Source organism: Lactuca serriola, chromosome 8 (assembly GCF_051521515.1).
Source record: "Lactuca serriola cultivar US96UC23 chromosome 8, Lser_US96UC23_V15, whole genome shotgun sequence".
Classification (NCBI taxonomy): Eukaryota; Viridiplantae; Streptophyta; class Magnoliopsida; order Asterales; family Asteraceae; genus Lactuca; species Lactuca serriola.
Genome location: NC_136415.1, coordinates 81,443,883 through 81,515,971, shown reverse-complemented (window position 1 = coordinate 81,515,971; position 72,089 = coordinate 81,443,883). Strand labels below are relative to the sequence as shown.

Below are 72,089 nucleotides of genomic sequence, written 5' to 3'. Positions count from 1 at the left end.
GATCATTTATGTGTTTTAATGGAGTCCATAATTTGTCCTCAAGTTATGGATATCCAAAGGTCACTTTCTTTAACACACACATTTAAACACATAAGTTACATGAAAATGAAGAGTCTTCATTTTTTATGAACCTTTAATTCATAAGTTATGAAATGAAAAGTTTTGGATAGTTACAAAACTTGCCCTCAAGTTTTGGAATTTGTAAAGTTTCACACACTTTGATAAACTTTAATTCCAACCCTTAGAGTTTTAATAGTTAAAATTCAACCCTTATACTATTTATAACATTAATGGTTAATTATTATATATATGTATAATATTAAGTCGTTCTACCGTTAGTAGGCCTCATTCACGAAGCCGGTCTATAAGGTGGGTATAAGGTTGTTACCTATAAAATGGCAACTTAATGGGTGTCCACTCTCACCCACCGCTTACTTGACTGGTGGAGGGTCGTTAGCCGAACGGGTAGGACAATGACTTTAAATCCTCATTAAAAGTATAATGATTATTATAAAGTAACTAAACCTCTTTAATTCCCAATCTTATTTATTTTAGGAAAAATGTGAACATGGTGCTAGACCATGGAATTCACACTTTGTACCTTACCAAGTCGTTGGTGGAGCGTGTGTGGTTAAACGACACACTAACTTGGACTAGTAAGGATCACGAAGGATGACTTAATGTTTGTCATAGATCAATGGAGCGTGTGTGGTTAACCGGCACATTGATTAGGTGATAATATTAAGGGTACCAAGTGAATTAGCATGGTTATTCACACCTTGTTTTGTGATCCTCGGCATCCCAGTCACAAAACCTGAAGGGCACAATTGAGATTGAAACATGCCATTGAAAAGTTCAATGAATCTCAAAAGAATCTAGGAATTTCAAATCCAATTAAAACCTAATAATTCATTTTGTTTTTCATGGTGGAAATTGGTGAATCGTCATTCACCTACCTTTCAAATATATTATTACTTAGATTACGGCATCCCTCTTCTAAGTGTAATATATTGTGATTGGGTCCTAGCCTTAATATTACATTTGGGTGTCTTATTAAGGATTCTATATATCTAATCTAAACTTGCTTTCTTCTTTCAGATGTCTTCCAACACTAATGCTTCAGGCTCTAACCCAGCTGGTTCTTTCTCTCTCATGAATCTTTGTGGGAGAGTCATCTTTGATGGTTCCAACTTCATGGATTGGATTAGGAACATCAGGATGGTTACTCGTTATGAGGACAAGGAATATGTCCTCGATAAGGAGTTAAAAGAGCTTGATGAGTCTACTGCTACTCCTAAGGAGATCGTTGAATTCAGGACACATGAGAGAGATGCTACTAAGGTGGCATGTATCATGATGGCCACGATGACAGCCGAGCTCCAAAAGTCATATGAAGATTTCTACCCTTTTGAGATGCACCAAGACCTGATGGAAAGGTACCATCAGAGTGCTCGTCAGGAGCGGTATGAAATAATCTCCTCCACAATAACTACCCGCATGAAGGACGGTGAATCCGTCACGACCCACATGCAAAAGATGCAAAGGTATGTGGACCATTTGTTGAAGCTGAATGTGAACTTCCTTGAGGAGTTGGCAATTGACATCATTTTGCACTCCTTACCTTCTTGTTATGACCATTTTCGTATGACATATCATATGAACAAGGAGGAAGTTACCCTCAGCAAGCTTCAAGGACTCTTGAAGACCGCTGAAACCGGTCTTAAGGGCAAGGCGATTGTTACCTCTACTACTCCTACTCCAACATCTACCCCTGTTTTGGCTATCGGGCAAGGAAAAGGGAAATAGAGGAAGCACACTTCGAAGGGTACCAAGGGAAAGTCTCTTGAAGGCTCCTCATCGAAGACCAAGAGCGGTTCTGTCACTCCTTCTGCCGTTCCCAAGGATGCTGATTGCTACTATTGCCTGGACAAGGGGCACTGGAAGCGAAACTGCCCTAAGTACTTGCAGGATCTAAAGGATGGGAAAGTGAAACCCACCCATGCAGGTATTTACACAATATTGTCTAATTACTCATCATATTCTAACTCTTGGGTGCTTGATACAGGATGTGGTATTCACATATGTTCTGATATGCAGGGCCTAAGAAGAAGTGAGGATGTGGAGCACGGGAAGATAAACTTGATCATGGGGAATAGGAAGGCTTCACATGTTTCCAAGATTGGAGTTTATACTTTGTTGCTTAGTAATGGGTTGAAATTAGATTTGAATAAATGTGTGTACTCGTCTGAAATGGCGAGGAATATTATTTCTTTTCATGCTTTGTACAAACAAGGTTTTACCTTTTCGTTTGATAATGAATGTGGTGGTATTAATGCTTTCTTTAAAAATGTGTTTTATTTTAAAGCATTACCTTGTGATGGTGTGTATGAAACTGTGTCGATTGTAGACAAATTAGGAAATAATGTGTTGTATATTGATTCTTCTACTAGCCTAGATAAAGAATCATTGTGGCATTGTCGTCTTGGACATGTAAACAAGAAACGCATAGGCCAACTCCAAAAGAGTGGAGTCTTGGAGTCATTCGACCTTAAATCGGATGATAGTTGTGAATCTTGTCTACTTGGAAAGATGACAAAATCACCCTTCACTGGAACTTGTGAAAGGGGTGAGGGTTTGTTGGACCTAATACATACTGATGTATGTGGGCCATTCAAAACCGCCACAAGGGATGCTAATCGGTATTATGTGACTTTTATTGATGATTTTAGTAGATATGGGTATGTCTACTTAATCAAACATAAGTCAGAAACCTTTGAAAGGTTTAAGGAATTCAAACAGGAAGTAGAAAATCAATTGGGCAGGAACATTAAGATGCTTCGATCCGATCGAGGTGGTGAGTATCTTAGTACCGAGTTCCTTGACTATCTTAAGGAGTGTGGGATTGTCTCACAATTGACTCCTCCCAGGACACCACAGCTAAATGGTGTAGCTGAGAGGCGTAATCGAACCTTGTTGGACATGGTTCGCTCTATGATGAGTCGAGCTTCGCTACCAATCTCTTTTTGGGGGTATGCCTTAGAGACTGTCGCCCATATCCTTAATCTAGTCCCTACAAAGAAGGTTACCAAAACACCTCATGAGATGTGGACTGGGAAGGTTCCCAATTTAGACCACATCAAGATTTGGGGTTGCGAGGCTTTCGTGAGGCGTGAGACTCATAATAAGCTCGAACCCCGAAGTGAAAGGTATATTTTCATCGGCTACCCACAGAAATCTTTTGGTTACCTCTTCTACAGACCCAATGAGAATGTGGTTTTTGTAGCGAGAAGAGGGGTCTTTCGTGAGAGAGAATTTATAAGCCAAGGAGACAGTGGGAGGCAAATTGATCTTGAAGAAATTCAAGAAGCAATTGGTGAAGGAACCTCAGACACTAGCAATCAACCTGAGGAGGAAACTCCTGTTGAGCAAGCTGACAAGTCTATACCTCCGAGGCGTTCCACACGGGTTAGGAACACACCTTCGTTTTATTATGGCTTTCATATTACTACGGAAGGTGATACATTTATCAGCGATAATACACTGGTAAATTTGGATGAACCTAGCAGTGTTAAGGAAGCCATGGCAGGCCCGGAGTCTGCTAAATGGAAGGAGGCTATGGACAGCGAGATACAGTCCATGTATGACAATCAAGTTTGGAACTTGGTTGAAAATGTACCAGGCCGTAAAACAGTCGGGTGCAAATGGATCTTCAAGAAGAAGACCGACATGGAAGGAAAAGTGCATACTTATAAGGCTCGACTGGTTGCGAAGGGTTTTACTCAGACTCTGGGTATTGATTATGATGAAACCTTCTCGCCGGTAGCAAAGATTAAGTCTATTAGGGTTATGCTAGCCATTGCTGCATTTCATGATTATGAAATATGGCAAATGGATGTCAAAACCGCTTTCCTTAATGGAAAGTTGGCTGAGGATGTGTACATGAATCAGCCAGAGGGTTTTGTCAGTGCAGAGTACCCTAATAGAGTATGCAAGCTTGAGAAATCCATTTATGGATTAAAACAAGCATCTCGTAGCTGGATGACATACTATTTATAGGAAATGACATCCTAACCTTGCAGGAGGTTAAGTCCTGGCTTGGGAAGTGCTTTGCTATGAAGGACCTAGGGGAGGCTGCCTATATCCTAGGGATAAGGATATTAAGAGAAAGGAGTAAAAGACTAATTGGACTTAGTCAGAGTACCTACTTGGATAAGGTGTTGAACAGGTTCAACATGCAGAATTCCAAGAAAGGAGATTTACCGATCCAAAGCAATGCTAAACTGAGTAAGACTCAGAGTCCGAGTATAGAGGCAGAGATAGCTGAGATGAGCCAATTACCGTATGCTTCCGCTGTTGGCTCGATCATGTATGCTATGACTTGTACCCGCCCTGATGTGGCCTTTGCTTTGAGCATGGTCAGCAGGTATCAGGGGAACCCGAGGGTGGGCTCATTGGACCGCGGTAAAGAACATTCTCAAGTACCTGCGGAGGACTAAGGATTGGATCCTTACCCTTGGTGGGAGTGATGACTTGAGAGTATTAGGGTATAGTGATGCTAGTTTTCAGACTGATAGGGATAACTTCCGCTCTCAGTCGGGCTGGGTCTTTACCTTAAATGGAGGGGCAATTTCTTGGAAGAGTTCCAAGCAGGAGACGGTGGCTGATTCGACTTGTGAATCAGAGTATATAGCAGCGAGTGAAGCAGCGAAGGAGGCGATATGGCTGAAGAACTTCATCAGAGACCTTGGAGTTGTACCAGCTATTAAAGAACCTATGGAGATTTTCTGTGACAGCAATAGTGCGGTTGCCTTAGCCAAGGAACCAAGAGATCATGGCAGATCCCGACACATTGATAGAAAATATCACTTCATAAGACACAAGATTGAAGAAGGACTCCTCGTGGCAAAGAGGGTATCGTCAGATGAGAATCCTGCAGATCCCCTTACGAAGGGACTGACGAGGGTGAAGCATTTTCAGCATGCGAGGCGCATCGGGCTGAGGGACGATATTAGTTTTACAGATTAGATAGTTTTCCTGAAACTTGTAAAATGTAATCGACATTTGATGATGAATAAAATTTGTGATTTATTTATGAGTAAAGTGTTACTGTCATTGTCAATTATTTACTATTGTTTCAGTTTTGCATGTTTTGACTTCCAGAATGATTAATTTATTCAAACTTCCACAATCGGTCATACGTCGGAAGTAGGTATGAATCAAGATTGTCATGAATTGGGTTTGTAGATGGCTAAAGGTGTTTAGACATGGAAATGGTTGCTGCAACGTTCATGAGTACTCATAAGTTATGAGTATTGGTATAAACCCACGCTCACTTGTATCACTTCATGGAATTTATCTCGAGTGATCATGAGACGATAATATCATATAAGTCTTCAAACCTAGAGATATGAGTTGTTACCTATGAGTTGGTTGTGAATTGATTGCACGTAAACGCATCAGTAACTTGATGTTATAAAACGTGCCTTTGTGTACAATTCAACAAGTAGTAGAACAAGCATATGAGTCGAAGTTTATCTGTTCCTTCTAGAAATAGAAACGATATCTGGGCCCCTCGATGATTTTGTGTTGACCTATGCACCGGGCCCGGTCAGAACTAAAATGATGTGTTCAGTAAAGTTCTTTGTCAAACAAATCGGAAATCGAGAAACAACTGCCAGACAATAAGCAAGACATAGTTCCATGTGTTTGTCCGGCTGATATCATGAGAACAGAGGATTATATGATCACTTGTCTTAAAATGGCGCTTCATAGTTCAACAGAGTTTTTGAGAGCTACGATTGCTGGTTGGTTCCTGAAGTTATATAGGCAAATACAGTTATTAGACTTATCCAAGTGGGAGTCTGTTGGATAAGGTGTCTAAGTCCATAACTTATTTGGTATATACTTGACCCGACCCGGCATGGTCCATTTGGGTTGCACTTCACCCGAACAATTTATGGATAATTTTATGAGAGTTATACACATATGTTTATTAATATATTATAAGTTATAATATATTAATATGAAGTTATGATACTTAATTAGTCTTAGTCTTAAATTAATTATGAATTAATTTAGAGATTAAAAGGAAGACTAATTAGATTATGGGCTATTGGTTTTATATGGTGTGGGCTAACACTCATTTGTTAATGGGCTAGGCTTGTATGGAAGTCCATGGATGATCCATGGAGCTTTTAACCCATGGGTCCTTGGAAAAGGAAAGGTCATGGGTTATTAGGGTTTCACCCTAACCATGTACACTATATAAGCATGCTTATGTTGCATGAAATAGCCACTAGTGTGTGTGCTTGTGTGTGGCCGAAAATATAAGTGTGTGTACACTCTCTCAAAGTTTTCCAAGTGTTTCTGGTGATTTGTGATTCCATTTGAGGCATTCACATTATTGGTGCTTGGCCCTCAAACTCCAAAGAATCAATCTCATCATAAGGTATGTAATCTCATCTAACTCTTTTATGTTTAAATGTTCCCCATGCCATGTTAGATAGGTTATGAACCTTGGAAAATTATTATTTTGCATGTATTTAGACAAACATAGATCCAAGGTTTATTAGGGTTGCATGCACACTTAGGAAGTGTTAGATTGCTCAAAACCCAACATAGAGTTCATTTTCTTACCGATTCATGCTCTTCATGGTCAAAGGCTACATATCATTCCTATCTAACCTTCTGCCAATGCCATAGAATAGAAGTCATTCTCTTACGAGACATGTTCTACATGGCCAGAGGCTACATACCAGTACCACCGTGAATCTAAGTCCTTTCACTGATCACATGGTCAAAGGTATAACTTTGCTATTAAAAACAGCGAATAAAAATAACACGGGAAAATAACTCAGAATAATAACATTGAAAAGCACATAGCACAAATAACACATAACATACAATTGTTCCTATATATTGAACTCATCTTAAAATAATCGGGGGTTAAAATAGTAATTTGAGCAGCATATCGGCTCCAAATATGGCTTTATTTGTTGAAAACCGGGAGAATTAGCTAAAAACCGGACTCTAAAAAGGTAGAGCTTCAAAACCTAAAAGATAAATTTTCCGGGCTTCACGGCACTTCGGGGCGTGTTTCGGGTGTTAAAATTGACACCGGGGCTTCGGGGGATGTCAAAATAGTCAAAATATGGGAAAAGGGGCCAAAAATGGCAATTTTCTAAAATTCCTCGGCAAGGCTCGCAGGCCTTGTATTTATAGGGAGGAGATGCGAGGGTTCGGCCGAGAAGGGGTGAGTCAGCGAGGGCACGAGGCAGCAGGAGGAACGAAGTACATGGCTCGCATGCGAGCCTCCAGGTGGCTCGCTTCACAGGTCAACACGGGAAGGGCAGGTGGCGGTCTCGGATTGGCCGAGCCTTCGGTGCGAGGGGGTTGCGACGCGCGTTGCCAGCTGCTCGGATGACTAAGCTGCTTCGGACACAAGGCGGACACGGGGTGAGATCCGGACGAGGGTGACGTGGCCGAACACCAACCATGCGAAATTCTCGGAAATTGAACCCAAAACTTCTAAAATCCATAACTTTCGCATACGAGCTCCGTTTTCGACGTTCTTTATATGCACTCGTAGATAAAATTACGCTCTACAACTTTCGTTTAGACTTCGTCGGCTAGTTTTGACTTTAATTTTTATATTATTATTTTTAATAGACCGGGACAGGATAATCCGTTAAAAATTCATAACTTCTTCATCCGACATCCGTTTTCGTCAGACTTTTTACCGTTGTACTACAAATGATGAGACCTTCAATTCTCATTTAGGTTGTGTCGGCTAAAAATCACTCGATCTAAAATTCGAGTTTTTAGCTGTCTATTGCTAAGCTGAAACTTCGAAAAATCATAACTTCCTCATACGAAGTCAGATTTTGGCGTTCTTTTTATCGAACTTCTCGGTTTAACGAATACTACAACTTTCATTTAGATTACTAAGGCTAAAAAGTAGTTTATCAAAAACTCACTTTTTACGTCATTCGGCGTTGTGCCGGTTTTGTCGCGGATCTTCGATTAGTCATAACTTCTTCATTATAACTCGGATTTCAACGAGGTTTTCGCCTAAATGTTTCTAACGATATTATCTACGAATTTCAACAATAAAATTTTACTTATTTCAAATTTTATATTTTCGCTAAATTTTCATTATTTGGCTATTAATTGGAATCTCATAAGACTTCCAATATTTTATGAGTGATTCTAAACATAGTTTTACTTCATTTCTAGTAAAAACTATCTGTTAGAACTCAACACTCAATTTTATTCACTTTTAATAATAACAATACACAATTTCAGAATGTGTATGTTACAAATACCTCCTCCTTTTGAGGATTTCGTCCCCGAAATCATAACGATTAAAACAATTAGGGGTACTTCACTCTTATTTCATTCTTACTTTTCCCAAGTATAATTTGAGCCTCGACGGTGTTTCTACATGAAAATCACCAACTCTACATCTTTATTATGTAGATTAGTCGTTCTTTCATTTAGGATCTCTTCTACTTAACTTATTATCCAGTTTCACCTCTGATAATATAACGATTTCATTATATATGCTTAAACCTTTACACAGATAGCTCACATGAAACACTTCATGAATATCTGTCAAATCTTCAGGCAATTCCAAGCAGTATGCTTGCTTACCAACCGTTCTTTCTTCCAAAGTAGTATAACGCCTTCTCATGAAATACCTTCAGTATTACTAAATCGTGCACCCGGAATTCTACGGGTCGTCTCCTCTTTTTTACATAGGGCATTTGTCGATCCTGGGCCACTTTCATTCTTTCTCGGAAAATTTGTATCTTGTTAGTGATGTCTTGAATCATTTCAGATCCTCCAAAGATCTTCTATCCTATGTCACGCCAACATATTTGAGTATGACATTTACGCTCATACAGTATATTTTCTACTATTTGGATTGCTCTCTTCTATTGATCATTTTTCTGAGGATGATAAGTTGTACTAAGAGCAACTCGAGATCCTAACTCATGCTTCATTCTCACCCAAAAGTGAGAAGTGAAACGAGTATCACAATCGGAAATAATCTTTAGTGGCGCACCATGTCTCGCCACAATTTCGTCTAAGTAAACTCGTGCTTATTTCTCCATTAGAACCGTTGTACGTATGGCGAGAAAATATGCACTCGTAGTCAGCTTGTCGACAATTATCCAAAGGTTATCATTCACAGTTTTCTTCTCCTCTTTCAAGGTAATAACTGTATAAGCCGGATAAGTAGAATATCCCTTCGACATAATTTACGAGTTTTTAAGAAAGAAATTTATTATTTTCACCGTAGAATCTTCCCTTTCGATAGGGATGCATATCATCTCTTTGTAAAACAAGAGCTCTGCGTGGTTCTTTAACAACCAATCCATGTCGAGAATAATATCAAATATAGGAATTAGGTTATCAGGAAGATTATAACTTTCAATTCCTATAACACTAACTCTATAGGATTTATCATCAAGTAATGATATATTTCCTATGTTATCTATATGAAATGATTGGACAATTGCGTAACAAGCAATTTGAAAAGAATATGCGAATTTATAAGGCACGAAAGAATCTAAGGTATTGAAATCAAATAAAATGTGAGTAGATCTAGAGTTTACAAGAAAATTACTAGTCACAACATTTGAGTTTTAACTTACTTTTTTTTTTGGTAATCTAAAATGTACGATATTTTAACCTTTATTTTGCCAAACGATTGTCAAACTCTTCAAACTTATTAATTACTAGCGGTGCTCAAACCTGCACCCGCTCATCATTCTCTATTGGGCTTTCGATCCTAATCTTTGAGTTAAAACTCAATTCTCATTGCAGACTCCTGCCCCTTCTTGGTTTATAAACTAAACTCATGATAAGGTCTTTACTTTTGCTATAACAGCAACTCGAATGGTTTTATTCTAATGACATTTGTATTTATAACACACAAGACACATAACGAACCAAACTCTTGTATTAGAATCAGATCAAATAAATCAAGCTGATGGAATAAAGAAAATGAAAAGAGTTTGATCAACACGTAGATGCTTTGGAACAGAAAGAATAGCACCACGTATCTCTAATTCGTGCTTTCGGACCTACACATCTTTTAGCTTTTGGCACCTCCTCCTTTTTAGTTGGAGTACTCTTTGATTGTTGAACGGAAACTTGACTCCCTGCCATTTAACTAGTAAGAGTAGAGCAGAAACATTTCTTGTGGCCAGTAACACCACATAGCAAGTCACATCTCTAGCTAATGATTGCTAAATTCTTTAATGAAGATCGTTATATTTCTATCGACTACCTCGACCATTTACTTCTTCAGTATTCCTACTGAAGTTTTATCACTATATAAGACATGGTTCTCTGAACCAATCAACTCCTTTCACGGATTTATACTAATCGGACTCGATTCTTTATGACATTAAGATTTGAACGATAATTATCTTCTTATTCATTACCGAAACGAAGGTAACGACACACATGAATAAAACGAAATCATTTACTAGCTTCTTGGTAACCTTGTGACTTTTTCCTGATCCACATGTGAGTCTTGTGCTTCCAGTAGTATAGGCCTCTACTACTATTCACACCTACTCATACTCGTCCCAAGTGTTGTCTCGTAGTTCCCAAGTCACCATTCAAAAGTTTTCACAAAGAAACTTATCACACATGAATGTGTTCAAACAAATACATACAACAGTTTCTCCTAGACTCAACTAGGGTTTTCACGTTTCTATCAAACATATATTGGATTTCCTATACTCGCCTTCTAGGATTCTTCTCATGCATATGCTCACTTTAATATATCCTAATACTTTTCCATAGGTCGATAGAAATTTTACTTCCATTTCTTCATATAAATTCTTTCTCGAGTATTGTCTACTCTACAAGACACACTATTCCAAAATTTACTCTAGCAGCATGGAGACAAACGGTCTTCTACTACCTACATCATCTTCTAAATCATGCAAACCATCATGCACATTTTTTCATTTCATTATTCTTCCTTGAAATCGTTATTCTTGTATCTGAGTAAGTCTAAGTCTACTTCTTAGGAGTCTATCCTAAAAAGTCTACATCATAGCTGCATCTCAGCAAGCTCTACTAGCTTCAACTTGGTTATCTGTCATTCCTGACTACAACATCTCTTCTCATATGATACTATGGGTGTATTTCTTCTTTAATTAAGCATTCTACCTTACTTAAACAAGTAAGTTGCTTAACCACTTACCACTAAATGATTCAATTCACCATCTGAATCTTGTATGTTAAAGTCGGCTTAACACACAATGGAACTTCTATAAGGATGGGATAGAAGTCAATCATCACTTAGTATTATTAAATACTAAGTCTGAACATCTTGTATAGGGTTACTACTCGAACTGCATACTACATTACAATGTTTTTGACAAAGTCTTGGCCTATTGAGTCTGAAAACTTCATTAGTCCTTCCTTTAATTCTTCTAAATCTTGTACAACATCGATTGAGATGCTATCGAAGTATTGACCGCCATCTTCGGTTCTTCTGACTCTCTAAACAATCATTGCTTCAATCTGAACAGCGGTGAAAACAACTTCGTGGATTTGCACCAACACATTTGTCTCACCCAAATGTGTTTCAAACGCATCTTTCTTCCAAAGATGTTATTATATCATTAAACATACTTTAAATGTGTATTACCACTCTATTGGTATTAATACACTTATTACGATAACAATTTATATTTATTATTTTACGATATCTCGCGATCATTTATTTATAAACTTATCGATGTCAACTATCATAAGTCTCTTTATCACTTCGAAAAATTCTATTATGAAAATTCTTAGAATTCTGAACATAAATTTTTCTAAACCAAGGTCGGCAACAAACCTTAAGCTTTCTCAAATAATAGCAATTATAGATAAGCATCTTAAGGCATGCTATATTCATTTATCATTTAGCACATATTAGAATATAAGGCATATCTTCTCTTAATATTCTAGTGCTTGATTCCATTAGGTATTCAACCTAAAATATACCAGATACATATCGTATCATCTTCACTTAACAATTCTTGTCTAAGTTTAGAAATTCTCAAAATTTCTAGTTCACTTAAACTAATTTTCTTAAAATTCTGAAGTAACTTAATATCTTAGAATACTAGGGTTTATCACTACCCAATCCCCCCACTTAAATATTTCCTATGGTTTGTATCCATATACTTATTATGAATCAGCTCATATATTGAGCTTCCAATAGTTTAAGTCTAAATACCAATCCGTGATATTTTGTATCACCCAAAGTTTTGAAGGCCAAAAAAGGAAAGAAAACCCTAACTTTAAGGGGGGACTCGGCGAGTCCGAGCGGGATGCGGATCGAGGAGTAAGTGACCGACTCGGCGAGTCGGCCAAGGGGACTCGGCGAGTCTGGTCTGTGCGAGGAAAACCCTAAATTCGGGACTTGGAGCCTATTTAAATGTCTCATTCTCTCCCCTAGGGTTCCTTTACTGCCTCTTTCACCCAGAACATCGAACCCTAGCCGCCATATCCATTGTTGAGCCAATTATTGCCTTGAAGAGTGCACTAAAGCTTGGGAAAGGAAGAAGGATCTTGAGGGTGCAAGAAAGGGGGCTATAGATCTGGGATTGGGAAGATATTTATGTACATTTGAAGGTATTAAGTCGTTTCTCTCCCTATAGATCTATTTTGGTTGTGAGTTTTGGGGCTTTTTAGCCATGATTAAGTTGTCCATTTGAGTTAGAAGCCGGATCTGAAGTTGCTACTTCAGATCTAAGCATATTTTGGTCTTGGAAAGCATAAAGTATCAGCCCTGGAGTTGATTATGAAGCCTCTTTGCCTTAAACCCTAGTGTATGGTGTATTTTGCCTAGATCTCCTTCTCTACACGTAAAGTTTGCAACTTTATGTGAGGAATAGGCTTGGGAAGGGTAGATCTACAGTTTGGAGTCCATGCATGACTCAAAAGTCCTCTGCATGTATGGAGATCTGAAAGGACTCGGCGAGTCCTTTGAGTGGACTCAACAAGTATCATGAATATTTGGAGGAACTCGACGAGTGGGATGAACAGCTCGTCGAGTCAGATGAACTTGGGCAGGAACTCGGCGAGTCTGTTGAAGGTTGTCTTGGACTCGGCGAGTCTGTTCTTGGACTCGGCGAGTCAGGTCGCGAAACCCCAAACCCTTCAAGTTGAGACTCGAATCAATGAGTCGAATGGAGACTCGGTGAGTTGGACAGGTCAGGACTCAGAAATCGGTAGACTCGGCGAGTCATGGACTGACTCGGCGAGTCGAGTCGCGAATAGAAGGACTCTGAACATATGAACTCGGCGAGTCAATAGGGTGAGTCGGCGAGTAGGGTTGACCTGGAAGGTTGACTTTAACCAGGACTCTGACTTTGACCAGAGTTGACTTGGTTGTCTTTCGGGGGTCAGTCAGACTCAGTGTTGCTTTGATATTGGTAGCTCGGGGTGCGAGTGGAGCAGGAGTTCAAAGAGTTGTCGGGCAGCAGCTAGTGGGTTCATCAGCCAGTGCAGGTGAGTTTCCCTTTGTATGAATGGGTCTACGGCCACAATGTCGGCCCATGTAGTATTGAGTAAAAGACCCGGGGGTTAGCCCTAGGCACAGTATGCTAGTATGATATTCGGGACGAGGTCCAATGATAGAGGGCAGGTGCCCAAGGAATAGTTTCTGTGACAGTTTATACTTGTTGTCTATGTGATACTTGTATGTGCCTGGTAGGGAGGTGAGTGTGGGCGAGGTCCCGTATCTCACCAATAGCAGAGTGTGGATGGTGTTCCACATCTCAGTAGCAGCAGATCAGGGGCGAGGCCCAAGTTAGGGAAGGAGTGAGGGTGGGTTGGGCCTGTACCTCACTATCAGCAGGAGTATGGACGGGGTTCCATGGCTCATCAGTAGCACGACAAGGACAGGGCCCAGAGATAGGCGAGGCCTTAGGACAAGATTCGTTAGTATGTGTTTAGCGTATGTGATGTGATGTGATATGTTATGTGCTATTATATGTTAGTGGGCGAGGCCCTGTGACAGGCGAGGCCTAAGTGAAACAGATATGTATCCGAGCGGGGCTCGAAGCCAGGCAGGGCCTGGAGCGGCGGGGCCGTTGTAGCGGGCGAGGCCCGAGGTAGGGGGAGAGGCCCAGGTTAGCAGGCGTGGCCCAATATGTACAGTATGTGGTTATGCATGGTATGTGGTAGGGTGGGGAACTCACTAAGCTTCATGCTTACGGTTTTTCATTTTTGGTTTCAGGTACTTCCGGTAGCGAAAGGAAGAGCTCGGGGTGATCGCATGGCACACACCGTAGATTAGTCAGCCTGGGAATGTGTTACTCTGATAACGAACATGTGTTCTGGAAACTACTACTCTAATTACGTTTTGAATCGATGATTTTGCTTTAAGTGATGTTTATTTAAAAGAAATTTTTAGTCTTGAATTTTGGATGTTACATATTTAGTTCACTTAAACTATTGCTCTGATACCATGATTGAAATACCCCAACTTTCGTATTATTCCAACATTATTCTTAAGTTACTTCCTCAAAACGTGCTACATGCATATTTATAAAAAAAATATCTTATATTGATAAAGTGATTACAAAAGATTGGATACAAACTGACTAAGTTTTATTACATTTCATATCTACCCAGGAATCTACTATTCATATACATACAAGAACATTAAAATACATAGAAATAGTATTAACTATTCTAAATCTTTCAGCAGTATAAAACTATATTGGATACTCATCACCTGCAATTGTTAAATATTGAGAGGGATAAGCGATAACGCTTAGTGAATTCAATAAATAGATACAATATAATCTTATGCCTTACATATACCAATATGACAGAAGCAAAAGGGAACAAGAACAACAATAGCATATGCGTATCATATGTCAGGCTTTCAATATCAACTCAAGATTTGATTCAAAGATTTACGATCAATGAGACATAATGATTTCAATACTTGATATGCATCAATAAAGCTTTGGCCCAAATGGCACAGAAGACATATAATTTATGATTAACATTTTGGTAGATTTCAGGCTTATAGCCCTGTCTAACCTTCTGCCAATACCATAGAATAGAGTTCATTTTCTTACGGAGTCATGCTCCACATCGTCAGAGGCTACATACCATTCCTATCTAACCTTCTACCAACGCCATAGAATAGAATTCATTCTCTTACGAGACATGTTCTACATGGCCAGAGGCTACATACCAGTATCACCGTGAATCTAAGTCCTTTCAATGATCACATGGTCAAAGGTATAACTTTGCTATTAAAAATAACGAATAAAAATAACATGGGAAAATAACTCAGAATAATAACATTGAAAAGCACATAGCACATATAACACATAACATACAATTGTTCCTATATATTGAACTCACCTTAAAATAATCGGGGGTTAAAATAGTAATTTGAGCAGCATATCGGCTCCAAATATGACTTTATTTGTTGAAAACCGGGAGAATTAGCTAAAAACCGGACTCTAAAAAGGTAGAGCTTCAAAACCGAAAAGATAAATTTTTCGGGCTTCGCGGCACTTCGGGGCGTGTTTCGGGTGTTAAAATTGACACCGAGGCTTCAGGGGATGTCAAAATAGTCAAAATATGGGAAAAGGGGCCAAAAATGGCAATTTTCTAAAATTCCTCGGCAAGGCTCGCAGGCCTTGTATTTATAGGGAGGAGATGCGAGGGTTCGGCCGAGAAGGGGTGAGTCAGCGAGGGCACGAGGCAACAGGAGGAACGAAGTACGTGGCTCGCTTCGCAGGTCAACACGGGAAGGGCAGGTGGCGGTCTCGGATTGGCCGAGCCTTCGGTGCAAGGGGGTTGCGACGCGCGTTGCCAACTGCTCGGATGACTAAGCTGCTTCGGACACAAGGCGGACACGGGGTGAGATCCGGACGAGGGTGACGTGGCCGAACACCAACCATGCGAAATTCTCGGAAATTGAACCCAAAACTTCTAAAATCTATAACTTTCGCATACAAGCTCCGTTTTCGACGTTCTTTATATGCATGCGTAGCTAAAATTATGCTCTACAACTTTCGTTTAGACTTTGTCGGCTAATTTTGACTTTAATTTTTATATTATTATTTTTAACAGACCGGGACAGGATAATCCGTTAAAAATTCATAACTTCTTCATCCGACATCCTTTTTCGTCAAACTTTTTACCGTTGTACTACAAATGACGAGACCTTCAATTCTTGTTTAGGTTGTGTCAGCTAAAAATCACTCGATCTAAAATTCGAGTTTTTAGTTGTCTACTGCTAATCTGAAACTTCGAAAAATCATAACTTCCTCATACGAAGTCAGATTTTGGCGTTCTTTTTATCGAACTTCTTGGTTTAACGAATACTAAAACTTTCATTTAGATTACTAAGGCTAAAAAGTAGTTTATCAAAAACTCACTTTTTACGTCATTCGGCGTTGTGCCGGTTTTGTCGCGAATCTTCGATTAGTCATAACTTCTTCGTTATAACTCGGATTTCGACGAGGTTTCGCCTAAATGTTTTTAACGAGATTATCTACGACTTTCAATAATAAAATTTTACTTATTTCAAATTTTATATTTTCGCTAAATTTTCATTATTTGGCTATTAATTGGAATCTCATAAGACTTCCAATATTTTATGAGTGATTCTAAACATAGTTTACTTCATTTCTAGTAAAAACTATCTGTTAGAACTCAACACTCAATTTTATTCACTTTTAATAATAACAATACACAATTTCAGAATGTGTATGTTACAATCAGGTAATAAAAATGACAGTCGACTCCCATCTAATGACATAATCAAAGCAATTAAACAACTGATATGCAAGAAAAAGCAACAAATATAGAAATATGAAAATAATGAACATACAACGAAGGAACTGCGCCCATACGTATCCAGTGAGGGCTTATACCAACTTGCCCTGATACCACCTATGGGAATTTCTTCATTGATACATTTCAACAAGAAATTTTGTCTATATCATGTGCTAAATCATAAGTCATAGCAGGTTTTTGATCGTTAATAGTGTTGGGGAGATGAAAAATATTACGAGATGAATTCAACCAAATAAATCTGTTTTTCCATCTTTTTATCGACTCCAAAAGACCCATAATAAAACTTTGTCTCCTAGAGTGGAAATAAAACTAGGCACCATTTCTACAGATCCAAAAGAAATATTGAAACAATTCGAGAATAGGAATAATCTATTAAGCATGGCACAAAAGTTCAAAGCAAACTATCTTGGAGATAGAGTTAGGTTTTAGTTGGAAAGTACAGATTTTATAGGCTTCAATGATCTGGCCAAAGAAATGTTAAGGGGGACCCGCAAACCATCCTCGAGATAATAGAGATAAAAGACAATCCTACCAGATGGAGGACGATTGATGATCGCAGTAGCACTAGGAAGGACAATTCCATCCTCCTTAATAAGATGGTATTTCAGAGAAATATGGTACATGCGTTCATGAGTAACAGTCAATGTAAGGGAAGGCATTATAGGGCGATACATTTTTTCTTATGCTTCAAAGAAAACGAAGTGACAAGAACAGAAAGGATAACTGAAAAGGTAGTATGGAGAAGAAAATAAGACGTGACAAACATTTATGAGGAACGAAAGGCGAGAACAGCAACCGTTGACAAATCAAGGAAACAGACGGCTACACGAACAGCAAGGTGTGTGTCATACACGTCGGATGATCTGATACCCTTGATGTTTTAATGCACATTTAATTCCGATTATTAAAAATTGTTTAGCAACTTCCTTTAACAATTAGATTGGGGGCTTAATGGTGTATGGGGATCAATCCACATACCAAGTGCACATCAAACATGTAGCACTTCCTTTTGAGCATAAGTAATTTTCCTTACAGCTTTAACCGACATCTAACTTAGGCATTAGAGAGCAATATCGGGGTCCATCCCTCATTATAACTTTCTAACCTAGCATTTTTCTCCCTTTTTATAGCGTGTATCCTCGAGTGCTCATTATAAGAGGTTTTCAACAACCAACTAACACGTATCCGGAAGCCCACGTAGCAACATTTAATCTAAGAAAACATTATGATTAACAATCATCATGAAATAAGCCCCACGAATGATCTTAATCTAGCATTCAGATTAGGTGGATTATCATATCCCATAAAGCCTTCATGATTGAAGATATATATGGTCATTATGGATGATCGGCCAGCGAAATACAAATCATGGAATATTTGTCTAAAGCATCGATATTAATCATTGTTTTATACAAAAATGATTTATCATCCAATTTTAACATTGTGACGATTTAGGAGGTCAATGGCTGACAATTTTAGGAATCAACTCGAAATGCATTTGTAGATGCATTTTATGCATCATTTAACATGTTTATTTCATTTATTTACATTGCAGCTAGGTCTTACATTTCATTTATTTTGACCATTTCGAGACATTTTTATGTGGATTGGTGAAATATTGTTATTTGCACGTTTTTTGGATGTTTTGCTGGGTTTTTGAAGATTAGATCTTGTTGTAGATGATGCAAAGGAGTTGTGTTTCAAGTTTCAATAAGACTAAACCTTTGAAAGGTTTAAGGAATTCAAACAGGAAGTAGAAAATCAATTGGGCAGGAACATTAAGATGCTTCGATCCGATCGAGGTGGTGAGTATCTTAGTACCGAGTTCCTTGACTATCTTAAGGAGTGTGGGATTGTCTCACAATTGACTCCTCCCAGGACACCACAGTTGAATGGTGTAGCTGAGAGGCGTAATCGAACCTTGTTGGACATGGTTCGCTCTATGATGAGTCGATTTTCGCTACCAATCTCTTTTTGGGGGTATGCCTTAGAGACTGCCGCCCATATCCTTAATCTAGTCCCTACAAAGAAGGTTACCAAAACACCTCATGAGATGTGGACTGGGAAGGTTCCCACCATGAAAAATGTAAAATAGATTAAGTTTTAAATGTATTGAAAACTCCTAGATCCTTTGAGATTCATTGAACTTTTCAATGGCATGATTAAATCTCGATATGCCCCTCGATTTGTGATTGGGATGCCGAGGATCACAAAACAGGGTGTGAATAACCATGCAAATATACATGGTGCCCCCAATGTTACAGTCACCTATTCGATGTTCCGGTTAACCACACATGTTTCACCGAACTATGACAAACATCGAGTCACCCTTCGCTACTTTTGCTTAGAACCCATTTAGTGTGTCGGTTAACCACACACGCTCCACTAATGTCTTAGCAAGGGTACAAAGTGTAATTTCATGGAATTGCATCAATTCACTATTGCCTCAAGTAACTAAGAGTGGGAATTTTGTAAAAACATTTAGTTACTTTATAATTCATTATACTTTTAATCAAGAGAGGGTCTGCCCTATCATACTTGTTCGACTAACGACCATCCACCAATCAAGGAAGCGGTGGGTGAAAGTGGACACCCATTAAACGGTCATTTTATAGGCCATAACCTTATACCCCCTTATAGACCGGCTTCGTGAATGAGACCTAATAACGGTAAGACTAGCAGTTTAAGTTATACATATATAATATTAGACATTTAATGTTATATATAGTATAAGGGTGTATTTTACACTTTTAAAATACTAGGTGGTCTAATTTAATAAATTACACTTTTAATTTAATTTAATGTAAACCATATCACTATGGATTTATGTGACATCCCCATTATCTTCTTTAGTCTTAAGGATCTACCCTAAGATTCAACTATTCCTCGTTCGTTCATTCCTAAGGAGTATCCTTAGGAATCGACATTAAGTCTGCATAGTCACTAGGGTTTATCTTGTTTATTGACAGTATCGTTTTCGAGAGTCCCCTCGCAATACCTGCCAATGGAAACTTTTACGGTACATCAGGTGAACACATTGTTCACAACACCTACAGGTTGCGAGCCTGCTAGTGTTCCGCTAGACTGTCTAGAATAGTCCGTGATTGTCATCCATACTCTGCTAGATGACGGGGCCATCGCTTGGGTCATCGTTTGACTCATTGTTTTGGCTCATCACTTTGGCTCATCGTTTTGGCTCATCCCTTTGGCTCATCGCTTAGTTCATCGCTTTGCACCATATTTTATCACTCATATATCATCGCTCATCATTCATATCTTTCATCGCTCATCATTTATCTCATCTTCATTGCTCATCATTTATCTCACATCTAATATACTCATGTTTTACCCAACACATTTTGTAGATATAAAATACATATACAGTTTAGATCATTTAAGAACATGTATAAAATGTTTCATCCAGCATAGACAGCAAGTATTCAGACATTATACACACATAGCACGTAATTTATATAAAATACTTCATATCTATGTGTAAGATGAAAGTCACTATGCACTCACTTGTTAAAATGATGATTCCAAACTCGGGCAGCGCTTCGCTTCACTTTTAACGATTCTATTTTCCTTCGATGAAACCTAGCATTATTATCGCTAAGGTTTATTAAAAACCGGGCTTTGCTGGAGCAGCGTTTCTGAGCCGAAAACTTTTCTTCTCGGAGCCTCCGGGTGCTCATGGGCTTCCTTCTCGTGCTAGGGAGGTTCCCTAGACTTGGGAGGGGTTTAAGGAGGCTAGAGAGAAGTTAGAGAGAGAAAGAAAGGTTATGGTGTGAAGAAATTATGAAGGATTCATCCTTTATATATCGTAGAGTAGCCCCTAAGGTTCGTCCGTATCTTTCGTGTGCGAGCTCTGTTTTCTACGTTTCTTTATATCCACGTGTCGGTATTTACAAGTACTACAACTTTCATTTAGACCTCGTCGGCTAATTCTCATTCTATCTCCGATTTCCAAAACTGTAGCGAATTTATCGCGCTCAAAGAGTAGGGACTAAGTTTCATCCATATCTTTCGCATATGAGCTCTATTATCAATGTTCTTTATATCCACGCGTTGGTATTTACGAGTACTACAACTTTCATTTAGATCCCGTCGGCTAATTCTCACTCTATCACGGATTTACAAAACTGTATCGAATTCGAAGCACTCAAAGAGTAGGGACTAAGCTTTGTCCATATCTTTCGCATACGAACTCCGTTTTCGACTGTCTTTTTATTGTTTAACTCCAATTAACGATATCTTCATTTCTAGTTTAGAATATTTTGGCTAAAAATCAACTGATCTAAAATTCAAATTTCGGGTTGTGCACTATTATGCTAAATCTTTGAAAAATCATAACTTCCTCATACGAAGTCAGATTTGGACGTTCTTTTTATGCACACTCTCGGTTTAACATATACTACGAATTTTGTTTAGATTGCTAAGGATAAAAATTATTTTATCGTGAATTCACTTTTTACGATTCCCGATGTCGTGGCGGTTTAGCCGTAAAACTTCGACGGGTCATAACTTCTTTGTTATAACTCGGATTTCAGCGTTCTTTATATGTACGGAACCCTTGTGACATATACTATAACTTGGTCAAGATTATTTATTCTAAATTATCTTATATCAAAACTGTCATTTTTGACGCTCATTGTCTCTAAATTGACTAGCCCGAATTTGCGGGCGTTACAATTTATTAACTCTCTTTTAATTTTACACTTAATTAATTTAATAAAACCATAAGGGTGCAATTCGAACTTTTTCAAAAATTAGGGTTTTAGAATTTAACATTTTAAAATTAAACTTTTAATTAAAATCTAAATTCCAAAACTTGAGGGCATGTTTTGAAACATTTCAAATCATTAGGGTTTAGAATTTAAATATTTCAAAATTAAACTTTTAATCAAAATTTTAAAATCCAAAACTTGAGGGCAAGTTTTGAAACTTTTCAAAACTATCAAGATCAAAATACAATTAAGGCAATTAAACAATTAATTTGTGATTATCTAGTTTTTGACCAATCCAATTTCATGAAAGATAATTGACCAAATAATTCAAATAATTTAACATTTATCAAACAAGGTAACAATTATCTAATTAGATGACCAAAATCTTTTATTTTGACAAAGATAATCATAAGGAATTAATAAAATTCGTATTTTATTAATTTGAAACAATTATGGAAATTATCCTAAGTCAAAATAGGCAAAAAAAAATCCAAAAATCCGTCTGTCTGACAGCCAGACTCGCCGAGTCCAGATACTGACTCACCGAGTCGGGTCGGGCAGAGGCCAGAAACTCAATTTTCAGCAAATAACAATCATTGCATCACGTACAACAGAAACCAATCATTCAGCAGATAACAATCTAGGTTTCTCTATTGTACATGCAATTTATCCAAGACTTACAAACCCTAATCTAGCATATGCATATCGAAATTATCACATAAGAGCAGATCTAGATGATTACCTCTTCAAGAATGGCTTGAATCTTCTTTTCTTGGAGCTTAGAGTCACAAATGTCACTCCTTTAATGGCTTACAAACACCACAAGCAATAGGATGACTAAAGAGAAGGAGAAGAAGCACCAAAACCGTCTTAGGGTTCTTCCAAAAGAGTTCCACACGTTTTGGGGGCTATAGGGGTCTTTATATAGTGAGGCAATTAGGGTTATCAGCTAGGAAACCCTAATTTGACTGCTTAGGCCCTAAGCAGCCCATGGACTCCCTTTAGAACAGCCCTTGGACGAATTCCTTATGGACTTCCCATAGAATTCGTCCAACCTATGTTCTAAGGTGATCCATAGCCCAATTGCAACTATCTTATAATTACAATTTCATTCCCCTAAGTTTAATTAATGTCTTTTAGTCACAAAACTAACTCTCAATTAATTCTTGACTAATATTAAATAAACAATATGATTTCTCCTTTAATATATTATTCATATAATATATTAATAAATCATAGTTAATCCTCTTTCTCCATAAATCATCCTATCAAGTTGCTTCGGTGAAGGCAACCCAAAAGGACCATGCACAACCGGGTCAAGAACATACTAAATATAGTTACGGGCTTAGACACTAATCCAACAGTCTCCTCCTCCATGGCACTAGTTTCAGCCTTCACCGATGAGTCCAAATCAACTCACCACTTTGCCTGAAATGTTCAACACAATGTATCTTAATGATCCTTCGAATGACAGATTGGTGATGGACACTGAGGCGACTTCTCATCTCCACTCCAATGCATGAATACTTAATTTTGTTCGAAATAATAGTTTTCATTCACCTTCATTTTTAGTTGGAAATGGGTCTAAAGTACATGTAAGTAATTCTGGCCACTCTGTCCTTCCTCATTACAACCAGTATTGTCCTATTATCCTTTAAAATGTGCTTATCACTCCTCAAATCATAAAACAATCCCTTATCTTCCTCGAAACTACTTATAGGCTATTAATGACCCAAATTGGCTAAATACCATGAAGGATGAATTTAATACTCATATCTCTAATAAAACATGAGTTTTGGTTCCGAAACCTGCTGATGTGAATATTGTTAATTGTATTTGGTTGTTTAAAAAGAAGGATCACGTAGATGGTTCGATATAAAGCTCGTCTTGTGGCTAATGGTCGTAGATGGCTAGTTGTTAAACCAACCACGATATGCACGGTTCTTTCTCTTGTTGTCTCTGAAAATTGGATCGTGCGCCAACTTGATGTTAAAAATGCCTTCTTACATGGCATCTTCAGGAAACCAGGTACATGCATCAACCGCCTGGTTTTTGATACTCTAGGTTTCCTAACCATGTGTGACTCCTTAAAAGTTCCTTATATGGTCTTAAACAGGTACCACAAGCATGGTTCCAGCAATTTGCGTAATTTTTGTTGCGATTTGGTTTTACCAATAGTAAATGTGACAATTCTTTGTTATATATCACCATGTTCACTACACAACTTATCTTTTACTCAATGTAGATGACATCATTCTTATAGCCTCCTCATCTGAGATATTACAACAGATCATCACCACTCTTGGATCCAAGTTTTCCAAGATAGATATGTTGGATTCGGTGTCTAAGCCCATAACTATTTTGGTATGTACTTGACCCGATTATAAGCATGGTCCTTTTGGGTTGCCTTCACCATAGCAAATGATAGGATGAATTAAGGAGAAAGAGGATTAATTATGATTTATTAATATATTATATGAATAATATATTAAAAGAAAAATCATATTGTTTAAATTAATATTGATAAAGAATTAATTTATAATTAATTTTGTGGTCAAAAGAGATTAATTAAATCAAGGGGACTGATACTGTAATTATAAGATAGTTACTGAGTTGGGATTAAGATCCATAAAGAAGCAATAGACGAATTCTATATGAGAGTCCATATAAAAATCGTCCAAGGGGCCTTCTGGAAGGATCTTTGGGCTGCTTAGGGCCTAACCAGTTGGATTAGGCATTCCAAGTTGAAAACCTAAGTAGCCTCAACTATATAAGGACCCCTAAGGCTCCCAAAAACGCGGCTAACACTTCTAAGAGAGCCCTAGACGTTTTTGGTGCCTCCTCCTCCCTCTCCTAAGTCGTCTTGTTGCTAGTGGTGTTTGTGACTACATTAGAGGTGCAACATTTGAGGCACTAAGCTTTCAAAAGTCAAGATCAAGGAGGTTTGTGATTGTTATTGCTACATAACAATCAAGGTAATGATTCTAACCCTAATCACATGTCAATTTAAGATTAGTATGCTAGTCAATTAGGGTTTATTGCTTTGGTATTCAATGTTGTATGTTTAATTAGAAAAACCTAGATCAATGCAATTAGGGTTGAATGAACACCATAGGAATGATGTTATGCTCATAACCCATTAGTAGTAAGTTGTGATGTCTTGGATAAGACAAAAACCAACTAAGACCAATTGTGTGTAGTGTTTGTCTTGATAAGAATCCTCACTAACTCCTGAATATTTGTTTGTCAATAAATGTTTCTTGACAAGAGAATCTTATATGTCAAGAGGTCAGTGGGAGTCTAAATGATCTTGAAAAGGTTCAAGAACTAATCAAGAGTAAACGTATTCGATACTAGCACACGACTTGAGGTTTGTGACCTATCGTGTTGACATATTCTTGTTTTTGTGCCATTCCAATAAAGATACTTATGCATACGAGTTCTCAATAGACTGCATAAAGGCAAGCACCTTATTCAATGAAAGTACATTGACTAGTATAGGTGAGCTGCTAAATAACTTGGAAGCAATGGTGGGACCCTAGATGGCAAGAAATTAAGAATGAACAAGTTCAATCCATATGAGTTTGGATTTGTCTTAAACCTTGTCTTAAGATTATGGTTATGACAATTCACATGGATAGGAACACATACACCATAAAATATAAGTGATAAGGTTTCTCTCCGCTTCATGAAAATGATTGTGAAGAAACGCTTTCACTAAGAGAGATTTTAAGGAGATAGCAATTGTGATATTTGCATTCTCAAATTCGATTATGATTACGGCATCCCTCTTCATAGTTCGAATTGTGAGAAATGGCAATAAGTCTGAATATTTTCGACTTACTATTGTAGGTTCTGAAATAGTTCAGACACACATGTGAGTTATCTAAGGAATGGTGTATGAAGTTGAGAAGCTTAGATAAAGGCTTATCGAAGCATATCGTATTAGAAATATGAACTTTGGAAGTCAATAAGTATTGATTTCTAGAAGTCCAGCTGTTTTCTGGATACATGAGGGAGGATAAATGTTATGCTGATATGGATATAATTATCATGTTAGTGGGAGCATGATTATTATTTTACGTGTTGCAAGTTAGCAATATTATATAGAAAACAAAAGTTTCACTTTACAAAGTTGCAGGGTTAAAAAGTTGTTTTGCTATAATTAAGGGAGAGAATATTGTACTTCATTTCAAAATCTAAGAGTTTGGATCGAGAAATTTTAATTAAATTTAGTCAAAGAACATATATGGATGTTATGTTGAAAAGGTTTAACTTAAAAGAATTCTATATATGGCAATACTATAGCAAGAAACTGGTAAAGTATCACGTTTTTCATTGTGAATTGTGTCCCATACGCTTCGGGTATAGGATCGATTGCATATGATGTAATATTCGAACGTTCTAAATTTTCCAAATGCCTAGGGCATCAAGAACCGAATTTGACTAAAAATAAATAAACGACTGTCAAGGACAATCTAAGGTTCAACAACGATTAGTCACTTGTGAAGCAGTTGGAAGTATAGTATCGAATGGACCATAATGACATTATTATGATTAGATATGATTCTATTAATAATGAGTTGTCGTATGGCAAATATGGAAATGTTTCCATAATGGGAGTTGGATATTAAGAATCTATGTAGATTAGAAACTTTTATCCAAAAAGGATGTTCAAAGGAATGTACTTTGAATGTGAGACTTCATAGAGCACTTTGTAATATCATTGGAAAAGTCTTGGTGGCTTTTGTGACATCCCCAAAATCTCGGCCAGAAAAGACCGATTTCATTTATGCTTTTTAAACATTTTTAGAGTAAATCCTTTTAATTTTAAAAGAGATGCGGAATTTGTTCCCAAAAACAAAACATGATTAAATAGATATTTATCAAAACATTTCATATAGAAATATGATTTCATTTCATAACCAAAAGTCAGGATGTAATGCTCCGATACAGATCATAAAGCATAAACGATAACATTACAAGTCATTCAACAAATATATACATATACAGACTTGTAAACAAAACAACTTAATGATTCGTCCATCTTAAGCTCTTGCGCCACTTCCTGTAATACAAATAAACTGAGTGGGTCAGGCTTGGGAGCCTGGTGAGCATATAGGGTTTTCAACCCACAATAATTATATTTAATTTCAACAATCCACAATAAACCCGCTTACCCATTCTCGTTATCCTCACTTTACATCCCTAAAATAACATCTATTATAAGGAACCTAATTCAGGATTTGCATCGGGACGGACATTACTGCAGAGGGGCTTCCTCAACAATAAATGCCCTAAAGGCAACCATGTGGGGGATAGAGTACACCGGTGAACACATCGTTCACAACACCTACAGGTAATGAGCCTGCTAGTGTTCCACAGGACAGTCTAGAATAGTCCGTGGTCGTCATCCATACTCTGCTGAATGACTAGAATAACACCAATAACACCAAGGCCTCTCATCTGTTTATTTCACACCAATTATCTACCCATGTTCTACCCAACATATTAGTAGATAAAAATATACATTTTTATACATTGTTTAAAAAACCTATATAGCATGCTTTAATCAATACATATTCCACACAACAGATGAGGCATACACACATAACACGTATTTCATAGAGAATATATCAGATCTATGAGATAGAAGAGAGTGAATATACATTCACACATATAACAACAAAATATATACACATAGCACGTATTTTATATAGAATACTTCATAATATTGCGTTGGAATGAAAATGACTACACACTCACTTGATCAGAAGATGATCGGGCAGCACTACGGCTTGCAGAAGTAGTGTTTCTCCATAGATCTGGAAAATCTTTACAAAAACCGGGCTCCTCGCGGGCAGGGCTTCGGCTCGGAAATCTCACTTCTCGGGATCCTCAGGACTTCGGAACTTGCTTCGGGGATCGGGAATAATACCGGGGCTTCGGGATATGATTGTCACGCAAATCGAGGCAAAAACTAGAGAGAAAGTAAGAAAAATCGCAAGGAAAATGGCTGATCTCGAGTTCTATTTATAGACTGCTGGGTCTGGGATTACGTTGGGCGTAATTTCAATTTACGTTGGGCGTACTTTGATGTCACTGCGTGCGTCGATTGGTGGCACTCGAGTATTGGTCAGACAAGTTGCATCCGACTGAGTACGCTGGGCGTACTCAAATTACGCTCGGCATAATTTGACTCGTCAACTTTTAAATTACGTAACTTTCGCATACGAGCTCCGTTTTTGACGTTCTTTATATCCACGCGTAGGTGAGACTATACTCTACAACTTTCGTTTAGACTCCGTAGGCTAATTTTGACTTTATTTTTATTAATTATTTTTAGGAGGCCGGGACAGAAAAACTTCGTTATAAATTCATAACTTCTTCGTCCGACGTCCGTTTTCGCCTATCTTTTCATCGTTTCACTACTAACAACGAGATCTTCGATTCTCGTTTAGATTGTTTCGGCTAAAAACCACTCGATCTCAAATCGAGAATTTGGACTGAATACCGCTAAGTCGAAACTTCAAAAAATCATAACTTCCTCATATGAAGTCAGATTTGTGTAGTAGTGTTGATTATGATGGCATGTGCGGAATAGAAAAGATCTAGTGAATCATCATGTAAAATCAAGAACACAAGGAGTAAATAAATCTGTGTAAGCTCATATTAGATCTAGAAAGAATATACAAATGGGTTTGTACAAAATTTCTCTCTCTAGTCTAACACTCCAAAATGGTTCCTTTTATAATGGGAGTCACTCACTTCCTATTTATAGGAAAGACTCAACCCATTTACACATACAAGAGAGTAAGCCTAAAACACTACATCCAAGAGTGACTTTGCACCCTAACATTCTCCCCCTCAAAGTTAGGATTGGATGTCCGGCTGTAATCTCCAACGAGCTAGTGCGATCAAGACCAAACTCCCCCTCGAAGTAACATCGGTCTTCAAATCCGCAAATGAATATTCGAAAAACTCGAGAAGCTTCGAATACCCATCATTCTCCCCCTTTTTATAATCAAAAAATGATTATAAAACCCACTAAGGATGAAAAGCGCCCGAGGAATAGTCTTCACGATACTCCCCCTTGATGTGTACCAAAAATGATTCACAAAAAATCTTGCACGGAAAAACAATCACGAAAAAGCCACAAAAAATTTTCAATTTATGAAAATTTTTGACTTTTTGGGTGAAAGTTGCAAGATTTTTCAAAATCCGGGTAGAAACTGTCACTTTCTGAAACTTGCAGGGACCCGTTGCGTCTAAAATAGCCAAATATGCAAAACTCTCCCCCTTTTCCAAAGCTGGGTAGAAAGCGTCAATTTGCACAAACTGCAGGGACCAGAAATGAACATTCTTCAATTTTCAGCAAAAAATAGTCCTTTTTCGAATTTGGGTGCAAACTGCCAAAAATTCGAAGCATTAGGGACCATTTTCAAAAATTCTGCCCTTTTTCACAAATATACGAAGACCATGCCCAAAAATGCGAAGCACCAAAAAAATTTCGAAGTTGGGCGAAAAGTGTCAAACATACGAAACATGCTTTAATTTTCGAAGTGTCACATATTCGAAGGTTCAGGGGCCGTTTTCGAAAATATGTCATTTGCTCAATTCTTTCGAAGCACGAAGCATACGAAGACTCATTAATGAACAGTAAAAGTCTTCGTATGAATTTCCAAAATACCCCCTTCGAAAATTCAGTCAATTTCTTTCAATTCACAAACATACGAAGAGTCTCACTTTCTCTCTCCTCTTCGTAACTTCACACCCTTCGAAAAATACACCCAAAAATATAACCCTTCACTTTTAGACCCTTTTTTTTCAGGTCTTCGTTCCAATTCCTTCGTTTTTCCCAATTATACCCAAAACACACGAATGCGAAGCATTCGAAGGCTATACAGTGAACAGTGATGAACAGTAACCAGTCGTATATTTCCAAACACCCGTCGTTCAAATCTCATACAAACACCCCTTCGTTCCAACAAAAACACAAACACCCTTCGAACAAAATTTTATTCCTTCGATTATCATTAATCCCAATTCTAGTCTTCGTCATTCAACAGATCATCAATTCGCAAATCTTCATTCATGAACTACCATGTAAACCTTTGTACATCCATAACAAATACCAAACAAAGTTTTGATCATAGATCCTTCGTTTTTCATGAGATTAACAAATAATCCCAGTTCTTCGTTCTTACCGTTCATCATTACAGTTCTTCATTCCAGTTCACCAAACCATCGATTCCCAAATCTTCGAAGAAATCGATCGTTAACCCTTCGAATCTATCAACTTTTTCGATTCGTCCACTCTTCATGACTGAGAGCCCCAAAATCACAACACCATCACAATTATTAACTCCAACATCGAATCCCAAATCAATAAGAAATCCTTCGAAATTCAACTGCTACCATCTTCCCTTTCGTTGTCAATTAACCTCCAAGACTCACCCTTCATCTATCGTTCATTCTTGTTATCGACTTAGACCCATCGACATTAGACTATCGATTCCAAATCAAATTAACCCAACAATTTATCACAGTGATAACACCAAGCCTTCGAAATCATGATAACGAACATCTACTGATTCCACATTTCATTTTCAGCCATCGATTCCAAATACAATCAACGCACATACCGACTCCTTAATCCAAATCAAACAAGCCATTGACTTTCTATTCAATCTCCCCGTCGATATCCAAAACAAAACTCGTCTTCAAGAACAAATCGAATCAAATCAAACTCCAAAATCAAAATTTTGACTCACTGAACAAAAGTCGATTTTGACTATTCTTCATGTTTGACCTCTCAATTTCAGACAATCGATCTCCAATCGACATTCAAGAACCTGAATTCTGACTTTTCAGTTTGACTATTCATTCATCTATTCTTGAAACATCTCGACTGATAAACCCAATAACTAAACTCGATATCGATCCAAATCAACAATTTCCGAGTTGAATCAAAATCTTCAAACCAAGAATCATTAACTCATCGATCTGATTTAATGAATAATTTGATCATCATCGATTTTTGTAATAGGACAAATCGATTCACAAATTAATAATAAAAAACAAATTCAAATCGATTAACACAATCGTTGAATCAAAAATAGAACTCAAGAAATCGAAGTTTAAATCGAGAATCAAGAAAAAACAACAGAGTACAATCCTTTTATACATTCGACAAAGAATGAACATAGAGAGTGATTAAACAAAAGTTTTGGGCTTCAAGTGTAAAGATATCGATTTATGGAATTGATATTTAAACATAAACACCAATGAATATCGAATTGGGCTCAAGATACGATTTGATGAACAGTAATGGACAATATGATATTGAATTATACCCAAACGAATTTGTGAGTGCAAGATACGATCTGGATATAAAAATCGAAATAAGCGATGAGAAATAAGTCGTGGAGTGTGGACTCATGAAAGTGAATCACGATCAGTAACAGATCAATTGTCATGGAATGGGCTTCGAAATCAAGATGAACAGTAAATGAATTTGGACATTGGACTTAATCATTTGATTACGTGAATAGTAACAAACTCAATGTTTGGGCTGATGAATAGTAAACAGATAGAAATTTTGATTGGGCTTGATCTTAAAAAAAATATTGGATCAACAATGGGGTTGAAACGGATTTGATCCAACGAGGCAAATCGATCAAAAATGAAAAACGCAAAGTACGAATTGAAATCATGGATGTTTTGCAATCCATTTGAGAATTTGAGATACCTTTTTGACGAATCGAGTTCCGTTTTCAACAAACGAATCAAATTTGGAAGATCTTGGTTCTTTTTTCGGAATGAGAAAATCTCCAAATTGAACATTGTACCACCCACCATGCGAGATGTACAACTCGTTCTTCGTGTTCTTCAACGATCCAAGAACATCTTCAAAAGAACCACCAACACTTTTGGGTTTTGACTTCAAATTCAATTCATCACTTGGAGATTGTTGCTTTGGAACCCAAATTTGCTTCACGGATTTTGGCTTCACAACATATGACGATTTTTGTGAGTAAACCCGCTTATTCTTCCGATTCATCTTCTTCTTCTTTTTCTTTCTCATCTTTTTGCATCTTGAAGACTTGACTTCATGAACAAACCCACTTTCAACAACATGAACATTTTGAGTTTGAATCAAATCTTTTGGAGTTTGATACTTGTGATTTTCTTGGATCACCGGCTTCCGATAAGGAAGCATTCCTTCAAACGAATCACAAGAACACAAAATATCATCGGTTTGAACTCCAATTGAGCAAAAAAAAAATTCATCATGAGAATCAACTTGAACTCCTTTTTCTTGAACATCAAGAACATCACATTGAACTCCATTGTCAAGAACTTCAACAAACTTAAGAGCACGAAGATCATTTGGGTTTTCAATTAGAGAAATGTATTTCTTATTGAACAAATCTCTTTCTTCTCCTTCTTTTTGATTTCTACTACGAACTAATATGGACAAGGCAATTTTATTCAACCATGTAATCTTACAAATTGGTTGAAATACCAAACTTCCATGATCATCCTTCAAACCTCCATAAGAAACCAAATTACCCCATGAAATCAATTTGCTTAACAACAACCCATAAAATTGATCTTCATTGACTTTGTATTTCACATCTTTAACGATCACAATCCAAGAATCATATGGCAAACCCACCATGATCACAAAAACTTGAAGAATTCTAGAGAGAGAAAGTGATTTTGAATGGGTTTTCTAGAGAGATAAAGTGATACAAACAAGTATTCTAGAGAGAGAAAGTCGAATTATGGATCAAATCAAAGAAAAATTCGACTTCTAGAACACAAAAACACTCTCTAAACACGAAGATCAATGAACAAAAAGAATCACCAAAACAAGAAAGCCATCAAGGATCAATTCTTGATCAAATCAAGAACACCCGCTCTGATACCAATTGTAGTAGTGTTGATTATGATGGCATGTGCGGAATAGAAAAGATCTAGTGAATCATCATGTAAAATCAAGAACACAAGGAGTAAATAAATCTGTGTAAGCTCATATTAGATCTAGAAAGAATATACAAATGGATTTGTACAAAATTTCTCTCTCTAGTCTAACACTCCAAAATGGTTCCTTTTATAATTGGAGTCACTCACTTCCTATTTATAGGAAAGACTCAACACATTTACACATACAAGAGAGTAAGCCTAAAACACTACATTCAAGAGTGACTTTACACCCTAACAATTTGGGCGTTCTATATATATTCGGAAACCTCGTTTCAACTACTACAACATTATCCAAAGATATCAAGTTTATTTTACACTTAAATTTTGACGCTCATTTTATTCTTAATTTATTACATTATAATAATTAAGAAAATAAACACATAATTCACATAATTCACAAATAATACATTTTTATTATTTCAAATTGGGTTACAAAGGTTAACCTAGACTATTACATTGCTAAAAATGGCAAGCCCAGAAACACGGGCGTTACAACTTTGGTGAGGTGACATTATGAAAGGATAGTTGAATGTTAAAATCTAACATATTCTAATAGTGGCAAGAATTTGTTATTCTTACACTTATGATAAGGATTAGGAATTGTGAAATGAGCATCATTGGAAATGTGTTCATTTGATCTATTTCACAAAGTAAGGATCATAGGTAAACATAATGTGCATGCTTGGAGCATGGGACAACTATTGTTTTTCAATTCAAGTATTAAGTTGATTATCCGAAACATTATACAATGAATAATGAGTAATCAATATGGTGATTAAATAAAGGTGTTTTATTTATACTCAAAAGTTTGGGGCCATATAGGATTAGTATTATTCTTGTGTTTCACTTTGCATGTTTTGACTTCCCGAGTAATAAGATTATTCAAACCATCCACAGTCAATAAATACTTTGGAAGTAGGTATTGAAGTTAGACTGTCATGAATTCGACTGTAGATTGTCTGAAGCATTTTAAACATAGCAAAAGTCTGTTGCAGTGTTCATGAGCACTCCTGAAATAAGATTTGAGTATTGGATTAAACCCACGCTCACTTGAATCACTTCATGGATTTTATCACGGGTGATTAGTGAGACAATAATATCTTATATTCTTGAAACGGAGACGTGTGATTTGTAATTTACAAGTCGGTTACACATTAATAATATGTAAACGCACTAGTAACATGGTGTTATAAAACATATTGTTGTGTGTGATTTGATGAGTGGGTACAAGCGAGCATTTGATTCGAATTTTATCCGTTCCTTTTACCCAAAGTGGGATAAAAGCGATATTTTCTGGGCCCCTCGATGATTTAGTGATGACACCCCTAAGCACTTGGCCAAGCCGGGACTAAGTTGATGTGTTTAATTGTAGTCTGTTGTCGGTTATAAATCGGAAATCGGGAAACAACACATGAACAGAGAGTATGATTAAAATCCATGTCTCAGTTCATACGATATCTAGAATGGAGGAATATATTATCCCTTATCTAAAGGACGCATTACTGATAAGATCAGAGTTGACATCGGCTTTTGAAAGCTACGATGGTTGATCAGATTCTGAAGTCATATGCAAAATAGTTATTAGACGTATCCAAGTGGGAGACTGTTGAATTAGGTGCCTAAGCTCATAACTATTTTGGTATGTACTTGACCCGATTATAAGCATGGTCCTTTTGGGTTGCCTTCACCATAGCAACTGATAGGATGAATTAAGGAGAAAGAGGATTAATTATGATTTATTAATATATTATATGAATAATATATTAAAAGAGAAATCATATTGTTTAATTAATATTGATCAAGAATTAATTTATAATTAATTTTGTGGTCAAAAGAGATTAATTAAATCAAGGGGACTGATATTGTAATTATAAGATAGTTACAGAGTTGGGCTTAAGATCCATAAAGAAGCAATGGACGAATTCTATATGAGAGTCCATATAGAAATCATCCAAGGGGCCTTCTGGAAGGATCTTTGGGCTGCTTAGGGCCTAAGCAGTTGGATTAGGGTTTCCAAGTTGAAAACCCTATTAGTCTCAATTATATAAGGACCCCTAACGCTCCTAAAAATGTGGCTAACACTTCTAAGAGAACCCTAGATGTTTTTGGTGCCTCCTCATCCCTCTACTAAGTCGTCTTGTTGCTAGTGGTGTTTGTGACTCTATTAGAGGTGCAACATTTGAGGCACTAAGCTTTCATAAGTCAAGATCAAGGAGGTTTGTGATTGTTATTGCTACATAACAATCAAGGTAATGATTTTAACCCTAATCACATGTCAATTTCAGATTAGTATGCTAGTCAATTAAGGTTTATTGTTTTGGTATTCAATGTTGTATGTTTAATTAGAAAAACCTAGATCAAAGCAATTAGGGTTGCATGAACACCGTAGGAATGATGTTATGCTCATAACCCATCAAGATATAGGTGATCTTAATTATTTTCTTGGTGTTTCTGTAGGTCGAGAATCTCATGGCATGTTCTTATCACAACAGAAATATGCTCTCAAAATCCTTACTAGAGCAAACATGCTTAACTACAAACATGTTAGAACTCCATCTGACACATTGACCTAGATGGATGACACTGGACAACATGTCTCTTATTCGACTTTGTATCGCAGTCTTGCAGGTGTACTATAATATCTAACATTCACCAGGCCAGATCTCACATACGCAGTTCAACAGATATGTTTATTAATGCATGATCCTGGATATTGTGTGTTCCTTGGCCAGAACCAATTATCATGGTCATCTAAATGCCAAGGTACTAAATCTCGATCTAGTGATGCAGCAGAATATCATGGGGTTGCAAATGTTGTCACTAAAACCTCCTGGATTCGCAATCTTCTCCTGGAGCTTCACTACCCCACCACTAGAGTCATTATTGTCTATTGTGATAATGTTAGTGTAGTCTACCTGTCCAACAATCATGTTCAACACCAATGGACAAAACACATTGAGATTGATATTCACTTTGTTCGTAACAAAGTGGCATTGGGTCAAATTCGAGTTCTACACGTTCCGTCTTCCTCTCAATATGCAGACATCTTCATCAAAGGGCTTCCTTCATCTCTATTTTTGGATTTCAGATCCAGTTTGAATATTCATCAGCTACTTCCCGTTCAAATTGCAGGGAGGGGGTGTTAATGTGTATTATGTTGTTTATATTATTCTGATTTTGTATTATTAGGCCCATATTGGTTTGTGTATTCTGGCCCTATACTTGTGTTATGTACTATATATTGTTGATTAATGAGAAGGGATCGTTTTATGGGAAATATATCAATTGTCAAAAAAAACAATAAATTATGTGGAACTTAAACTTTAAAAGAATATTGTATATTACAAAAAATATTGCTTAAACTTCTGCCTTAACACTCGACTTTAAACCCTGGTTATTAAACATTTCATAGAGTTCAACTATTTTTCCTACAATGTATTGAACTTTACAAATTTTAATGGAAAATTTATTTAAATTTATAAAAATTTCAATTTCCCACTGAAAGTTCAATGATCATTGAACTTAATATGCATTGAATGTTAACCCAACATCTCATTGTGATTAGGTTTGATCCATTAGTTGTCAATTATACATTCCACCTCATTCAAGTCTTCCACCAAAATATGCATTGTTGATGTTTTTATATTAAAGTTATCTTGTTTTCATGGTTAATACTTAATAGTTGCAATAAAAAATCATCTTCTTTACGTTGGACCGAATGGTGTTGTAATTCTCTTTTCGACTTCTTTTATGTACTTCTAGTTTATTACTCGCTTTATTTCTTTTAATATAATCTCGGCCATTAAAAATGTACTAAGTTGTAACTATTAAAGAATTTTTTTTGTTAATCAGTGTAGAAAAAAGGGGATGACTTTTATAATAAAAATGCTAGAAAATGACATCTTTGTCTTCGTGTTTGTAGGTTTTAGTTTAAAGGAAATGTCTAATTTGCGAAAAACTCAATCTATAAACGGATTTATTTATTTATTTATTTATTTTTTGAACAACAAACATTTCATTAAAGAAAAAACAAAAGCTTAAACAAGACGTTCAAGACAAATTTCATGAAAAACAAGATAAATGATAACCACACCACATATGCCAGTTAAGAGCATTAAATTTAGATCTATTTTTAATCCAATTAAATGTAAGCATGTTAATATCATTAGCAATCGCCATTGTAGATCGCCTCTCAAACACTTGCGTGTCTAGCTTTCCAGATCATCCAAATGGTGCAATAGATTAATGACAACTTCAAATTTTGTGTCTTTTTTTCACTGTTAACCTGATTGAGCATCATTTCCAAATCAAGAGATGAAAAGGGTTGTGTTGTAGGGCGGGATTCCTTGACATATTGTGTTATAATTAGGTGGTCTTATTTGCCGAATAATATCATATTAAATCTTTCCCATATGAAAATAATAATAATAATAATAATAATAATAATAATAATAATAATAATAATAATAAATAAATAAATAAAACTTGTGGTTATTAACACTTTAGTCTTAAAGTCAACAATATTAATTGATGATGTTGTGATGAATCAAATTTGAAATTGTTTTGCCTTCTATCTAGGGTCATTAATCGGAATTAAACAAGGTTGAAATTGATATGCACAAGAAGAAAGTGTAACTACACTTTAATATGGTATGAACACAACCATTCTTCGTGGTAAAAACATGAAAAATACAAACACTATTTTGTCGTGACCGTTCAAAAAAATCACATTTTAACTACTCGTGAATGATAGTTGCCTTCGTGGTAATAACATGGAAAGCATAATTCTTGAAACAGTGGTTTCTATCATAGTTGTGTATATGACACTAAGATCTATAAATTTGAAACATTCAAATCAACTAGTGAATATTTATTATGACGTCATTCCCTATGACGATGTAAAAATTTCATTCACAATAATTTCACGGCCTATTTATGTTAAAGTTGAAAGAATAGTCGTTGTAAAACTGTTTGATACATATAACATCGACATTGGGAAAATGGATCACAAATTTGTGATCGTTATTTACGGTCTAGGGTGTTTGAACTTCTAACACGTACATTGGAAAAAAGGATCGTGCGTGTGCAGTAAAAAAATCGCAATTTAAATGGTCATTTTGTTTGTCTTTTAAAATTTAAATTTGTTGGATGACATGACCTTCAAATATGGTTATTTCAATGAACTAACTTTATAGTTTAAGTTATATTTTATTGGATGTATGTTGGGGTTCAAGGGTGAGAGCTATCATGGTTTCCAATTTTCTAAGTCATGGATTCTTTATCTGCAAGTCCTCATCTTTGTTCAATCCGGGAATTCACCGATTAGCTAGCATTCGAGTATCAAATTTTCATCAAATATGGATTGTTTTGTCATCCCTAATCTAGACTATATGTGTTATGGATTAAAATTTAGGACATACGCAATCTATAAGAACATAATGGATTGTTATATGAGCATTTTCATTTTATACAACTACAAGTTTAACATTTAATTCCTACAATGTGTTTAACTATATATAGTTCAGCGGATTATTTTTAATGTTTTTTTTTCATTAAACAATTTAATGTCTTTTAAAGTGTTTGAGATTTTATTTAAAAAAATTAATTGGCTTTTTGACTTTTTGAAAAGTCATTAAGTTCAAAATCAATGTTTGGCAATATAAAAATAACTTTTAAAACTTTAGATAACCTTTAAAAAAACGAGACTTTAATAAGTTAGATTCTTATTTTTAAAAACATCTTACTATCATAAACCAATAAGTTATTTTGTTTAAAAATCATTTTTATATTAAAATGAAATCTCAACACCCTCTTAATCTATTAAATGTAAATCAATTTTAAGTAAATCAATAATTTGATTAACCTGTATGATAATTTAAAGAATGATTAAAAATGGAGGCCCTTAGGGAATGGAAGAATTTGCCACCCAAGCCTTCTTAAACGAGATTAGTTCGTTAATATACTGCCACGCCAGCAAAATGTGCGAATTAGAATCTGACAAGTCAGCAAGCTTCCCAACACGTACGGACCTGGCAATATAGGCCCCGAAATTTTTTATTATTTTTTGTATTAATTTTTCACTCACTTACTATATATGCAGAGACACAGGTGCACCTATACATACAGATCGTTGTATGCAATTCGTTCTCTCCATCTCTCTCACCATTGCTCTCTGTTTCTCTCTCTAAATCTCCACAAGTTTTTTAGGCGGAGGTAGTATCAATCACCGACTGGCCGTCGTTATATCCCGGAGGGAAAAGGCCTTATAGTTTTATTTTGTGTAGCTGTAAGAGAGAGGATGGCGCCGGCATCCGGCGTTTCTTCATCTTTAGATCGCGTCCCAACGATGATGCCGGTACAGCCGGGAATGATCATGCCTGGGGCGTTTGCGAAGGACGCAATTATTTCGTGGTTCCGAGGGGAGTTTGCGGCAGCGAACGCGATCATTGACGCTCTGTGTGGCCACCTCTCTCAATTAGAGGGCGGAAGATGTGAGTACGAGACTGTTTTCGCTGCTATACACCAGCGTAGACTAAATTGGATCCCAATTCTTCAGATGCAGAAGTATTTTTCCATCGCCGACGTTACTGCGGAGCTTCAGAAGGTGATTGAGGAGAAGACGAGATTGGGAGGCATTGATAAAATCGAAGAAATCAATGTTTCTTCTCCGGTGGAAGAGAAAAACCTCGAGATTTCGCTTGAGTGCACTGAAAGCAATGGAAATGGCGATGCTGAGGTTATTGATGAAGATTTTAGCAGAGACGATTCACCAAACAGTGAGATCACCGATACAGGTAACACAATTTTTTTCATTATTTACATTTACGTTAATAGTTTTGAATTTGATCTCTGCCTCTATATACATATACATAATAGATTATCTCCTTATGATCTCTTATAGTGGATCAGTCAATTTCTAATTGCAAACTCTGCGACACATTAGATCTCGCTCCCCTGTTTCTTATGCTATATGTAAATTTCCTAATAATTGATCATATTTCTTAATTTCTACCTTATATAAATTCACATACATGTTCCTGAGATACACACATATGGATGCATGTACAACCATAGATAATTTTTCCACGGAAAGTGAAGTGCCAGAGCATCTAGCACGGGTGCCTTGTTACTTCATTGATTTTTTCAATTTAATATCCATTTACAAATTACATCCAAAAAGATAGATTCATGTGATGTCTTTTAGAATTTTCAATTGTGAGGGCTCTGTCTCATGTCCTTTGCATTGACCAAATTTACGACGTAAATGTCTCCATCCTATCTGTCACTCTCTCCATCAACGGAAGAGACAAGATCGTTAATGTTCATTCGATCGAATTGACTGTATCTGGCTACCTGCTATGACTTGATAGAAGTGAGCATTTCGAGGTCTTGCTTCAATCTAAAATGGTGTGAGCAATATACAGTTAGTTTGGGGAGTAGCGAAGCGTTCTAAAAAGCAATGGGCCGATTTCCTGGGGATGTGTGGAGGTCCATTTACTACCACCTTGGCATTTGGCACCTTTCTTATGACAAAACCCAATTATTTTCACATCGAGTAGTTTCTGTTTACATAAATAATGATTTTTAAATCAAAATATTCTGTCAGACTGGTAAAAATCTTTGGTTTTCTTTATTTAAACGGAATAATAAAAATAAATATCAAATTATATACTAGAATAATAGGCGTAAAGTTTTAATAAATATTCTGTTGTTTTGGATGAATATGTTGACATAATTTAATCTGACAAATTGAAATAGTTCAGGCCGTTGTGATATCAAATTAATAGTAAAGTTTTGAAGTAGGAAAGATTGGGAGTTTGGCTGCAGTTCCAGATCCGTTATAACGGAAGTCGCCACATGCGACTGCTTTTTGGGGGTACTGTTTGAATTTTGTCATTGGATGCTAATCCCAAGGCAATGCCGAATGCTTTGTAAACTCAGTTGTGTATTTTGAATGGACCGAGTAGCTCTTCCACTATCGATGGTCTATTTTTTTTTAGAAAAATAAATATTGTTTCCCCATCGAGTTTTTTTTAACTGTGATTTTATTTTAAAACCTAAAGTTAAAGCTTGTATTTTTTTAGGCTTAATTGCATAAAAGACGTTACACCAACTGTTTTTTGTATATGATCTATTTTTTTACTAGCTAACTTGTCGTTTTGTGATTTTATTTTAAAGCCTAAAGTTGAAATATTTTTTTGTATATGATCTATTTTTTAAGGCTTAATTGCATAAAAATGATTCGCATAACTTTTCGTTTTTTATTTTTACACGGTAAGGTAGACAAAAATTACATTTTTTTGACAATTGGTCAAAATTTTGTTTCATTGGCATTTGGCGCAAATAGACAATTAAATGTTATTTGCATAAAAGTCACAAATATTCTAGTACACATATTTTTCTCTGGAAATGATGTTTTACCAAATAAAAATTTTAAACGGGATAAAAAGGCAAAAGGTGAAAGTTCATGACTTTATTCCGTCTTTTGGTTCAGAATGTAATAATAATAATAATAATAATAATAATAATAATAATAATAATAATAATAATAATAATAATAATAATAATAAAACTTATGCGAATATGTCTTGTGACGTTTTTTCATTATTAGAACTTATTTTAATGGGCATCACGAAATCTATCTCAAGGGTTGAAATAAAAGCTTAGGCAAGATGCTCGAAATCCCTAACTTATATTCGTTTTAGAGGTCTGTTAATTAAATATTCCGGACAAGCAAAAAAAAGCCTGAAGATGCTGATATAAATCTGTATTTATAGCAGGAGTTACTCAACAAATGGATAAGTATCACAAATGACAATTAAAAACTGTTTATACGTATTTTCGAAATCAAATCTAGTTTCAGTAGCAATCAGTGCATACATTTTAGTTGAGCTACTTTCAGTTCACCTTCTGGAATATTTACAATTACATTTTTGTAGGATCTCAAAAAGTTTATTGGTTATGTGTGGTGTGTTTTACTACAGGATCTCAAGAGGTTCATTATTTAGCAGAAACCAAGGAAGAAAACAAGGAGCTAATATGCTCAAATCAAGAACAACAACAAAAAGAAGACTGGGAGGCTCGGCGTGCTAAGATCAAGCTGACAAAAGGGTTCGTAGCCAAGGAGTCTGTAAAAGGACATATGGCGAGTTCCTTTTTTACAGTTTCAATTTATAATCTTAAAAACACAGACAGTTCATAATAATCCATATATAAGATCTTAACAATGTGTATTTGGAATTTGAGCTACAGGTGAATGTTGTAAGAGGTTTGAAGTTGTATGAAGACATACTTAACGACACTGAGCTCTCCAAGTTAAATGACTATGTGAACCAACTACGAGTTGCTGGCCAAAACGGACAACTCTCAGGTCAGACGTTTATCAAGTACAACCAGCAGTCAAAGGCAATCAAGCGAGAGCTCATTCAGTTTGGCGCTCCTATTTTTGGTCAAATAAAAGATGACGCCACAACCAAATCCCAAAATAGTAAGCTCCTCATCTTCAATTTCTTTAAATGGTACAGTCAACATCAACATGCATGACAATTAATTATTAACATTGCATGTTTAATTTTATATATATAGGCCACATGGAGCCAATTCCCGCCCCTCTTGAAAACATCATCGACAATCTGATTCAATGTCATCTGATTTCTGAAAACAGACGACCAAACAGTTGCATCGTTAGCTTTTTTGATGAGGTATAATTAAATCTAAACATGTACTATATGTTAATTTAAAATAATAATACATAAGCTTTACTTGTTCTTTTTTATATATACAGGGTGAATTTTCACAGCCTTTCTTAAAACCACCTCATCTAGAACAACCTATTTCCACTCTTCTTCTTTCCGAATCAACAATGGGTTTCGGGCGTACTCTAGTCTGCGACAACGATGGAAACTATAAAGGATCACTCATGCTCTCCCTAAAGCAAGGGTAAGCACATACCATAATTTCAAATTGCATAATATAGATAATAATGTTTCTTATTTTGTAAACACAGATCCCTGTTAGTGATGAGGGGAAACAGCGCTGACATGGCTCGCCACGTCATGTGTCAATCTCCAACTAAGCGAATCAGTGTCACCTTCTTTAAAGTACGAATCACAGACACCTGTGAGAACACATCATCAGCAATGACAGTGTGGCAACCAAGTGTTCCAAATCATGTACCGGCTGGAACACTTGAAGGCTGTGATCATAGGACAGGTGTCGTTTCCAAATGGGGCGTAGGCGTCCTTCGTGCTCCACAACTGCTTATGTTAGCACCAGTCCGTCCAATGGTGATGACCCCGAGAAGGTTACCCCGTGGCGGCACCGGAGTTTTCTTACCGTGGACTGTCGGGTCAAGAAAACCCGCAAAACATCTACCTCCTCGTGCCCAACGAGGTCGTCTTCTTGTAGCTGAAACACATAGAGCGGACCCCACCTCCGATTTAGGCATCAGTGTTGCTTAATTAAAATTTAAACCCGTGTTTTTCTATTAGCAGCACTTAAAATTTCACATTAGAATTGGCATTAATTCGTTATTAATTAAATAGACTTTTATTAGTTTATAGGCAGTTTAGTTTTTTTCTTTTTTTCTTTTTGTTTTTTTCTTGAAGAAAAAAAAAGTGTGAATCTATAATCTATAATATTCTATATTAGCCTTCAAAACATTCTTCACTACTTTCTACAAAATATTAATTAGACTAAACTCTTAAACTTAACTAACATGATTAAGGTCATGAAATTTTAACATGTTGGCTTCACACTTGGACTTGCACATACATTCCTCCATTCCAACATATGCAAGATTCTTTTCTGATAACTTGATGATCAGAAGATTAACATGGACGACACCACACTGGATTCCATCCTTGGCAGGCAGTTAACCAAACCCATTCACTCGGTTTCGGTTCTTGCTTTTTTATGAATCAAACAAAACAATGACTCATTAATTATGGTGATTACTCTTCGAGGATATGATTTTTGGAGCGATAAAGATCATAGGGGGCCCACAAGTGATCAACAGTGCAAGGTTTCCTGGAGTCTAATCTCAACCATGGTTTACCTTTCCCACTCCAATGAAGCAAACTAATTGGACCAGGGTGCAAACTCCTACATTTTCCTTCAATGTTATCACCACCCAACCCATGCTGGTTCCATCTATGGTCAATCCCTTTAATATTCCCAGCCAAAACAAGCAAAAAAGGTGGCAACGAACCTAAATGATATATCCTTTTCTGCTTTTGAACCACCATCCATTTTTCCACTTTATATGAATACCTTCCTTTTCTCCATTTCAACACATCAACAACCATAACCCCCGTGTTAAAATAACACGCTTTTCGACCCTTAAACGTTTTCACCAACTCCGGATCCCTCCAGAAGTTATTCGTGAAATATCTCGTGAAATTCGCTTGGCAATATTCCGGTGCAGCAAGCACCTTCTCCTCCAACTCAACTCTCCATAACTTCTCCACGTCATCAACCATTATAATATCCGAATCCAAATAAATCACACGCTTCACATTCATCGGCAATATATCCCCTAAATAAACTCTCGCGTAGTTCAACGGTTGATCAAGCGCTTGTCGTATCGACTTCGATATCTTCCCCTTTACACGATTCGAATCGAATTTATAAACTTTAAACCTCAGATACGGGAACGTCGTTTTGATGTTTTTATATATTTCTTCGTTGTAATGCGACCATAAGAAATGAAAATAAACATTTTCGGGACAAAACGAGTGCTGCAAGATGGACAAAACAGCCGCCATGGTCCCGCGGAGGTAGTTGTAGTCGAGAGTCATGGCGATGTGTATACGGGTGTTTGTACAGGTGTCGCCGTTGCGGAAGGCGGGGGCTTCCCGGAAAACGGGGAGAGCTTTTGAACGTTTTCTGGTAAGGCTGAGGCGGATGTTGGTGGTGGCAGCAGTGGTTGTTAGGAGGATTAAGGTGATGATTAAGAATAGAGACAGGAGGCCGATGAGGGGAGAGAGAGAAAAGATTCTCCGAATGGCCATCCTGTCTTTGGTATTACATTACAGGATGGTGTGTCAAACCCAAGATGGTGTACGAAATTATTTGGGGAAATGATTTGATTTGAAGCAGCCATTTGAGGCTGGTTAAGAGAAAGTTTAGGGGATTTTTATCCAATTTTATTGATAAAAATGGAGGTGATATATTCATTTGTGAGGAAGACAAGATTATTCGGAAAAATATATATAAGTGGTGACTTTTTAGCCAACGTGCAATCTGTATAAATATAATTTCCCTAGTTAGGAAAGTCAACGGTTGTCAATTGAGCCATATATTGAAGTTGCAAAAATTAAACTAATGAAGATTTTTAAGGGTTTTAGTGAAATTCAAAATTCAAAATCATGCCTAAAATACGGAAATTCTTAACTCGAACAAATTCAATTTATAGCATTTTAAAGCTATAAATAACCGTAAGAAGATAATGCAAGATCAAGCAAAGAGTTTATATAGGTAAGAAGATAATGCAATATCAAGCAAAGAGTTTACATAGGCAGGTCATAATACTACAGTGTGATCAGGGATGAATCCATGATTAGAAAATGGTAATGGGTAAAAATATGTTGCCAAAAGTAATTTTCACCTTTTAAGTTCATTGTCGGTTGATGGAGTGATCGATATTGCTACGATTTCATAGCTTTGTAGGTTTTTCCATCATTAAGTGTTTGTTCCTTCAATTGGTTGATGAAATTCTTGGCCAATTTGGTTGAAATGCGTGAATTTAGGTTGAAAAGGAAGTTGAAAATTAAGTTTTGCAAGGAGAGGTAGAGGAAGTAGAAGATGGGTCGCCGACGAGTGGAATGGGGTCACATTAGCCATACTTGTATGTAGTATTTTACAGCAATGCCCCATCGCTGGCAAAGTAATTGATCTGTTTAGATCAATTTTTCGGAAAGATCGGATATATTGTTGTTGTTGTTGTTGTTGTAATTTTTCGGAAAGATCGGATATATTGTTGTTGTTGTTGTTGTTGTTGTTGTTATTATTATATATAAGCATATTGCCCATATGTAACACCTCGTTTATTTATTTAATAAATAAATTAATTAATTAATGAATAATAGCCCTAAAATAAATGATTATATGTAAAAGAATAGTCTCCAAGAGCTAATTGCCACAATTTTAGAAGTCTGGGGTTCAAAGTGTAAGTTCCGGACTCGTGAATAAATATTTATGAAGACAGGGGTCATGTGGTAATTATTTGGAATTAATTTAAAAGGAAATGTGGTGGAAGGACTGAACATGTCATAATTAAGACAGTGGGGACTGTCTGGTAAATATTATACCTAAGATGTAAAGGATTTTTTTTATGCTGAGGGTCTAAATGGTAATTATCAGATTTAATTTGAGGAAGATTTCCAAAGCCAGGGTAGAAAGGGTAAAAATTGGATTACACTTGAGAATATGCTTTAGGGAGGGACCAGAAGTGTAATATTGCCAAAAGATATTGTGTGGTCGGGATGTATAACCCGCCTCCCTTGTCATTCAAACCCTAACCCTAAGGATTCATCAGCCGCCACTTGATTCATCAGCTGCCACCACTCCGAGTTCCCTCATGCTCTCCGACCAGATGAAGTCCCGAGCAACCGCCGTCTGCTGCCTCTCCAACGAGATGTCATCGTGGCTTCGCTGTTGGTAGCGTCGTGCACGGAAGAAAGACCACCTTGAGCAACGCCAAGGCTACCGGGGACGACATCAGAGCGGTGTTGCTGGAGTTTTCGGACGCTCCTCCTCCTCCTCCCATTACTTCTCCGTATCGGCTACCTCATGTTGTCGTTGTTGCCATCGCTCCATGCGGTGGTCTCATCTTCGTGGAAAACACCTCTGGTCGTCGTCACCATTAGGATGGTGGTTGTGGAGGTATGTTGTAATGCTTTTCAAGGATTCGAGGTGGATTCGCATGCATATGGACGACCATTAGGATGGTGGTTGTGGAGGTATGTTGTAATGCTTTTCAAGGATTCGAGGTGGATTCGCATGCATATGGGCCCTCTGTCGAGTGAAGATGTGAAGGACCACCATGGCAGCCGGCCATGGTGGCTGCTGTCGTCACACCGCCAATAGCTGCTGCTGTTGCCGCCACTGCCTCCGCGCGCCACCAGGTGGGTGGATTGGGTTCATCTTGCAAGAAGAAAGCAGGTGTATGCAGTGTTCTAAAAGGCGTGTCATGGCGGGCGCCATGGCGTTTTTGCTCTTTTTCATACTTTTTCTAATCGAACATACACGTATTGTGTTTTTTATTAACTTTCTGTTATTAGTTGTTGATATAACACTTCTAAAAACTAGGTATATTTGATATAAATTTATATTTATGCGGTAATATAATTATAAATTAATACAAAATCGCCGCCTTACATCATGCCTTGAAAAACGTCATGGCTCGCCATAACTCGTTAAGCTTGAGGCTTGGCCTTGCCGCTACGCCACGCCTCACACCTTTTAGAACATTGGGTGTATGTGATATATGTGTTTGGTCTAGCCAAAATGCTCAGAAAGGCATTACCACCACCGTGAGGTGGTGGCTGCCACCTTCTACCACCACCGGTCACCATAGGGTGGATGTGTGTGTGTTTATGATGATTAGTGTGTGTGTTTATTTCGAGTTTTAGCATTTGTAAAATGTAATTGGAAATGGAATAATGAGAAAGAAACTCAAACCACCACCTTAGGGTGGTGGCTGCCGCCACCGGCCACCGTGTCGGGTGGCAGTGTGCTTGCCTTGTGAGTTAATTCGTTTTGGGGTGCTTGAAACCCTAATGGGCCCAATGAAGCCTAATGAGCCTAAGGAAAACCCTAATGGGCTTAATGAAATTCTAGTGGGCCTAATAGGCCCAATAAAGCCCAAGTTGACCTAAAAGCCCAACAAATTGATAAATGGGATAGTAGTTGGGTTGGAAAACCCTAACGACAATAAAACCCTAATTTGGGGAATTAATCGGAGCACACACTGGAATTGTTTAATAACTTGGAATATTAAATAATAATAAACGGCAGAAATTAATCTAAGCAATATTGGACTTAATGGATTAAGTCTTTAGTGGATTAAGTCCTTAATGGGTTAAGTAGGAAACTTAACCCTAATCGGCATTTTATGTGAAACCCTAACTTCACTTGGGTTTATTGTTGGGCCTTTCTGTTGGGCCTTGATGATTGGATTATTAATGGGCCATCCAAGAATAATCATATGGAAATAAATAATTTAATCGGCCTAAAGTAAGGCCCATGTAAGGGGCTTGGGCCCAATTTGGAAAATTGGGCCATAGATGGGCCACAGTTTGGGCCTTAATGATTATATTGATGGGTTTTAGCTATAAGAACATCCTATGTGCTCATACAAACCCTAATGCTTGGATCTAGGTTTCTCTATTGTACATGCAATTCATCCAAGACTATAAACCCTAGATCTAGTATATGATAATCAATATAACATATGAATTAGGGTTTAGATCATACCTTGATTGTTATGTAGCAATAACAATCTCAAATCCTTCTTGTAATGACTTTAGAAAACTTAGAGTCACAAATGTCACTCCTCTAATGGTTCACAAACACCAAGAGCAAGAGTATGAAGAAGAAAAGAGAAGGAGGCTGCCCAAAACGTGTGGAAACCCTAGAAGGAAGCTTGTCCACGTTTTTGGGGCATAAGGGTTCTTTAAATAGTGAGGCTATTAGGGTTATCTAACAAGGAAACCCTAATTTGGATGCTTAAGCCTTAAGCAACCCATGGGCTCCTTCCTTAAAGGCCTTGGAATGATCTCTAATGGGTTTCCCATAGAATTCGTCCACCCCTTTAATATGGAGTCCATTAGCTCAATATTCGACTATCATACAATTGACAGTTCTAGTCCCTTAGTTTAATTAATGTCTTTTAGTCACAAATTTAATTCTTATTAATTCTTGACTAATATTAATTAAACAATATGATTTCTCCATTAATATATTATTCTCATAATATATTAATAAATCATATTTAATCCTTTCTCTCCATTATTCATCCTATCAAGTTGCTTTGGTGAAGGCAACCCAAAACGACCATGCACCATCGGGTCAAGTACATACCAAAATAGTTATGGACTTAAACACTAATCCAACAGTCTCCCACTTGGATAAGTCTAATAACTATTATGCGTATAACTTCAGATCCTGATCTGCAATCGTAGCTTTCCAAAGCCGTTGTCAACTCTGATCCTATCAGATACGCGTGTCCTTTAGATAAGGGATCATATATTCCTCCATTCTAGATATCATATAAGACATGATTTCAAATCATTCTCTTTGTACTATTTCTCGACTTCCGATTTATGACGACTGACTAATTGAACAAATCAAATTAGCCCTAGCCCGTCCAAGCATTTACGTTTTTCATCACTAAATCATCGAGGGGCCCAAACATATCGCTTTTATCCTACTTTAGATAAAAGGAACGGATAAACTTTGATTCAATGCTCGCTTGCACTCACTCACCGAATCACACACAACAATATGTTTTATGACACCAAGTTACTGGTGCGTTTACATATTATCAATGTGCAACCGATTTGCAAGATACAACTCACACGTCTCGGTTTCAAAAATATAAGATGTTATCATCTCACCAATCACTCGTGATACAATTCATAGAGTGATCCAAGTGAGCGTAGGTTTAATCCAATGCTCAAATCATATTCATAAGCACTCATGAATGTTGCAGCAAACATTTGCTTATGTCTAATACTCTTTAGACATTCCACACACCAATTCATGACAGTCTTCATTCATACCTACTTCCAACATATGAACGACTGTGGCCCGTTTGAATAATTTGACTGTTCTCAACCAATTAAATTATTCAGGAAGTCAAAACATGCAAAGTGAAACACAAGAATAATACTAATCCCATATGGTCTCAAACCTTTGACCATAAATAAAACACCTTTTATTTATCACCATATCGATTACTCATTATTTGTTGTTTCGGGTAATCAACTTCTTACTCGAATTATTACTAAACTTGTCCCATGCTCCTAGCATGCACACAATGTTTACCTATGGTTCTTACTTTGTGAAATAGATCAAATTGAACACATTTCCAATCATACTCATTTCATAACTCCGAATCCTTTTCACAACAGGAAGAATATCAAACTCTTGCCACTTATGGAATATGTTAGATTCTAACATTTTATGCAACGATCCTTTTGTAATGTCACTGCACTAAAGTCACAATGACTATTGCCAATGAAATTACAAAGTCCTCTATTGGAGATTTTTACAATACAATTCCTTAGATATGATGTTTCTCACTCAAAGTACATTCCTTTGAACATCCTTTTGCATAAAAGTTTCTAATCTAGACATTGATTTTCAATATCCAACTCCCAATATGGAAACGTTTCCATATTTTCCATATGACAACTCATTCTTAATAGAATCTTTTCTATTCATAATAATGTCGACATGGTCCATCCAATATCATACTTCCAACTACTCACAAGCGACCAATCATCGGCGAACTTTGGATTGTCCTTTGATAGTTGTTTAATTATCTTAGTCAAAACCGATTCTTGTCCTTTTTCCCTCTAAATGCACTAGACATTTGGAAAACTTTAGAATGGTAAAATATTATAGCATTTGCAATCGATCCTATACCCGAAGCGTATGGGACACGATGCATAATGTCTTACATAAAGATTTGATACTTTATCAATCTTCTGCCATAATATCTTTATGTGCTACGTTCTCAAAATTTGAACTATGAAGAGGAATGCCGTAATCATAATCAAAATTTGAGAACATACTATGTTTCCTTGACTAAATTATTAACATTCCACAACCTAAGCCTTTAGATTTGAAATGAAGCATAATATTCTCTCCCTTAATTATAGCAAAACAACTTTTCAACTCTTACAACTTTGCAAAGTATAACTATTGTTTTCTATAATTAATATTGCTAACTTGCAATACTTTCCATAATAATCATACAATCATAACATTTATGCTCCCACTATCATGATTATTATTATAAAACATAACACTTATGCTCCCACTAGCTTTGACATGTCTTTAGAAACCAACTCAACTTCCAGAAAAACAATACTTATTGAATTTCTTAAGTTCATGTTTTTAATACCTAGTGCTTTGATAATCCTTTATCAAGGCTTCTTGAACTTATACACCTTTGTCTTAGATAGCTCATATGTTTGTCTAAACAATTTAGACTAATTTCCAAATCTCACAATTCAAATCATGGAAAGGGATACCGTAACCATAATCGAATTCGAGAATTCAATTTCACAATCATTATCTTCTTAAAATCTCTCTTAGTGAAAGTATTTCCTCATAGTCATTCTCATGAAGGAGGGAATCTTATGACACTTAGATTTTAATGGTGTATCTGTTCCTATCCATGTGAATTTGTCAAAACCAAGGTTTACGACAAATTCAAACTCATATGGACCGAACTTCCTTAATCTTGATTTCTTGCCTTATGGTAGCACAGCTGCCCACCATGTCTTCCAAGTAGTTAAGCAGCTCACCTTTTCCTATCAATGTACTTTTCATTGATCAAGGTCCTGCCTTTTATGCGTTCAAATGAGAACTCATAGAACTCACATGCATAATTAACTCAATTGGAATGGCATAGAAACAAACTAATGTCAACACGATAGGTTGTAAACCTCAACTCGTGTGCTAGTGATGATCGATAAGGTCTATTTTGATTTGTTCTCGAACCTTTCAAGACCATTAAGACTCCTACTGACTCCTTGACATATAAGATTCTCTTGTCAATAAACATTTCTTGACAAATATTCAAGAGTTAGTGTAGTTTTTTTTTTTATCAAAAACACTTCATAAATTGGTCCTAGTTGGTCTTTGTCTTATCCAAGACATCACAACTTTCCACGTTTGATGAATGTTATAAACCTTTTTAATACTTTCACTCAATGTCACAATCTTAACTCTAAGAGTTGTTTCGGAACGAAGTATGATTGACTTCTTGATTTTAACCATTTCTTCAATTCTTGATTCCTCTTCTTAGACATACAATGGCACTAAGACTCACTTAGAGGATCAATTGAGATATGGTTCTTATTCATTAAGACTTATCATAAAGCATAAAAGGTACTCTCCCTTCTTCTTATAATGGAGAAACTTTTATCTTTCTGCCTATTTGATTCTTCTTATTCGTTCTGCTATTGATTTAAACCTTTTCAATCAATTCAGAATTACACTTAATCTTATAAGTATAATCATATTTACTAATCCTTTAGTAAATCATGACGTATATCTTTGTTACTCTTATGGTGGACTTTGATCAACACACAACTTTGTGTACTCGATCTCCTAGTCCTTCACTTGACACTTTTCAATGAATTAGTCTAATTCCCAATTATGAAATTTCTCATTCATCATGCAACCAAGTTGCATGATTCCAAGTTTCTGTCCACTTGAAACTTGGGCGATGAGAAACTTTCCTTATTCGGAAAATTCTTCGACATTTCCACAAATAACATAATTAAGAATCAAATCCATTATTGCTAATAATAGAAACATTCAAACATCAATTTTTCATATATGCCATTGCAAGGATAAATAAATGATATAAAATCAAATTTTATTTTATTGCAGAAAAATTTGTCCTTACAATGCAATTCATTGAAAAACTATGCTAATACATCTTTCTCAGCAATCTAATTCTAACTCTAAGTAGCAACTTAAGAATCTAATCTTCAAGTAATGCGATCGAAATCCATTCCTTCACGGTTAGATTCTGCTCACTTCTTCCCTTAAGCTTCCTTTCTTTCCTTCGATCCTACAAAATATCAATTGTAATCTTATCACATTATGTATTAAGAATCTAGAATATAAGCTTAAAAGAGTTAGTCAATGGATTTTACCTAAAGTAGAGCCATACGTTTCGACTCTCCCATCTCTTAGATCTCTTAGGTAAATAGGGCAGCTTCGTCTCCAATGCCCATTCTCTTGGCAATAAAAGCAAATTGACTCTTTTGGAACAGCACACGGAACTACTTCAGACATTGCCTTTCTCTTATGATCAACCTTTTTGATCATAGCATGTCTTTCGCTGCCATTGTCTATATCCATAGAGGTCTTGAAGGTAGATTCACCAATCAACTGTGCTTTTCTATTGCGCCAAATCATTGCTGATTCAGCAGCAATAAGCATATAGGTGAGATCTATAAGGGTCACGTCGTAGTTCATCATATAGTACTCTCTTACGAACTCACTATACGAGTTAGGAAGTGACTGAAGAACCCAATCAACAGCCATCTCCTCACAGACAACGGATCCCAACATTCTCAACCTATCAATGTGTGACTTCATCCCTAGGACGTGTGCACACACCGACTTTCATTCTTTATGTTTACTTGCCAAAAGGGCTTGAGTGATCTTGAACTTTTCAAGTCTTAGAACTTGTAAGTTAGGGAGAATAATTGGAGGAGGTGGAGGAAGTGAAGCATGATCTCTTGTTCCTCGATCGAATCGTGGAATATCATCTTCATGTGGAAAGCTTGTTCCACGGGATTTGGGAAGACCATAGTTGTCGAAATTTGACATCTACAAAACGGGAGAAAACGAATTCAAGTTAGTTGATTGATTGAGTCCTTAGTAAATCACCCAAATGACATACTAAGGCTAGGACCCAATACAATATGCTACAACCTAGAAAAGGGATGCTGTAATCTAGTTGCAGAATATTTGAAGGTAAGTGAATGACGATTCACTAATTTCCACCACGAAAAACGAAAAGAAATTTAAGTTTTAAATCTATGAAAACTCCTAGATCCTTTGAGATTCATTGAATATTTCAATGGCATGTTTAAATCTTGATATGCCCCTCTAGTTTGTGACTGGGATGCCGAGGATCACAAAGCGGGTGTGAATAACCATGTAAACTTACATGGTGCCCTCACATGTAACAGTCACCTATTCGATGTGCCGGTAAACCACACACACTCCACTGAACTATGACAAACATTGAGTCACCCTTTGCTACCTTTTCTTAGAACCATTTAGTGTGCCGGTAAACCACACACGCTCCACTAACGTCTTCGCAAGGGCACAAAGTGTAATTTCATGGAATTGCATCAATTCACTTCGCCTAAGTAACTAAGATTGGGAATTTGAAAAACATTTAGTTACTTTTGTACTTCATTATACTTATACCTATCCGTTCGGCTAACGACCCTCCACTAGTCAAGAGTGCGGTGGGTAAGAGTGGATACCCATTCAATCGTCATTTTATAGGCAATTTCCTTAAACACCCCTTATAGACCAGCTTCGTGAATGAGGCCTACTAACGGTAAGACTGACTTTTACTCATACATATATATAATGTTAGACTTTTAATGTTATATATAGTATAGGGTGTATTTTACACTTTTAAAACACTATGTGGTCAAATTTAACAATTATACTTTTAATTCAATTAAATTGTAAACCAAAACTTTTATGGATTTATTAAACCTCTTTTAATTATACACCTTAATTAATTAATAAAACCATAAGGGTGTGATTTGAACTTTTTCAAAACAGTACTAGGGTTTTAGAATTTAACATTCCTAAATTAAACTTTTTAATCAACTTTTAAATTCCAAAACTTGAGGGCAAGTTTTGAAACCTTTTTCAAAACATTAGGGTTTCAACTATTTAAATTTCAAAACTAAACCTTTTGAGTTCAAATTTAAACTATAAAACCTAAAGGGGAAAATATGAAACTTTTCATAACACAAGGATCAAATAACAAATAATCTAAAATTAACATTTAATCACATAATTATCCATATTTGATTTATTTAATGATTTCTTGCAAAACAATTTGCCAATTTAATCAAAATAATTAATCAATTATCACATAAGGAAACAAATATTTTATTAATTGATAAATATCTTCAATTAGATCAAGAATATAGTCATATATATCATAAAATCGGATTTATATTGATCTAATATGATAAAGGCAAGTATCTCAAAGATAAACAGCAAGAAATCCCGAAAATAGCTCCATCTGACGCTCGAACTCGCCGAGTACCCCCATGGACTCGCCGAGTAGGGGCAACTCGCCGAGTCCATCATGCAGAACCACAAAAATCGAATTTTTTCAACATACAAGGCATCAATACAATAGAAACCAATCTAGGCTCTGATACCACTGATGGGTTTTAGCTATAAGAACATCCTATGTGCTCATACAAACCCTAATGCTTGGATCTAGGTTTCTTTATTGTACATTCAATTCATCCAAGACTATAAACCCTAGATCTAGTATATTATAATCAATATAACATATGAATTAGGGTTTAGATCATACCTTGATTGTTATGTAGCAATAACAATCTCAAATCCTTCTTGTAATGACTTTAGAAAACTTAGAGTCACAAATATCACTCCTCTAATGGTTCACAAACACCAAGAGCAAGAGGATGAAGAAGAGAAGAGAAGGAGGCTACCCAAAATGTGTGGAAACCCTAAAAGGAAGCTTGTCCACGTTTTTGGGGCATAAGGGTTCTTTAAATAGTGAAGCTATTAGGGTTATCTAACAAGGAAACCCTAATTTGGATGCTTAAGCCTTAAGCAACCCATGGGCTCCTTCCTTAAAGGCCTTGGAACGATTTCTAATGGGTTTCCCATAGAATTCGTCCACCCCTTTAATATGGAGTCCATTAGCTCAATATTCAACTATCATACAATTGACAGTTCTAGTCCCTTAGTTTAATTAATGTCTTTTAGTCACAAATTTAATTCTTATTAATTCTTGACTAATATTAATTAAACAATATGATTTCTCCTTTAATATATTATTCTCATAATATATTAATAAATCATATTTAATCCTTTCTCTCCATTATTCATCTTATCAAGTTGCTTTAGTGAAGGCAACCCAAAAGAACCATGCACCATCGGGTCAAGTACATACCAAAATAGTTATGGACTTAGACACTAATCCAACATATATGATGTTGGGCCTTAGAATAAGACCATGTATAGGATTACGCCCAATTTGGAAAATTTGGCCATACGTTGGGCTTTGGTTTCCTAGTTGACTTTGGGCCTATGGATTGGGCCTTAGGCTTGCATAAAGCCAAGTTTGGGGTAATGTAGTAATTATCCAAAGTATTTATTATGGTTATGTGTTGGGACCCAATTATTAATTGGGTGTTGTTTTGGTGTTGATACTTCGGGAATCTGTCATCCAGCAGCTGGGGTTGAGTCTGCGGGACTTCAGCAGTGTGGGATTGTGTCTACGGGACTTCAGCAGTGTGAGGTGAGTTTCCTTCCAGTAGGAACGAGTCTACGGCCACAATGTCGTCCCATTTAGTTTGCAGTAGTTCCGGACTTCGGTCTGATGCAGTAGTTTAGTGTGCTTGATATCTTTGTGATTCAAGCATGTCTTTGTGTTATGTGTTCTGGACTTCGGTTCGATGCAGTATGCAGTGTATGTGTTTATGCTAGTAGTTATGATTATGCTATGCTATGTTCAGTCAGTTTCCGGACTTCGGTCCGATGCAGAAGGCGAGGCCCTGGTTAGTTCCGGACTTCGGTCCAATGCAGAGGGCAAGGCCTTGGTTAGTTCCAGACTTCAGTCTGATGCAGTTTCCGGACTACGGTCCGATGAAGATGGCAAGGCCCTAATTAGTTCCGGACTTCGGTCCGATGTAGTTTCTGAACTTCGGCCCGATGCAGTGGGCAAGGCCCAATATATTTTTATATGTTATTGTATGGTATGTGGTAGTTTTGGGGAGCTCACTAAGCTTCGTGCTTACAGTTTTCAGTTTTGGTTTCAAGTACTTCCGCTAGCAAGGGGAAGAGCTCGGGATGATGGCATGGCACACACCACAGTTTTATCCTGGGAGTTTGTTCAGATGTTTGATATGATATTGACATTAGTTTGATTTGATACATTTACTATGACCTTTTGAGACACTCGAATCATGGCTTTATTAATGTTAGATGATATTATGGTTTTGGTAATGTTTTAAAAACAAAAAAATTTGGGTTGGTATTTTGGGATGTATTATGTTTCACCATATCTTGAAAATTAAGAGGTATACATTTTATAACACCATATACAATCCTATTAAGCTTATTACAATGTAAACGTATACACGCACGTATCATCGTAACGTACAGTCGTAGCTTCTCCTATGTGTGTGGAAAACCCTAATATCCTCTACCCACTATCAGTCGTCGTTTCTTCCAAATCTATTCCGTCTACCTCCTTACTTTCTTCAATCTTCGATAGGCGTCCGTTGCCACCACCCTCCTAAAGTCGTCGCTATCGCCACCCTCCCGACATTGTCGTTACCTTCATCGGCGTCTACAGCCCCGCTTCTACCTTATGTCTAGATGAGAAACCCTAAATCTATGTTGCTGCCACAACCAACGCCACCACCGGACACTGTTAACTGCAAGCCTTAACCCTAGAGTGGCTCCACCATCGCCACCAGACATCACACACCATAAACCAGAAAAAAAAACCCATCATGAATCGATTTCTCATTCCCCTTTGTGCCACACCACTATTTCACCCATAGCGCACCACCACCAATATTATGCCACTATACCACCAAATATTTCTATCTCTGTCTCCATCTGCTCTCGCACTACTTCTCCTGCAATGAACCCCCGCGACTGTCGTTTCACTCACCGATCTTCTTCCTATTGTCTCACTCAAAAACGTCAACCCCAATCTCCTTCCTTTTGTCGTCTGTGTTAATTGGTTTGTGTGTGGGTTTCGATTTCATTTGCTTGGGCTCAGATGGTCTTGAAGTTCTCCAAGGGTGTACTGAAAAAACAAGAGAAAGGTAGGTTTTTTTACTTGGATTGATTTATGGGATTTCTTATCAAGAATGTTGAATGAACCATGGTTGATTTTATTTTGCAAATCCAAAAATCTGGAACTTTCCATCCGACAAATGTTGAATCAACCTCCAGTTTTTCTTGGTGTTTTACAATTTTAACAGGTTACCTTCCTTTTTATTGATTTATTATGTTGAACAAACCATTTCATATTTGTGATTTTGATATTTCGTTTTTTGTTTCTATCACAGCCCTTACAGGTTCGTTTTACACATAAAGATACTAGTTGTGTTGAACCTATAATCCCTAGATGTTGGCCCGCTGCTTCCCTCACCACCAGTGGATGTTGCTTCTTCCCTCACCGATAAACGGTTGTGGTTTCAGGGGAATCAACTCTTAGAGCATGCTTTTTTTGTTTGAATTTTTGAAGTAATTAACAATTGTTGGGAAAACATCCTTTTTTGGTTAGATAAATTGACCAGAATGAGTTTTTACTTGTATTCCTATGACTTTTTATCGATGTTTTTTCATATGATAGTTCCAGTAGCATTCAATATGCTTGTACTCAATACTTATTTGCTCAATTATAGATGATCATAACCCTACCATGCTTCTAAAGGCTAACCCCAAACTTCTGTTTTTACCATTCTTAACGTTTGTCTTCATTATAACTTGCAGGTGGTCAACACTGAACGCATAAATTGATAAAAATAGAAGCTTGGAGCACACAACAAACTTTTTGTTGGTAATTTCTTTACTGTAATGTTTTAGTATAGATTTCTTTTTTGGTAAATTTGTGTTTATGTTTTTATTTACAATGGATGGATGTAAATGATGGGTTTATGGCAGATTGTAGGATACCTATGTTCGTTTGTGTTTGTTTGGCTTTATGTTTGTGATTTTTGTTTAGTATTGTGTGTTAACATAAATAACATCAAAGTTCCAAAAATATGGTTTTAATCGTGGATCTAGATCTACTCTAGTGATGAATTATTGAGGTCTCCTATATAGAGTCTATCTAACTATGTGTATATGTGTTTGTATGTTTTGTGTTTATAGGTCCTCTAATGTGCAACATTAGAATAGTTGACCTGAAAGATGAAGCTAGATGAAGATTCCTCAATCATAAAGGTAGTTTTTTTAGGTTTTCATATTCCCTATCAAAATGCAATCGTCTAATTATTCTCACAACTTCATTAATGTTATTCTTTTGAACTATGTTTAACTTTATAGTTACTTGAAACTTCAATCAATAGTTTTTCAAAGAAAGGAGGTCTTTCTTCCATGGACAGAGCTCCTATTAATATTATTTTCACTCTAATTAGAAAAAAAAAATATTCAAAAGGCTTTTCTAACAATACCTTGGATGATGGTTATTTTTATAACATTTGGTAGGGATGAAAACTCTCAACCTGTTCCATGCCATTGGCCATTGGGAAATAATCTATTTGTGCTACATTTGGTTAGCTTTCCCTTCTTTGAAAAATATAAATGAGAAATGGTGTTTGGTGTTGGAGTAATGGACCAACATATATGGTCTTAATATATATTTAATATACAGTGCATTATTTCAAAAGATTATTAAATGATTTTAAAGTTTTGATCATTTCATGGAGAGGTTAAAAGATATATTTATGTTATAAAAGTATAATATTATTTTCTATGCTATTTTTTAATCTAAGATACAAACTACTAAAAAAATTAAAGATTTTAGATTAAATCATACCTTGAAATATGTAATACAAAAAGTTTCAAAAAATGAAAATACAAACATTACAGGCTTATATACACTTTATTTTGGAGACTAATTTTGATAAGACGGGTTATAGATGTCTTTTCACGGTGGTGAATGTTACTGTTTTTCACTAAAACTGTAAAAGTGTCAAATTGGTTAAGATCAATTTCTTAAAAATAAATTTGCACCTTATATGTTTTCTTTCTAAATCTAGCACGAAAAAAATGACAATGATATTTTACTTCTATTTAGCTTCATTTTTCTTAGAAAGCTACATATCTTTAACTTCATTTTCTTTTTGTATCAAACCCATCACACAAACGAATTAAAATAATTATTTTTAATAAAGCATGTTGATGGATTAAAAATTAAATTTTAAATTTTATCTCAATGATTTACGTAATGGGAAATATTTCAAAAGAGAGATTAAAATTTTGGTTAATATGTAACTATTGAAAATATTAATATACCTTTTTATTTTATAAATGTGAAAGCCTACTTTAAAATCATTACAAATATATCTGAAATCTTAAAAAAATGTACATATTTATGCGACCGTGTTTCAAAAAACCAGATCTGAAATCATATTTCATAATCCCATGCATATTTATATACGTGAAAGTCTGCTACTGAGTTTTGATGAATAAAAGTGGTGGCAATGTGTTAAATAGAGACAAATAAATGACCAAATAACCATTGTGTGCAAAGCAGATGAACAGACTTAATGGATTTGAATTCATGGTGTGAGTGAGAGTAATCAAAACTGAATGAAACTTGAAAAAGGACCAAAACCAAAGAAAATTAAGTAATCACAGGGACCAAAAAATACAGTTTACTCTTCTTCTTTTCTTCTTGCCTTAAGATTAAATTTTAGTTTATCACTCTTAAGTTACTGAAATTGGTCATTTTATAAAATCATAGGCCTCATTATGCTGCAATTTGGGCTATGATCCATTGGAGGTAAATCCTGAAGATATGGTTCGTTTTGCAATGGAAAAACCACATGTATACATTTGTAGAAATAATTTTATTTCTATGGTACATATTTAATTATTTAGAATGATTCTTATATGTTCCATTTTTTGGAAGAAAAAAACTTGGCTTATTTCAGATGATGGCTTCATATTTAGTATCTGATGTTGTGTCTACATACTACTTGTATATGACTTATTTTCATCCCTTCATTTTCTCCCTTGCAACTATAATACCAATGCCTCCTGATGAAGTCTTGCGTAAAGGAAGTGGGACCCTCTATGATATGCTTCTTATGGTCGAGTCGTCGAGGTATGTGGTTTAGATGTGTATTATTTAAAGGATAAATTGCAAGAAATATTTTTAATTATGTTTTGTATGATTTAAAATATTTTTGGTATGACTTATGATCGTTATTAAATTGATTTTTAAATTATTTTAGTATATTTGTTAATGTGTAGTATTTATGGTATGATATCAATTTGTTAATGTTAGTATTTCTAGTCTTGTATTATCTAATTAAAATATTATAATAATGTAATTAATTTTGGTATACCCCCTCATTATCTTCGGTTAAAAACTGGGTGCCCAGTAATACTTTTGCGAAATATCGATCCCTCAAATGGGCTATGTAATGGCACCAGATTGATATGTTGAGCTTTCCAACAAAATGTCATTGATGTAGAGATAGTTGTGGGTCAACATGTTGGAAAAAGAGTGTTTTTACCAAGACTTCCTCTATGTTCGTCTGATGATGAGATGTTCTCATTCAAACTAAAGAGAAATCAGTTTCCAATTCAGCTTAGTTTCTCTATGACAATCAAGAAAGCTCAAGGACAAACAATTCCAAACGTAGGTGTTTATCTACCAGAATCGGTATTCTCATATGGCTAACTTTATATGGCGTTGTCCAGAAGAATATTGCGTGTAAATACCAAGGTATTAGTAAAGCCGGAAAAAACGTTTGATAATAATGGAATCTACACATTAAACGTTATGTACAAAGAAGTTTTATATGATTAACAAGGTACAAGCAACAACTTATTATTATTTTATAATTTCTTCAAATATGTATCTTAGATGCTCATTTGATGTTTAATGCATGGCTAGCAGATGAAGTAACATGATTGCAGATTGGTGTAGTTTATATTGGACATGTTATAAATGTACAAAACTAGATGATTGTTGATTGTTGTAATTTATATATTGTAAAATCAAGTATGAACTATTAGATGAAATTCCAAATGTATACTCAACTTCTGCCGTATTGTATGACTATACACCAAGCTAGAAACTATCCGATGAAATGAACTATTCGACACAAAATGGTTTATCAAAAGGCCGTAATGAATAGCTCACGTCTAACACATCACACAATCATCACACTAAACTAACTTCCGAAAGAAACTCTTTGTCGCCCGACGCTTGGCGCGGGTAAACAGCTAATATGTGTGTGTGTGTGTCTCTATATATATATATATATATATATATATATATATATATATATATATATATATATATATATATATATTAAAATCGGACAAAGCTTAGGAACAGTGAACTTACTTGGTTTTTGGCAGTTTTGATCCTTTATTTATGGATGTGCTTGCAATTATTTTTGGTTTTTATACGGGAACATTTTCTGTCATCATGTGTATTCTTTTGTGGACACGTGTTATTTTCATTTTGCTTCACCGTTTCTTTGCCCAATCAGCTTTTGATTTATGTATACACACGCCGCATTCGTTTAACATTAGATAACACCTCCATTTTCTTCCTTACTTTAGATCAGCCCATTCGCTTTCGATCAGAAGCCACTGTCACCCTCCAACTTCTACTCTGCTTCTTTGATAAAACCACCACCCCCTTTGTGTCCATGTAATGCCCATCGCCCTTCTCTCTCCACCGCTATATCATAGATTATAGTCTCCGATTCATCTCCACTCTCCGTTGTCTGATATTCCCTATTTTCGTCACTTCAACATCAAACGAACCCACCACCGCCTCCTACCACTCCCCACCAATAGAAGAGGTAAATATCACCACCTCTACCACTCTACCTCATTTTGTTTCATTTATTGTTTCATTTGTAAACCCTTGATTTTCTGTCTCCCCCTCTTTCTACCAGTTTTCTGAACTCGACTTCTCCAATACCGACGGCTCCACCACCATCAGACCATTCATGTGTTCCAATTGTCGACAACCACGTCGATTTTGCATCTTATCCGTGTTTTCCATTGAATCGAGAATGGAAAGGGGGAAAACAAATATTTATGTTTGTCTGTAAGAGAGAGAGAGAGAGAGAAGGTGAGAGAAGAAATCATGGAAGAGAGAAGGTGAGATCAAAAATCATGGACTTTCGATTCCTCGATTTTATGTCTCCTCGAGCTTCATACGATACGTCTGTCTTCTTCTCTATTCGATCAATTTATTTCCTTTGCTCCATATGGTTTTGTTCACACAAATGCTTTGCTTTTTGCTGATTAAATCCTTGAATTTTCCTCTTTCCCATCTATTCCACACAGAGATGATATCAAGGCATCAAAAAAAATTAACAATCGGGTAAAAAAAACTTCTAATCTTTCGAATTTTGAGTGATTAACTTAGGGCTCTTTTTCCTCTTCATCTTCTATTGGTTTCATTTATGTTCATTGTATCCTGATTCTCTAGCTCCGCCATCATCAATCCATCTAAAGTCAAACAAGTTTCATGGAGACCCAGGCCTCTTTGATTTAATTACTTTCACAGTTTCACCCAGTTACTTATACAAATCTTTAAACTTTTTCATTAATTTATAATCACTAGCTTAGTTTATTTGTTTTTGTTTTGTGATTTGATTTGTCTAGGGGTTTCGTGTTGTTCTCATGATCAGGTATGTTTCTATTTTATGACTATAATTATTACACAGCTAAACAACTAGATCTAGGAGTTTACTCCCCAAGGTGTTCTTGGGCGGTAAACTCCCGAAACGATGCCTAGCCTTTCCCCCGTGATATGTAACGAACTTAGGCTTGTATATAGGTTTAATTAAGACAAGAAAACATCAAAGAAACACCAAAGTTTAGGTGTTCACGGCCCAAGAAGATCTTGGACCGTGAACTCCAAAAACATGGACCAAAGAGTGCTTTTAACACTCCTAAAGCTTTGGACAATTACCTAGGTTTACTCCTACATAAATTAAGAACTTTAACACATCAAAAACCCCTCTCAAAGAGAGATTACGGCCCTAAGAGGGTGCTTGGGCCGTGAACATCAAATTAAGGCACCAAAGTGTGCCTAAGGCCTTCATTTGCTTTAGGTAAAAGTATAGAACCTATCCTACATGTGTATGAGACTTGAATGCATCAAAAACACCCTTCCATAAGAGTTTACGGCAGTAAACTCAAAGGGATTTGGCATTTGGGCCGTAAACTCCTCAAAGGAGTGTATCTATGCCCTAAGCCCTTCCAAGAATTAAACCACCAAGTTGGAATACTTCTAGGGGTCATTTAGAACTTCAAAACACAAAATAACACCAAGTTTAGGAGTTCACGGCCGTAATCACAAGGGTTTACGACCGTAAACTCCTTGTGTGATGGTTATGAGAGAGTAAACTCATGTATAGGGTCCTTTGGAACCCTAAACCCATTTGCCTTGTCCCACAACAACTTAGATGCAATCCTTAGGGCTTATAACACTTATATAAAGTGTTTATTATGTTCTAGGATGTCTTAACATTTACAATTAGTAGTTTAAAACTAATTGGGTGCATATATGTGTGATTATATGTTCTTTAGGATCATAGTGTGTGTACAAATTCTCACTTGACACCTAACAATCCTACACCGTTCAGTTCATCCAAACCACCATCTGCAGGTGAGTTCATACCCCTTAATCAATGTTTTAAATGATTTTAAATGCTTTAATGGGGGGGGGGGGAATACAAGTAGAAAACAGTATGTTATTAAATTACTCTTATGTATTTTATAACTGTGTTTTCATCCAGTAGATTTCACATGCTTCAAAATGTGATACATGAAATGGTTTTCTATCTTAAAATACCTTGATAACAAAAGTATTTGTTTTGAAATGTTTATTAAAATGACATCAAGTCACTCTTAATTATTATTCAAAACTCTTAGATATCTTGCAAAACCATTACTTTTACCTTCTTGAACAACCAATTACCTTTCAGTTAATTATCATAGGGATAGTTAGAAGAAATAAAACATTATTCCTATTACAAGGAATCACACAATAGTCAATTCATTCATGAGTCAATACCAGTACATTACCTGATACATGAGTACATTTACATATGATTACATGATACATGAGTACGTTTACATATGCTTACATGATACATGAATACGCTTACATGAATACATTACATGAGTACCTTTACGTAGATACATTTACCTGTGTATATTTACATGAATACTTGTATCTCGAATTGCGAGGATAATTTATTAGTACCTTATGTGTAAATCTTCCTGCCTATCCCTAGTACCTCGGGATATCTAGATGGGACCCTATCCCTAGTACCTCGGGATATATGGACGGGACTAACCATTCCGGAACCTAGCTGTTAGCACCAGTGGGTGATGAACATCTACGGATGCTTAAGGTTATTACTTTTATTAGGAGTCAATTACGGGACTAACCCTTCCTCCGCCCTACTGCTGCTATAGAGGACAATTGGACAATCTTCGGATGTTCATTAGGTTATATATGTCGTGTTAGCCCTAGTACCTTGGGATAACACTTACTTTAGTATATTTTCCTATTTACTTTATTTTGTGATAGGTTATACATTTCGCTCTACGCGATGGCGTGTTAACCCTATTACCTCGGGATAACACTTACATTAATACTTTTTCCTATTTACTTTATTTTGTGATATATTCACATGAATGATGAGTTTAGACTAATTACCGTTTGTAATAGTCAGAAAGAAGGAAAAACTATCATTTTACTTACAAAACATTCGGGTCTTGGTAGAAGACTACATTTCATACTAGTAGGAAATAAGGGATTTTCTAGAGTTTTTCATACTTATATCAACCGTTTCCATTTAAAGAGTTCCATAGCATACATAACAGATTTCCAAAACAAGACAAAGACATCTAAACACTTATGAATTCACCAGCTTTAGGCTGACACTCTCTTTCAAAATAACTTATATTCTCAGGTTACCAGTAGATAGGTACGATGGTCAGGTTTTGAGAAGACGGAGCACAGACAAGTGTCGTCTTTTATTTTGATTGTATATATTTTTGGTGTCTTATTACAATTAAAGAACACACATGTATTAAAACTTTACTTATAATGCAATGGATGATGTTGTTGCTTATTGACTACTTTACACTATTGTGATACTGTACATGACGTCCTCCACCCCGGAACGTTTCCGCCGTTCTTGGTTTTGGGGTGTGACAGATGACTTCACGTAGTATCATAACTATTGAATATCGTAAAGAAAGTAACAAAACCATCGTATATATAATAAAAACGTACATTGTTGCGTTATACATGTTTCCAAAAGAATATTACAATATGATGATTTAAAATGTTTGATAATATTTGCCTTAGCGTTCCTCCTTCAAAAGCTGGTAGTTACCTGTATTATTGATTCCCTGAGAAATACAAGTGGTTTTGAAAAAGTATTAACAATAAAGTTGGTAAATTCATAAGTGTTTTTGTACTGAAAAAGTATGTCTTTTTGGAAGAAAAATAGATGAACGTAGTTTCCAGAAAATCCAATATTTTCCACATCTAGTTTGAAGAGTTCCCAACGTTGGAGGCGTTAGTATCTTTCGTACTTAAATGATAAAGATGAATTTTGTATTCAAAATAAGGTAAATACTGAATGCATATATGAGTCTCGTAAATCAAGCTTGTTTTTATACTTTCGTGTGAGTCTTATAACCATACTATTGACACAGACTGCCTGTAACAACATTCTTCAGGTGTTGTAGTGTTATGACATTTGTCACCCCAGACCTGCCGGTCTAACTGTAGCTAACAGTTTAGGTGCGGAGTTTTCAATCCCGTATAGATCTATACACAAGTATCACGCTCTCCATTCAAGAGATTATGGCTTATAATACAGGACTTGAAATGCATACTTAAGAGTACGTTGAAGTTGAATATCTCACATCACTTAGTATAAATAGATTTACGATAAGAAAGTCTTTATTTCACTTTAGATGAAAGTATTTTGTTTTTCAAGATGTATACGTAAGAATGTATGAAATACTCGCAAACTATACCCATTATGGTCTTTCAGAAAGTATGTTCCATTTGGTGAAAATAACTTGGTGAAATACTAAACTTTATACGTAAAGTAAGATGTGGGTATCGAATAATAATAAGATAGATGTTGTATTTATATAAAACGATATGTTTTCTTGTATTGTACTTGTATCCCCCCCCCCCCTAAAACACGAAAAGACTCGAAAAGTAGGGGTATGAACTCACTTGTTCGGTTTGAAGAGAGTGAGACTAGAGTCGAGCAGAACTTCAACTGCGGAAAGCTGCGTCTTCGAGCTTCTCGGGGATCTCGGTAGCGTAAAACCTTCATCGGGGGCTCGGGTGTGGAATCGAGGGTGTCGGGACGGCCTCTGGTGCTTGCAAGTGTGTGAAAGTGTAACAACGTAAAATCCCAATTAAATTTTTACTTTTTAAAACCACAAAATTTATATCACATCATAATTTCAAATCCGAAACAACAGTGTTTTCAAAACAAATTCCCAAGATCTCTCAAAAGTGAACTCCATTGGTGTGAGTGTGTACGAGTCAAGTCGTCGCCTTCCCACGGTCCTTGCTGGTACCTGAGACATCAAACACAACAACTGTAAGCATAATGCTTAGTGAGTTCCCCAATATACCACATACCACAAATACGCCTCTCGAGGCTAACCTGACCCTCCGGTCAAGATGTCTCAACGGGATCCTCCAACCCCGCAGCTCGTTGGACCCTCCGGTCCGGTCATAGCTCATTGGGCCCTCTGGCCTGGTCTGAATCGTTGGACCGTCCGGTCTGGTCTATATAGTCATATAGCATACAAATAACACATAATATAAAATCTCAACTATAACACATATCTCATACATAGCACATAAGACCCTCTGGTCAACTCAGAATACCACTCAAAGTACATATAGTGAGAAGACTCACCTCGTGAAAAGTCTAAGATCTCGCGTACTCGCTATCTCCCAAAATCCAACGACGACTCTACCTCGCCTAATCATAAAAATATCATATTAATACTCAAAGACTTTCATAACAACACTTTTACCCCCTTAACACCAATCCTCAGAGGGTAAAAGACCATTTTACCCCTCCTTGACCCAAAGTCCTCATGTTGACCAAAACCCTAAGAAGTCAACAAAAGTCAACCCTATGAGTACGCGGGGCGTACTGCTTGATGTACGCGGGGCGTACATCGCCAACCCATGGATCGGGGCCTCCACCCAGTACGCTGCGCGTACTGGAAGTTACGCCCAGCATAACCATCAGACTTTAGCATTCCTCATTTCTGGTCTTAATCGGTTAAGCCATTACTCCAACTTCTAGATCCGGCTCTGTTTATGCGTCTATACCCATAAAGTCGAGACCTTTAAGCCTTGGCATGGTTGTAAAGGCTCCAACACTTCATAACATCACTTTATTCCAACTCAAGGGCCTAGATCTCATGCATGGTGCAATGTTCACGACCAAGATTGCATTTTTATGAGTCTACAACTCAAAATAGACCAGAAATACGAGGGATCTAAGCTTATGGAGACAATTTGCTCAAAAGTCTCCACCTTTGGGACTAAAACCCTAGAAAATGGTACATGAAGCATATTACAAGAACTATAGGACAAGATCCGAGCTTTTTACCTTGAAATGAAGCCTCAACCTTTGCTAAGCTCAGATCTACACTTGAATACCACTTCTAGCCTTCCCCAATGAGCTCCTCTTCTCCTTTGCTACCTTGAAATGGCACCACCAAGCTTAGAATACTCACAAATGGCCTAAGAACGGTTGCACACTCTCTTTAGGGTTTCTCTCTGAGGGATGGTGGCTGAGAAGTCGAGCCACACATTCCTTTTATAGCCCTCCAAAAGAATTAGGGTTTTAGGTCTGGACCGGTTACGCCCCGCGTAACCTTGGGTACGCCCAGCGTACCTGAGGGTGAACGAGTACGCGCAGCGTACACCTTGTACGCCCAGCGTACTCGCTAATCATGCAAACCTAAAAGAGAACATAATAAGGATGAAGGGATAAATAGAAGGGTACCTGGTTTTCGGGCTGTTACAGAAGGTGAGTGAGAGTTTGAGGAAAGTGTGCCAAAATCCGGAGTTCATGCCCCCTATTTATAGGGTTGAAGGCGTAAGTACGCTGGGCGTACTTCGGTTACGCTGGGTGTAACTTTGCGTCATGGCTTACGACTCGGGTCTAGCTAGGCGTAGAGCTTGCAGCCGATGGGAGTTGACTCTGCACCTGAGTATGCTGGGCGTACTCTTGAATTACGTTGGGTGTAATTCCGGCTTCAATCTTCTAAATTCCGTAACTTTCGCGTACGAGCTCCGTTTTTCACGTTCTTTATATCCATGCGTAGGTGAGACTATGCTCTACAACTTTCATTTAGGCTCTGTCGGCTAGTTTTGACTTTATTTTTAATACTATGTTTTTAATAGGCCGGTATTGCTAAAGTCCGTTAAAAATTCATAACTTCTTTATCTGACGTCTGTTTTCGTTTGTCTTTTTATCATCTTGCTCCTATTGTGGAGACCTTCAACTCTTGTTTAGGTTGCGTTAGCCAAATATCGTTCGATCTTTGATTCGAGTTTTTAGCTCTCTACCGCTGTTACGAAACTTAGAAAATTCGTAACTTCTTCATACGAGGTCCAATTCGGGCGATCTTTTATGTACGTTTATGGCTTAACGAACTCTACGACTTTTGTTTAGATACTTAAGGCTAAAATGCATTTTATTGGAATTTCACTTTTTACGTTAAATAATGTTTTACCGGGTGTGTCGTGAATATTTGAGTGGTCATAGTTTTCTTCATTATAATCCGGTTTCGAATGTTCTTTATGTTTTTGGAAACCTTGGCACGATATCTAACATTTGATGTATCCCAATTTAGATTTTTGAACACTTTATTTTTTAGGCTAATTTCGTTGATTCCAAATAGTTTCTTTGTATTTGACTTTTGAGTGTTACATTGCTTTGGAAAAATATAGGGTTGTCACATCATCCCCCCGTTAGAGGAATTTCGTCCTGAAATTTAATCTAGGACAGATTTTACGGTTTAGGAAAAAGATACGGGTACTTTTGCTTCATCTGATCCTCGCGTTCCCAAGTGTATTCAAGTCCTCGCTTGGCGTTCCATCGGACCTTTACAATAGGTATACGGCTTTGCTTAGTTCTTTTAATTTCCCGATCCATGATCTCTACTGGTTCTTCTACAAATTGGAGATTCTCATTTATTGCAATTTCGTCCAGAAGGACGACAAGGGTCTCATCGGACAAGCACTTATTTAGGTTTGACACGTGAAAGGTAGGGTGTACGTTGTGGAGTTCCTGAGGTAATTGAAGTTTGTAAGCCATCGGACCGATCCTAGCAAGGATCTCGAATGGTCCAATGTACCTTGGGTTCAGTTTCCCACGTTTTCCAAAACGTATTAATCCTTTCCAGGGCGAGACTTTTAGTAGGACACGGTCTCCAACCTGGAATTCCAAGGGTTTCCGTCTTTTATCCGCATAACTCTTTTGTCTGTCTCTGGATGCCTTCAGTCGTTCCCAGATCTGAACAATCTTCTCCGTAGTTTCCCTTATGATTTCTGGCCCAGTGAGTGTGTTGTCTGTTGCTTGTCCTCTTGTTAGCTGTGTGTCACCCACTTCAGCCCAACACAGAGGTGATCTACACTTACGACCGTAGAGGGCTTCGAACGGGGCAGCCTTGATGCTAGTGTGGTAGCTATTGTTGTACGAAAACTCGACCAATGTTAAATGGGTGTCCCATGCCTTGCCAAAATCGATTACGCAAGCCCTCAGCATATCTTCTAGGGTTTGTATGGTTCTTTCACTCTCACCGTCAATTTGTGGGTGATATGCAGTACTCATGTCCAGTCTCGTTCCTAGAGATCTTTGCAGTGACTGCCAGAATCTTGAGGTGAATCTACTATCTCGGTCCGATATAATGGATATTGGCACACCATGCAGCCGTACAATCTCCCTGAGGTATGTTCTAGTTAGCTTCTCCAATTTATCCGTTTCTTTGATTGGTAGGAAGTGCGCGGATTTAGTTAACCTGTCGACAATCACCCAAATGGTGTCGAGTCCGCTTGCCGTCTTGGGTAATTTAGTTATGAAATCCATGGTTATCCGCTCGCACTTCCATTCGGGTATTTCTGGTTGTTGTAACATTCCCGAGGGCTTTTGGTATTCTACCTTGATTTTGGTGCATGTCAGACATTTGCTCACGTATGTAGCAATTTCGGCTTTCATGTTCGGCCACCAGTATAATTTCTTGAGGTCCAAATACATCTTATCGGAGCCGGGATGTATGGAGTATCATGTCCTATGGGCTTCGTTCATGACGACTTCTCTGAATCCGCCCAACTTCGGTGTCCAGATTCGATCCATGAAGTAACAAACTCCATCATTCTTGACTTCAAGCTTCGTATCCATTCCCCTTAAGGCTTCCCCTGTCACATTTTCAGATTTTAAGGTTTCTATTTGGGCTTCCTTGATTTGCGTGAACAGGTGTGAATGGATTGTCATAGTTAGAGACTTCACTCGGCGGCCCGAGTATTCCTTTCGGCTGAGTGCATCAGCCACCACATTAGCCTTTCTGGGATGATATCGAATTTCGCATTCGTAATCATTTAGTAGTTCTACCCACCGTCTTTGTCTCATGTTGAGTTCTTTCTGGTTGAGGATATGCTGGAGGCTTTTATGATCGGTGAAGATTGTACATTTTGTGTCGTAGAGATAGTGTCTCCATATCTTTAGAGCGAAAATGACTACTCCTAGCTCGAGATCGTGCGTCATGTAGTTTACTTCGTGCGTCTTTAGTTGTCTTGAGGCATAGGCGATGACCTTCCCTCGTTGCATCAGAACACACCCAAGTCCTTGGTTTGACGCATCACAATAGACCACGAAGTCCTCCGTTCCTTCTGGTAAGGTTAGGATGGGCGCGCTACATAACGCTCGCTTTAGTGTTTGAAACGCGATGTCTTGTTTTTCTCCCCAGTCGAAGGTCACACTCTTCTGAGTTAAGGTGGTAAGTGGCTTAGCAATCTTTGAAAAGTTTTGTATGAACCTTCAGTAATACCCGGCGAGTCCCAAAAATTGCCGGATTTCTGTTGGGGTTCTCGGAGTCATCCAATTCTCTATTGCTTTGATCTTGGAAGGATCCACGTGTGTCCCTTCTTTGCTTACTACGTGACCTAGGAAATCTACTTTCCGAATCCAAAACTCGCACTTTGAAAATTTTGCGTATAGCTTTTCTGCCCTCAATGTTTCCAAGACTTGGCGGAGGTGTCGGCTGTGTTCTTCCTTGCTTCTTGAATAGATGAGTATATCATCTATGAACACGATCATGAATTTATCCAGGAAGGGATAACATACTCGGTTCATCATGTCCATGAACACCGCCGGTGCATTTGTCAATCCAAAGGGAATCACTATAAACTTGTAGTGACCATAGTGTGTTCGGAATGTCGTTTTGGGGATGTCTCCTTCCAGCACTCGCAGTTGGTGATAACCAGATCTTAGATCGATCTTTGAGAAGTAGCTTGCTCCCTGTAGTTGGTCGAACAAATCGTTTATGCGCGTTAGGGGATATCGATTCTTGATCGTGAGTTTGTTTAGCTCCCGGTAATCGATGCACATGAGAAAAGATCCGTCCTTCTTCTTCACGAATAGGACCGGTGCTCCCCATGGTGAGAAGTTAGGTCTGATGAAGCCTTTGCTCAGTAGTTCGTTCGATTGACTGGACAGTTCCTGC

At 36.8% G+C, this 72,089-nt stretch overlaps 2 protein-coding genes across 2 annotated transcripts; one reads left to right on the top strand and one right to left on the bottom strand.

The window, feature by feature from the left end:
* The first annotated feature begins 38,684 nt into the window (after positions 1–38,684).
* On the top strand, positions 38,685–43,129 carry LOC145065515 (RNA demethylase ALKBH10B-like). The gene is made up of 6 exons (XM_079012515.1): positions 38,685–39,364; positions 41,555–41,715; positions 41,823–42,057; positions 42,156–42,271; positions 42,355–42,509; positions 42,577–43,129. The coding sequence occupies exons 1-6, from the start codon at positions 38,869–38,871 to the stop codon at positions 43,028–43,030; spliced, it is 1,617 nt and encodes a 538-aa protein (XP_078868641.1). The 5' UTR covers positions 38,685–38,868; the 3' UTR covers positions 43,031–43,129.
* A 103-nt stretch (positions 43,130–43,232) lies between these two features.
* On the bottom strand, positions 43,233–44,680 carry LOC145065516 (putative galacturonosyltransferase-like 4). Its single transcript, XM_079012516.1, has one exon. It carries the CDS (start codon positions 44,579–44,581, stop codon positions 43,523–43,525), a length of 1,059 nt encoding a protein of 352 aa, XP_078868642.1. The 5' UTR covers positions 44,582–44,680; the 3' UTR covers positions 43,233–43,522.
* Positions 44,681–72,089: the final 27,409 nt, after the last annotated feature.

Coding starts and splice junctions, on each gene's coding strand:
- LOC145065516 (XM_079012516.1), bottom strand. CDS start 44,581: ATGGCCATTCGGAGAATCTTTTCTCTCTCTCCCCTCATCGGCCTCCTG.
- LOC145065515 (XM_079012515.1), top strand. CDS start 38,869: ATGGCGCCGGCATCCGGCGTTTCTTCATCTTTAGATCGCGTCCCAACG. Junction 39,365..41,554: donor CAGTGAGATCACCGATACAG/GTAACACAATTT, acceptor GTTTTACTACAG/GATCTCAAGAGGTTCATTAT. Junction 42,272..42,354: donor TCGTTAGCTTTTTTGATGAG/GTATAATTAAAT, acceptor TTATATATACAG/GGTGAATTTTCACAGCCTTT.